The 72089-nt window shown below is 33.1% G+C and overlaps 1 protein-coding gene across 1 annotated transcript; it reads right to left on the bottom strand.

Annotated features, from left to right (window-relative positions):
* Positions 1-52135: 52135 nt before the first annotated feature.
* LOC132720721 (5'-AMP-activated serine/threonine-protein kinase catalytic subunit alpha-like) lies at positions 52136-53222 on the bottom strand. Its single transcript, XM_060704905.1, has 2 exons — positions 53168-53222; positions 52136-52554 (listed from the first exon to the last, which is right to left on the bottom strand). The coding sequence occupies exons 1-2, from the start codon at positions 53220-53222 to the stop codon at positions 52136-52138; spliced, it is 474 nt and encodes a 157-aa protein (XP_060560888.1).
* Between the last annotated feature and the right edge of the window lie 18867 nt (positions 53223-72089).

The following is a 72089-nucleotide window of genomic DNA, read 5'->3' as shown; positions in this document are numbered from 1 at the left end:
TGTCTAGTTATGTTATGAAGCATTTTGAGACTTCTATAGATTTTTACAGGTAAATAGTTTATAATATTTCCAATCTTTATAAACAGGCCAACATTAAATAATTTCAATATCAGTATAATTACTCATTAATTATATGAAGATCTTTTCACTATAAGACATCACACAGAAACATTACTTTGTTAACAAAACTAGAAACCAAATAATCGTTATGCTACTGCAGGGTATCAATAATGTATCAATGCGATATCTATATTGTTAGGTATTTTAAGCACATATAATTACCTCTAGATAAGGTCTTCTAAACTGTACTTATATACTAAATGACAAAATGGGAACCTTTCACAATAATTTTAATAAAAATGATATACATATGTCTTTCTAGTGATAACGTAAAAAACATAAGAGTATCAGCGTTACCAACATAGGTTATATCTTAACTTTGTTCCTAGTATTTGCTTTATTACATGCTGATCTGTGACAATCAACTTATTACGAGGAAAAGCACGTTGGCAGGTCTGTCCATCTATCCATCCTTCCATTCATCCATCCACACATCCAGGGATGTGTTACGATTTCTCTTATTGTTCGCCCGTTTCTTTCTTGAAAGCTTTTTGTAGTGTGTATGTTGTTTCTGCTTGTTTTTTTCCAGATAATATCTAAATGTCATTAAATATGAAAGCCTTTATTTTTCTTTGAGGTTCTAAAATTGTCTCCGTTAATAATATTTACTTTCATCAACTACCTATCTCAAGCAATACGAGTATGATTTTTAATGAGATTCACTGTATAAGGAAAAATAATATCTCCACAGAATAATGTCAATCGTTTCGCTGATATAAATTCTAGATTATTGTTAGTATGTTTTCCTATATCCAAATTAAGGAAAAAAAATATCGTTTTTTTTTCTTCTAAAAAGTTAGATTGTATACGTTATTTACCAAAACATATGAATTATTATATCAGATATTGAATCACCGAAGAGTGAATAGTTCATACGGATACCTTAAGCATTATGATTTTTATGAATATTTATGCATTTAATGGTATTGTTCATATTGAATTTTTCCTGAAAATGAAATTAGCTTGATCTTTTATCCATTCATTTTTGTTTGTTTGTTTCAGAATAGTGCTGCAATATTGCTGACGTAAAATTGCGTTGGTTTTAGACTTCTTATTTCAACAAAAGCATTGCGCAAAATGCTATTTCGTTAACATAAATTAAACACATAGAAGAAATGATTTAATGCTCTTAAAGCATATTTAAAGCATTGGATGTTTTGTTTTTCTAAATCAAAGAAGATATCGATATAAAAACCACACTGTCGTTGAATCTCTTGAAAAAAACTTTAAAACATAAAGAATCTTACATAAGTATTTCAATACAGAACATACCTTAAGATATGGTATTTATTCAAATACCCGATATTCCTCTTGGCGTTACTATCAGATGTCTTAATTACCAAATACGAGCTAAAAACTTGGTAATTTACCAGCAGTGATATTTCCTGTTTCCTCATTTATTTCTGGTCTCATGCTTTGTTATTCATGTAATAAAAATATCCATTTTCTTTTGAGATATAATTATACAGAGCGCATAAACTTTCTGAACATGTTATTTATTGTACCCTTATACTTATTTTCTAGCTGTTTAATAAACTTCATAAGTACTTCTGAGAAAAAGATAAACGAGGGGTCTTGAAATATATATTTGAAACCGGTGAACTACATATGTTTCAATCAACTGTCGTACTGTAAATATAAATGTTAATTGTCAAAGTGAAATAACATTTCACTTAGTTTCGTATAATTTGTTGTTGTTTTTTTGTTCACAGTGACACTGTGCGTTTAGAGGAAGACCTTATGTGCCCTTTGTGCATACTTCATATTTTCATATTTGAAATTCTTAACAAATCCAGATAATGGTTCAAATTGACTTTTTTTGGTTTGGTGTTAATTTCAAATTGATATAATTATGAAAAGGCTGTATGAGCAATGTATCAAGAGCAGATGAAGTAGAAATTGAATGTTTGAAACTTTATAATAACAAATCTACAAATGTTATATATATATATTGTTAAATGAAACAGAGTGAGTACGAAAAACATTCAAGAGATGAACAGACATTGAATAAGAAAAAATAAAAAGTATATATGTATTTTATATGCAAAAACATATCAGATGACCTCTTAAGCTTTTGTATCACGATTGGGATATTTTCAACGTCAATGCAACAATTTGCAGTACGTATTTCAATTACTGAACTTGTTGGTTATTGATGTGCTACTTGAATGTGAAGCATTTCAAGGACTTGCATCAACATCTTAACTGATTGAGATTGATCCAAATGCTGCACTACACACTATCTTTCTGCAATGCAAGTATGCACTTATTCATAAAAGTACCCTTATTATAAAACTGCTAACATCTGCTGACTATCTTGTTATCTCACAATATAGTTATAACAAAAAGGGGTTTAAGTTACACTTCTTTTATAATTCTAATTCCAGTTAATATACAAACTAGAAAATGCGACGTCACATTCTAATTCCAGTTAATATACAAACTAGAAAAATGCGACGTCACATAACTTTTTATACGTAATAAAAGTTATCTTATAGAATGTGTTACCTTATAGAATGACTAGCAATTGAACACCTTTCCGAACATTTCGAAAATAGGCAAACAAAAAAATAATAGTAGAAACAGGAAATAACTTGAATTGTTGTTTTTTTTCGTTATACTCTTTCCCATCAATAATTATTCATGGCATGTGGATAAAAATCATCATTGACCTTTGCATTGTATTTCCATATCTAGCCATTTTCGTTTATCAAAACAAATAGCAGTAAATTTGTAACTATATTATAATTTGTTGTTTTTTTCGTGATGTTTTTGATATTTTGCCTCTCTCTAATTGAACTGACATAATCAATTATATTTTTATATTTCGTCCTTTGTTCTTTTGTACGCTTAAAACATGCCAACATGCCTCTCTGTCTCAACAATGTCGACAATATTTTATATGTATAAGTTAATATTTGATCTTGAAGGGAACAGTGTCCCAGCTGGTAATGTGGTTTCCTCTCAACCGACGGACCAAACTGAGGCCAGTATTATATTTCCTCATTTAATACCTGTACTGTTTGTTCCGGTAATGAGATTAGCTTTCATCACAATCGGACAAAATAAATATGTTAAAAACAAATGCATGTTGAAATACTTTATATTGCCAGCCATATCTGTATATTTAACCAAAAGATTGCTGATAAAATCTGCTTATAGCACGAATAATATTTTTAACAAAATAGAGTGATATAAGAATCCCTAAAGAAAGCCCAACGCGGCAAAATTGAAAATGTTGCAGGCTCGGTTTGATTGAGCCTGTTCATGGACGGTACTGTCAAGTGCAACCTACCGTCCACGCCCTCTAGCACCGGCTTAAGCAGAATTCAACATTTAACATGAACTGGTAAAATTAAGAATTTTGAAACATCCGCAGATGTGTTAATATGGCGGTCATCATGGAACCTTCAATGTGACACGTTAGTGTCTTGTTTTGTTCAAGGAGGAAACACAATCAAAGCGTTTCATACTTTCGTTAAATGTATGTCACTTTGATTTCCTCCCTTGGTTGTCATTTTAACTAAAACATTTATTATATTATGTCTTTTTCCAAGATTTAGATTCTGATATCGAAGCATATGGACATATCTGATATAACAAGATTCTAATGGCATTGTCATTTAATATCCATTAACTTTAAAAAATGACAAAACATGTTTAATTCATATTCCAATGGAGTAGGTTGTAAGAATGGTTCAAAGCCGTGCAATTTCCGTTATGGAAATATTTATTCTAATATGCGATCAATATCGTTGCATGAAATTTAACGAGAAACTTGTTTTAGCGAACACATACAAATAGAGAAAAAATAACGTGTGAAAATGTAAAACAAAACTGGTATATATATTTCAAACTTAAATGATACTGTACATAAAACATAAAAAGTGTAATGCTTGGGAATGCGTTATTGAGTGCCATCCTTGCTTGTTGATTTAAGTTTAATTTCTTATTCTTATAAAAATAACTATTCCATATAGGCATTATTGAAAGTCTATAAATACATAAAACACAATAATGAAGTAAACTGTAGCGTTAGTTTGTACTTTTTAAAACAAGTATAATAACTTTTCTTAAAGGTATACCAAGTCTCAGGGTTTCTTTTACATATATTACCTCATAAGGTCGAATATGTGTTATATCGTAATGTTGAAGATTGCAAAATGTTAAGAAAGTGATGTTTTTTCACACAACAATACTAAATAAAACGTCAAATATTACAAAGACGTAAAGGAAGCGAAACATGACTAATTTCTATGGCCAGGGAAGAAAATTTCGGCGTCGAAAAATTAAATATTTTCAGAAATGAAATTATTGCCATTTTGAGACATAATATGCTTTAAAACAAAGAATGTCGGATGTGTGAAATCATTTTCAACAACGCACTTGCTGTTTTAAAGAATACAAAATAGGGAATTATATCAAATTAAATGTCTCAAAGATTTTCAGTTTAAAGAATATTTAACAAATAATATACTTTAAAAGTCTAAGGATTTTGTCTGAACAAACTCGTTTATGGGTTCAATGTCCTGTTTATATCCACATTCCACAATAACTAGAATGGATATAGCATTAGGTGATTTACCAGCGGAGGTATAATGCTCGTTCTCTGTCCTATCCCCGAATTCATGCTGTCTGTAATATAGTTAAGCACTGTGTTATTACGTATTTAAAGAACGCATAGCCTTATTATTACCCATAATCATTTCGAAACATATTTTATATTGCACATTATCATAGTGATTCAATAATTCTTCACGATAACCTTTAGGCTAAGTGAAAAGTACATGTTCAAATATATATGCACGAGTTCATAACAACCCAACAATTAAAGGTGAAACTTCAATACAAGTTAATGATGGTAAAAAATACTCATGTTAAAATGTGTATACACTTTATCAGTCCGTCTTAAACGTTTCAGTCTTATATTGCAGATATTTTTTCAATTGTAAGTTGTCCACAATTCCTGCACTTCCTGTACTATTATCATATTCATGCGTTACTGGTATGTACGGTGTATATAATGTTATTTAAAAATTACCTTTTAAATGAACACTTAAATTATGACATAAATATAATACTTTACATCAAATTTGAAAGATTACGTTGGATTTTGTCTTCGTATCTGAAATAAAACCTTTTGGTTTCATTGAAACTATTTTCAAACATAAACGTGCGAGTGCTTATGGTTGCTGACATCAAACAACTTGCCCGTCATCGCTGTAAGTTCGAATCCCGACAGATTATCTCACGTGAGGAAGCTATCACTAACAGATGATCAGTGAGTGATTCTACTCATGTGCTCGTTCATGTCTGATATAATGAATGAAGTTTTCTTTCATCGTTTGATATAAAAGCCTGTTTTTGGAAGACTTTTTAACATGTTTCAGATTGATACATTCACAAACCAATGAACGAGCTAATGAATAATGATGTTTGATAAAGTAATGATAAATTAAACATATAAATTAATTTTTTTTTATTTTTAGTATGTTTTGTATAATTACAATATTGCCCCAGCTGATTCCTTCTGCACATTATATTAATACTGATGATTGAAATGGAGAAAAAAAAAAGGTTTACATTTTTCAAAACTTTATTAGTTATTCCTCATTTGTTTTGCATTAAAGACGTTAAACATTTTTAATTTAGAATTATACCATGTCATTTTTGTCTTTTAAAATCACGATTCATTCGTTTTTATTTAACCATCTCGTTCATGTTATATGATCGTTCATTAAATTTTGATAGAACTCTTTTTCTATGAGACCTTGCTACTCTCATAACAGATTTGAATTGTTAAGGAAACAGCTTGTTATGCCTCCATTTATTTTTAGCTTTTTCTAACATTTCCTGAAATGCACGTCTCAATAAATAACGTTACAGTAAAGAACTTAAATAGCTAATATGGCATTAGATCTTTAATGCTTACATAATTGAAATCAATGACTCCGGAATAAACGTGATATACCGTTTTACCGCTTTGAAAGGTCTCTTGAGAGTAATACGCAAAAAGTGAAAATCGCCGAGTTAAGTACATTCTTAGATTTACTTGGATGTTGGCTTGGCGCTCGTGTTTTCGTACACAAATACATTTAAACAATTTTCCCTGAAGCTGATGAAAGAAAGAGTACAACATATATGTGCCATATTTACCGTAAGATAATCATTATCTAGCCACTTACGTCTACAATGTTCCTTTTTTCCTTTCTCAGGTTATATTGTAACAACAAAGTAGTTCTTAAAATATTTGCGTATTATTTCTAGTACTTTAAATAACCCATATAAAACTGATTAATTGTGAGGTTTTCCTTTCAGGCACATTATGTAATTCGCCTTTTCTAAATATGGAAAGTAATTTGCTCACTGGAATTATTCTTACCATAAATAGAATTCAAAAGATAAAATGGTAATTTTTAAAAGATATATTGGCACAGATGTTTACTTTTTCATCCGAACTAAAAGCCAAACTAAGGTTCATATGATGATTTAGCTCATTGCGTACGTTTTCTTTCTATCTTGGTCGTTTAGTGAAGGGTTAAGCAATTCCATACATGGGTATGTCATACAAAACTAGAAATTGTTCAAAAGTCAAAAAGAAATATCCATGCAAGATTGGCGCGTTCTTGTTAGTAAATATTTAATAGTTAAAACAAATCAATGCATGTTAAAATGACTTTCAATGGTACATATGTATGGAGATATATTGTCTAACAGACGTAAGAATTTTATAGTATGTTACACATCGAGCTAGTAGAGTTGCGTGCTTTTATGAATATATTGCGTGCTTAGATTTCGCCATTATGACTGGGATTGACCAACTCGTCTGCCCATCTTATCGTAATTGCTGATCCGGTTTGTTGATCACTTGGCCATGCCCCCTTTTGCAAACATACGTACTATTTAAATTATAGAAAAAAATATTTTCTGAAAGGAATTTCTTCCAAATTTCTTTAAAGGTTTTACCAAACCTGTTACAGTATTATTGTCACCAATCGCAATGTTCTTAATTGTTCACGTTATTTTTAATTAAATTAATTCCTTATTAGTTTTGAAAAACAATATGTTCCTTTTCCCTACATATGTTCTAATATAGGAACTAAATAAAATGCAATATAATATAAAATAAAAACTTTTCCTATAATAACTTATACCATATGTTAATATGATCTATTGGCATTATTTGGATTGTTTAGAGGTATACATATGTAATTAAGAAAGTTATGATCTCGTATATGTTTGAAAATGACTTATTTTCACCATACCGTAAAACAAATTCATTTATTAAAGTCTTAAAGTTACATTAAATAAATATGTAAAAATATTTTGCAGTCGGCCTAAAAACCAAGCATTATACAGTTTCATTAACCTTTTTAACAGTATTGTTGTAAATCTCATCAAATATTGTTCATAAATTAGGATTATAAATGGAAAACCCCACGGTAACACTAAAGTTCGTATACGAATTTTACCATGCACATGAAGACTATAATCAGTTCGTGTATGTGCTACGTCACAGTGTTATAGTTGCTATACAGAACACAGCAAATATGAGATTTTCATGTGCAAACACACTTTAACCGTTTAACGCTTCACGGTGCACTTGCCATGGCGTTCAGAAAAGAGTAATCATTTCATAAAAAACATTAAATTTGTATGAAAACATCCGTTACAATGCGGAAATATACCGTTATATTAGGACTGCTACTTATCGCCATGTTTGTTGAATCAATATTGATGTATGGATAATCCGAAGGCGGAGTTTCTTATGCAAACAGGAATTGTACTTCCGATTTCGCCACAATGAGGTCGCAGATATGTATGCTTATAAAACTCATTTTGGTTGTCTTGACCATAATACGATCTGGAGTCGATATGAGACCAAATTTATTAATGAAATGTCGCTATTTCTGTTTTTAGGAAATTTATTTAATGTAGCTTTAAGAGCCATCCCTACCAACATTTGCTTAATACAATGTTCATTCCTTTTCCGAACTCCTGTTTTGTGTTTCATTTGAGCACTTGTCTCAACGCGTTGATTTTAATTAAGAACTAATAATTCTTTGAATACATGAATCAGAGTTAACAAAAAAAATACATTCCAAATAGAGTCTATGAACTGAGATTGCATGATTCAATTGTTTGTCTTTTGTGAAGCATTTTTACTGTCCTGATATACCTAATGTTATATTACTAATAGGTATATAATGTTTTGTTAACGTAATTTTGTGATTTGAAGATCAATGTGCTTAATCTTCGTTTTACAAGAATTTTTCTATTATAAATGTCAGACAATATTGAACAGTATTTGGAAGACATGTACCATAAATCCGTAACATAGATATTAAACAGTCGTTTTAAATCGACTAATGCATGGCAAAAAACTTGGTTCTTAGATGAACTTCATTTTCTAATAATGTGACACATTCGATTTTGTGTCTTATAGTAAATAGAGTATTTCTGTCTTGGCACACACTTTTAACACTGCATTCCGTTATGTTTATAGGCTTTACATCTGCGAATGTTTCTAAATTCAAAATTTCACCTTTTCATGTTTAAATGTTGAATTTTGCTTAAGCCGGTGCTAGGGGGCGTGGACGGTAACTTGCACTTTCCAGTACCGTCCATGAACAGGCTCAATCAAACCGAGCCTGCAACATTTTCAATTTTGCCGTGTTGGGCTTTCTTTAGAGATTCTGTATTTATCTATTTTATTTCAAATATTTTATTATCTATTTCCTGAATAGCTCAGTAGGTAGAGCGCAGCACTGACAATCCCGATGTCGTTGGTTTAATACCTACTCATGCCATTATCAATTTAAATAATTTTGTTTATTTGATGTTTATGTAATTTTTCATGGTCATTCATCTTCTTTCAAGAAAGTTCTTTTCATGTTCATTCTGGAATATTCTTTCTCGAAGTAGTTTAGAAGTCCAGATTGTTCATTGATAGTATATATGTGATGAATGTTTGTACTTCGAGGTGTAAGTTAATTTGCGATATTGAGTGATGTTGATATACTGATCTAGTGATATTGTACTGCTTACACAGTTATTTACAAGTTTGAATTATGTTATTCTGTGTGGGAAGTGATTTGGACATTTTCTGATATTCTGCTGTGGACATTGATTAAATTTGATTTGTGAACAATTAAATTTCGAACTGTGAGTTAAACTTTAGGACATTTGTAAAATTGAATATTTGATAATTGTGAGTTAAAATTTACTTTTAAGAATAAATTAATATTTTTGTATTATTGTAAATCACTGTTTCTCTTTAATTAAATATTGTAAAATTTGTTTCTGCTTTATCTTCTCTGCTGCTTTTACCTCGTAACAATTCAATTACAAAATTCTGAATTTGGTTATAGCGATTGTTCTTTCTTTACAAAGACATATCTGGTCTACATAAAACTTGTTGGTATAAATAATTAAGGTCCACGTGCTGTCTTAATGTTTTATTGTAAAAGGTAATTATCAGAAAGTTCCAGTTGTTTAGTTTTAATGTATAAAGTTTTAAGCAATATATGTTTACATAAAAATATATAAAAAATCATGCTAAATAAACAAAGGACATTTACCCTTTGGTTAAGGAAAACACTATCTGGTATTTTAAATTTATCTTACATAAATTGAATAGATGTGTAACAAATTAATGGTCAAGTATATTTTCAAAATTACTATCATTTGCATCATATCGTATATATTTTCATTTATTAAAGTCTTGGTCATTCCTACGAAAATTTGCTGTAGTTTCAATACAATGTTCATTCCGACTCCTTACACCTGCTTTGTGTTCTATTGGGGCACTTGTATCAACGTTTTTTAATAAAGAACTAATTCTTTGAAAAACTTGAATCAGATTTTCCTTCCAAAAAGATTACATGAAATGAGATCGTATGATCCAATTATTTATCTTTTGTGAAGCATTTTACTGTCCTGATATATCTAATTTTATTTTACTAATATGTCTTCTTTAATGTGCGTGGGTATATGTTTTGTAAACCTAATTTTGTGAGTTGACGATCAATGTGTTTTATCTCCGTCAAATTAGAATTTTTCTATTATTAATGTCAGACAATATTGAACAACATTTGGAAGACATGCACCATAAATCCGCAACATGGGCATTAAACAGTCGATTTTTATCAGACTTATGCATGGAGAATAAAATTGGTTCTTAGATGAACTTCATTTCTATATTATGTGGTACATTCGATATTGTATCTTAGTGTAAGTATATATATAATTTAAGAATGAGACGCAATGAATAAGCCGTCAATAAAAGCTAAGTTACATAGAAATATTCACATACACCAGCTTTACACTTCATTACCAATAAATGTATGACTTTGATTCACAACATTCTTATTTATTTATTCTTCAAATGGAAATAGAATGTTTTCTTATATCCGTATACCATGTATACAAAACATATACTATGCAACTGTGTGTTGCTTCTTGAGATTTAATATCGTGAAATCGGGCTAAAATTAAATCATGCGTAAACACGTTGTCTCCATCGAAAGGGGAACTGTTACGCATTTAGACAAAACACAACGGTGTACGAGCAGTTGCATTACACTCTCATAAAACATCCGAACTTTTGATATATCAATTTGTTGACTTTAAGATACTAGTCAACAAGTTCGTGTTAAAGAAATTTATCTTTCCGAACTTTGTAAATTTCTTTTGAGATAATTTGAGAGTGCTGTGCGGACATAATTCTGCTTTCAAAAACTTTAGTTACGAGAGGTCACATATGTGTTGTTTTATTTTGGTTAGATTTGGTAACGAGTTATGATAAACCGTTGCGAGCCACGCTGTCTGTATATAAATAAGACGTTTAACGGAAAAAGGGATCGAGTGAGAGTACACTTTGCATATTTAGCCCCGCCTATAAATTAAACACGAATTTCTTATAAAGCGTTATCATCATGATTAAAATAGACAATAAATCTGTGGAAACGATCAGTGGTACTGTATAATAGTGCATATGATTAATCCTCCTAATAAATATACACGAATGTCTTAACAAATGGAAACAGGCTTTAGAGTCTTCAGGACATTAAGTCGTGCAATAATGGGGATTTCATTCATATGCCAAATGATTTAATCATATGAACCTATGTGAGGATATCAAGGATCATCTGAATGTACATACAATGTACACTTATGTTCATATGCAAAATATATTAGAAATCACATTATAAGAGGACCAAGTTTACACTATAGTTTTCATTTCATTGAACAGATACAACGCGATCACGTAAGATGACCAGGGAATAATTTAGATGTACATATACTATACTTTTCATTGAACAGATATCAGCGGATCACGTACTTGATGACCAGGGGATCATCTACTTGTACACATACAATAATTTTCATTGAACTGATATCAGTGGATCGCGTAAGGTGGCCAGGGGATCATCCAGATATACATGTCCTCTTTCTTATTATGGAAGGGATATAAGGGGATAACGTAAGATGACCAGGGGATCATCTAATTTTACATATGCTATAGTTTTTATTGAACAGAAATAAGGGGATCACGTAAGATGACCAGGGGATCGTCTAGATGTGCATATAGTATAAGATTCATTGAACAGATATCAGGGGATCACGAAAGATGACCAGGGGATTATCTACATGTACATATACTCTTTCTAATTATGCTATATTTACATTTACTATAGTATCCATTGAACAGAAATAAAGGGATCACGTAAAATAAGCAGGGGATCATCTACACGTACATGTATTCTTTCTTATTTTGGAACAGATATATGGTTATCATGTAAGCGGACCAGGGGATCATCTAAATGTACATGTACTCTTTCTTATTATGGAAGGGATATAAGGGGATAACGTAAGAAGACTAGGGGATCATCTAATTTCACATATGCTACAGTTTCATTAAATAGAAATAAGGGGATCTCGTAAGATGACAAGGGGATCATCTAGATGTGCATATACTATAAGATTCATTAAACAGATATAAGGGGATCACATAAGATGACCAGGGGATCATCTACATGTACATATACTCTTTCTAATTATGGAACGGATATATGGGGATCACGAAAGATGACAAGGGGTTCAACTATATCAAAATTTACTATAGTATCCATTGAACAAAAATAAAGGGATCACGTAAGATGACCAGGGCGTCATGTAGATGTACTTATATGCTTTCATATTTTGGAGCAGATAAATGGGGATAATGTAAGCTGACCAGGGGATCAGTCAGATTTACATATACTATTGTATTCATTGAACAGATCTAAGGAGATCACGTAAGATGACAAAGGGATCGTCTATATGTACATATACAATAGCATTCATTGAACAGAAATAAAGGAATCACATGAGATGAGCAGGGGATCATCTACATGTACATTTAATCTTTCTTATTATGGAACAGATATATGGGTATCATGTAAGCAGATCAGGGGATCATCTAGATGTGCACATACTATAATATTCATTGAACAGAAATAAAGGGATACCCGATCACGTTAGATGACAAGGTGATCATCTACATTTATTCTTTCTTATTACGGAACAGATATATGTGTATCATGTAAGCTGACCAGGGGATCATATATACATGTCCTCTTTCTTATTATGGAAGGGATATAAGGGGATAACGTAAGATGACCAGGGGATCATCTAACTTTACATATGCTATAGTTTTTATTGAACACATATAAGGGGATCACGTAAGATGACCAGTGGACCATCTAGATGTACATATACTATATTTTGCATTGAACAGATATAAGGGGATCACATAAGATGACCAGGGGGACATTTAGATGTACATATACTCTTTCTTATTATGGAACAGATATGTGGAGATCACGAAAGATGACAAAGGATCAACTATATTTACATGTACTGTATATCCATTGAACAAAATTAAAGGGATCACGTAAGATGACCAGGGCATCATTTAGATGTACATATATTCTTTCATATTATGGAACAAAAATATGGGGATACTGTAAGCTGACCAGTGGATCATCCATATGTACATACACTATAGTATTCATTGAACAGATCCAAGGAGATCACGTAAGATGACAAGAGGATCGTCTATATGTACACATACTATAGTATTCATTGAACAGAAATAAAGGAATCACGTGAGATGACCAGGGGATCATCTACATTATTTATTCTTTCTTAATATGGAACAGATATGTGGGTACCATGGGATCATTTAGATGTACACATTCAATAGTATTCATTGAACAGATAAAAGGAGATCACGTAATATGACAAGTGGGGCATCTAGATGTACACATTCAATAGTATTCATTGAACAGATATAAGGGGATCACGTAAGATGATCAGTGGGCCACCAAGATGTACATATACTATAGTTTTCATTGAACAGATATAAAGGGGTCACATTACATGACCAGGGGGTCATCTAGATGTACATATACTCATTCTAATTATGGAACGGATATATGGAGATCACGAAAGATGACAAGGGGATCAACTATATTTACATGTACTATAGTATCCATTGAATAGAAAAAAAGGGATCACGTAAGATGACAAGGGGATCATTAAGCTGTACATTTATTCTTTCATTTGTTGGAACAAATATATGGGGGTAATGTAAGCTGACCAGAGGATATCACGTTAGATGACAAGGTGATCATCTACTTGTACATTTATTCTTTCTTATTACGGAACAGATACGTGGGTATCATTTAAGCTGACCAGGGGATCATCTAGATGTTCGCATTCTATAGTATTCATTGAACAGATATAAGGAAGGAGATCACGTAAAATGACAAGTGGATCATCTAGATTTACATATACTTTAGTTTTCATTGGACAGATATCAGGTGATCACGTAAGTTGACCAGGGAATTATCTTGATGTATGTATACTATACTTTTCATTGAACATATATAAGGGGATCACGTAAGATGATCAGTGGGTCATCTAGATGTACATATACTATAGTTTTTATTTAACAGATATAAGGGGATCATGTAAGGTGACCAGGGGATCATGTACAAAAGAGAAAAACAGAATCCCTAAAGAAAGCCCAACACGACACAATTGAAAATGTTGCAGGCTTGGTTTGATTGAGCTTGTTCATGGACGGTACTGGAAAGTGCAAGTTACCGTCCACGCCCCCTAGCACCGGCTTAAGCAGAATTCAACATTTAAACACGAAAAATGGTGAAATTTTGAATTTAGAAACATGCGCAGATGTGTACATACGGCGGTTATCATGGAACCTTCAATGTGACACTGTAGTGCCATTCCATGTAAAGCGGCGTATGGTCCCCAATTAAAAAATGTGTGTGCCCTAAACGAGAAAACAATGGGCGGAACTAAATAAAATGGAATTGAGAAAGAGGATCTGATGTTATGAAGCCTGCATATCACAGATAAGACGTCAAAAGACAATTTAAAAAGCAGGCAACACATCCTAAAGGTGATTAGACAGTGTAATTCTAAGAGGTGCGGATGTTGTAACTTTTTTATCGCACAGGTCTACAATAACACCCTCTAATGTAAATGGGAAAACTTTTAATTGATTATTTTAAAAAATACAGATATTGCTGAAAGGCAACTCATTTGTTTATGTTTTAACTTGAAACACCCCTGGTGTGGCATACAGTATGTTGGTCAGACAGGACGTTCTCTTAAAATTCGATTCCGTGAACATTTTTATAAAATGAGAAATCGCAACAAAATTTTTACAACTTTCTATATCAACATTTTCGTAAAGATGGGTCATTCATTTAAAAAATGTTTCAATTCAACCAGTGGAACAAATAATTTAATTGATTCTGATGCTTCCGCTAGTTTTAAAGTTAAATTAGACACTTAGCAGAATTAAAATGGGGATCAAGAACTTACAAACGCCTTTTCCCACTTGGCCTAAATGACAATATTTTCAAAAAGGTAACATCTCTAAGATCCAAACATTGATATATTTTCTATTCTTTGAATATTCGTAAACGTAAATCCCGATCTCACGGAGTACGTAGAAATGGCAACATCAAACGTAAATCTAAAATTACACTGTCTGTCACCGACTTAAATATTATCTTAAAGAACTCTGGTAAACATGCAATGTTTTCACGTCTGACTTCCCTTTCATTATCATCTCTGAAAATCTTAGACGCGGAAGCAGATTTTAATATAGTTATTGAAAAAGCATCCTTTATATACAGCAGCTTTATCTTATTCAAAAGTTATACTCAGACGTCTTAAGAACCTCATATCGACAACACTTCTGACCACAACAGGCATTTCCTAAAAGTAACCTTGAACGCCGCCTTTCCTTGTTGATCTTGTTTTTCATATTTTCTTAATAAAGGTATCGATTTCATCGATTTACCAAGTATTTTTCGTGATAAACGTGTCACTAATTCAGTTCCTTTATACTTCAAAAACACCGAGATACCAATTATTTGCTATAAATATAAGAAACCTGTTAGAAATATCATATTTAATTACAACAAAGTGGTTTCTGACTTAGATATTCAGTCTAATACTCCAACAACTTGAGACTGCAATACTTCTAAATTCTGTAATTCAGATTTTGGCCATATAATCACTGGTAATTTTGTTCATTGAACGCCGCCTTTCCTTGTTGATCTTGTTTTTCATATTTGATATAATTGCAGACAAAAGAATTCGTAACTTATTCTTGAAAGGACCTAAATACAGAATTCCTTCTGAAATTGATTTTAATGCTTGTCGTGGTCAGATTTGCTAGAATCTATAGAGGATTTTTTCGGTCAAATGGTGTCGCCGTGAAAATGCGGATAGTAATGCTCTAGTTACATGGAAACTTAACATCTTTAAAATTATTGATTCACGTATTAATTTATAATCGTGGAAATGAAAACATCCTTATTGCCACCTAAAACAAGACTTACTTTTTTAAGACATCTGAAGAAAGATATTCAGTAAAGCTTTCATTCAAAAATTTATTTTGGTGCCAGCGGACAAGGCGGCCTAAAGTAATAGTTATATATTCGTAATGACGAATGCCACCCAATTACATGTGTACGTTTTTGCATAAGGAACAGTTAATACGGTACTAATGCGTATTCCTAGAAACGCTCTGCCCCGTCCGAACCAACAAGACATTGTAGAAACATATCATATTACTGAATATTTCAAATCTTAAAGTTACAAATTAATGAAAAAGAACTTTAAACTTGGCCTATTATGTAATTGGATTCCTAAATTACATAAAAACCGCTTACAAATGCTAGTATTCTTGGGCTAACTTCCTAGCAGTTGCGGCCTACATTAGTAAAGATTTCTATTTATTGACAGTCTTGAGTTTGACTGCCAATTAAAAACACATGTAACTCTAGATATTTCGTAGATAAAGTCTTATGGAAAACACAAGACAACACATCTCTTTTGGTCTTAAAAATTCTGGTGCAAACTCTCTTGGATAAATTCAAAATTAAGAACTTTCAATTGCTTCCAAACTGTCAGTACATACGATTTTCTACACTTTATACAACTTTTGGCCAACATAAATAAATCCATGGGATAAAACTATAATGGTTCCCTAATTCCAGAAAAACTTTTTGACAAGAGGGAAATAGAGTTACCTTTCTAGGCATGTAATTCCTAACAAAACTTTTTTACTAAACGGTAATTCCGTAAACTTATACTATGTGGACACTTGTGACTGTAAGTTTGGTAGATGTTGAGCTCCTCATTTTCTTTTAGACAACATTTATGTCAGGCTTTGGTAATACCTATTTAAACAGATCATAGGAATTCTATGGGTACTAATTGGGTGCGAGACCCTTTGCGTCGAGCTCGATTTTTGTAATTGAGTACTGAGAGGCTCACTGAAACAGACTCTCATATGGCTTCGAGTCCTCATCTGACAGATAAAACAATATGATGTTATAGGAAGTACGGCAGTGAGAGTAGGAGCGTACTTCCAGATACCTTGAGTTGCTTATCTTTTAATTTAGAATATTCCTTAATGTTTGATCAAATGGTGTTGACAAATTTATCCGCATGTAACTTACACACTTATATAAACGGAACTCTTCTAATTTTAGTAGCACAGTGCCGGCGTGCATTTTTGGATCTTCACATTACTAGTCAAGCAACAATTCTTACCTTCAACGATCCCGGCACGATGGAGACTGAGCGCAGCTGGACCAGTGTTCTGTTGCGACGCGTTGAAAATCTGATGATAAAAGAGATGACTGTTGACTTTTGTATAGTTAATTATCGCACATTTTAGTGGTGAGACGTACCCCATGCAACATCTTTACGGGGGTTTTATGTTTTCCGCAGTTAATTAGAATTCGGCTAGAGCTTGTAGCAACGTAAAGGATTTCAACGGAGCGGAAATATTTTTTATTACCAGCAAGCTTTTCTAAAACAAAGGCTATACCGCTATCATAAATACGGGAAATATTTTACTAAAGATTTTAACAAATCGTAAACTTGATTTAATTTCCAAATTTCAATAGTGCATTTAAAAAACTCTTCTGCGGCCAGGGAATATTAGCCAGCCTGGTTTTTTATGGGCGATTGTGATTTATCAAACTTCGTAAGATTTTGGGTCATGTAAATTTTTCACTGCTGTTTTATTATTAAATATCATTAAACGTTTTTATTTAAAAAGCAAGGGTTATGAACCCTACTATTTTAAGGACATATTGCATGTTTTAAGTGTATCAACAACTTTTACAGTTGGACCACTACGCTTTCTCTTTTGAATTGCATCTGACGGACCAAAGTGGAGACTCTAATGATAGCGATAGTTCGTAAAGCCCTTTGGGGACTGGAATTGTCTTAAATTGTTCGTATCGTCTTGCCATTGTCTGTATTCGTCGGGCCCTTGTAGGTGAGTTCTTCCTGTTTGCTCTTGTCGTTCCTTTAGGGACATTGAGGTACTTTTTTGTTATGGTCATTGGGGGTTTACTTTGGGATAATGTTTGCGTACATGATACCATAATTTTAGTGTTTTACTTATTTAACCTTTTGTAACCATGAGCAACTGGTTAGAATTTCCACTTGGCGGGGAATTCATAATTAATGTTAATAATAAATCTTGTACTCTCGTTTTTATAGAAACATGGTGGGGCTAAGAGCGAGGTTTGGTGCACCATTAAACCGGTTTAACTCCCAGCAGTCATTATTTATGCTGCTTGACCGTTCGCAAGGGCGGCGCTCTCCGAGCTGGTGTTCCTCGATGTATGTCTTTCGATGTTCGCTCTCTCATGACTGGGTTTTTGGGTGACACTCTTGTTTGCTCGTGTCCCGTTTGTTTTTCTCGTCTAGTTGTAAGTATTCTCCCGATTTGCCTCTAGGTTTTTTATTTTTATTTGAATTACTCCCGCCCCCGCGCCCTCCCTTCCGAGTCTCCTGTCCCTTGCCCCTGTTGTGGGCCATATTTTGGAGATTTCTTTGATTCCTAAATCAGATTCAAATTAATTATCCATTTTAATGATATAACCTGGTCCGGTGCTCTGTTCTTTGGCCCTGTCCTGTTTTTGTTTGGGGTCCCTGGGCTTCCTTGCGCATTCTAGGGTTGCTGTTTGCTGGGTAATGTGAGGGTTCGTTTCCATTGAACGCGCCTTGCCTTGTTTGATCTTTGTTTTATCATATTTCAAGTAGGAATAATGGAACAGGCCCAGGGGTTCTTGAAAGGCGCAAATAGAGAGAAACTAAAAGCTACCACATCGTAGAACATGTTAAATCGCAACATACATTATGTGCGTGCTTCCGAACGAGTCTTCATAAAGGATTCGAAAAATGATATGACTTTCGTCGAAAATGTACACTTTTCTTATTTTGGTAAAGAGGATATATGGAGAACAAGAGAAAGAGGTGAGACGGAGTAGATGAACTTAGAGACTATATGGTGTTAAGCTAATCTGTATCTATAGTGTCATACTAGAAAGAAAGGGGTCCACACGTAAGAAGATCATAAGCGGATGCGCAGAGCACTATCATTTTATGGATGTACATTATGCATTCATAGGGTGATATTCATATTATGCCAATTAGAGCTAAACATACAATGTTGAGGAAGACTAGTGATAGCCATGACGTCAGGGGGGATGATCAAAGATATACATATAGCTATACCCCGTATTCGATATGAAGCATATATAAGAGATGACGTAAGATAACAAGGGATCGTCTATATGTACACATACTATAGATAGTTCATTCAACCAGAAATAAAGGGGAGATAACGTAAGATGACAAGAGATCATACTACATGTACACATTTTCATCTTTCTCTTTATTATGGACAGATATATGGGTAATCATGTAAGCTGACCAGGGACATCTAGCATGAAATAGCAAAGTATGGAATAATCCCTAAACGAAAGCCAAAAACGGCGAAAATGTGTGCATTGGCTCGGTTTTGATTGAGCCTGTTATGGGACGGTAATGGTAAGGTGAATAATCTGGAAACAAAGTGGGTCGCCGTCGTGAAGCATTAATCACAACAAGATTAGTAGAAGATTTGCTATATTATTTATCATTTTTGATTAACGCTGTCATTTGGGCCCTCCGTCTTTTTATGTCTTGCGCGTTCGGGTCGGCTTTGGGCTCCTTGCGCCGTTTGGTTCTTAACTAGTTGTCTGGGTTCTAGTTGGTGTTAGATGTTTCTGGGGTTGAGGTTCATCTTATTATCTGCTGTGCTGCATACAAGCCGGGCCCTTTTACAACTCTGTGATCTACCGTTGTTTTTCACATATCTTATTGGCAGACTCGGTTTGATTTGAGTCTGTACATGAGACTAATGAATATGTGCACCATCCCTCACGCCCTCCGACGGTACTCAATTCTCAACACTTAATAGTGCTGGCATTCAAAAATGATTCCCGAGGACCAGGAAAAAATATAAGCAACACTGGGGAAAGTGAAAGTTACGGGGCAACTTTTTAGCAGCTGCCTCACAGCACTTGACACCCTGCAGGGGTGAAGTATAAAATCTGCGAAACAAAGTGGTCCGCTCGAAGGCATTAATCACAACATAGATTAGTAGAGCATTTGCAGACTCGTTTGATTGAGTCTGTACATGAGGGGAAATGAATAATGGTGGCAGGCATAGCCTCACGCCCCACGGGAAGACCGTATTACTTCTCAAATTCTCAACACTTAAATAGTGCTGCAGTGCAATGATCCCGAGGAACCAGAAAAATATAAAACAACACTGGAAGTGAAGTTTACGGGGCAAACTTTTTTACAGCTGCCACACAGCACTTGGACACCTGCTGTTTGTGAAGTAATAAAAAATCAAGTTACCCGTTGCATACTATAGTATTATTGAACAGGTATAGAGGTGATCACGTAAAAAATTCTTGGAAACAAAAGTGATCCCTCGGAGCATTAATCAATTACAAATAATACATAAGATTGCAAGACTCGGTTGATTGAGTCTGTACATGGAGGGATAATGAATAAGTGCAACATCCCTCACGCCCCCTAGCACCGGCTTGAGCGGTACTCAAATTCTCAAAAAATATGAAAATACAAGATCAACAAGGGAATAGGGCGGCGGTTTCAATTGAAACGCAACCCCCCATTGACCCAGGGCAACAAGAACCAAGTGGCAAGGAGGCCCAGGCGGACCCCAAACATTAAAAGGACAGGGCAACGACACGTTAATCATTCAATGATAAATAATTTGTAACTGATTAGGAATTCAAAGAAAATAATAATAGGCCCACAAAGGGGACACTTTATATTCCCCCACAAAGGGGACACTTCAACACTTTATAGTGTTGGCAACAATGACAAGTGGATCATCTAGATTTACATATACTATAGTTTTAATTGGACAGATATCGGGTGATCACGTATGTTGACCAGGGAAACATCTTGATGTACATAAACTATACTATCCATTGAAAAAATATAAGGGGATCACGTAAGATGACCAGTGGGCCATCTAGATGTACATATTCTCCACAAACAGAGTGAATGCACATCTACATGTTCCCCTAGTCGTCTTACGTGATCCTCTCACACACTTTCAATAATTAACAGACTATATATACATCTACATGATTCCCTGGTTATCCGTGAATGACTTACACATGTTCCATAGTGTACAGTATGTGTACATTAAGATTATCCCCTCAGCCTCTTACGTTTATCCACTCAAACATATTCAACAAAGAATAGGATATATATACTGTACATCTAGATGATCCCAATATGGTTTTACGTGAATCTCTCATATATGTAAAATATACCAGGATGATTATATGTAGATATACAAGATCCCCTGGTCATTTCATGATTTCCACACATGTTCTAGAATAAAAAGAAATATAAACATGAAGATGTACACATATTCTGTTTATATTTTCTACAAGATCACCTGTTGTCCTATGTGATCCCCTCATAAAAGTTCCGTAATAAATTGTGTATTGGTACATCTAGATTCAGTGTGTTTTGTGACCTGATCCCCATATATCTTACCCGTAATAAAAAGAGTATGCGTACATTAAAATGATCCCCTGGTCGCCTTTCATAATTCCCTTAAACATGCTCCAAAAAAGAGAGCGTATGTACATCTACATGTTCCCCTGGTCGTCTTACGTGATCCCTTCATACACTTTCATCCTTAATAGTGTATATGTACATGGACATGATCCCCTGGTTATACGTGATCCCCTCGAACATGTTCTTTATTGAATAGGATACATATATTGTATCTGTATGATTCCCAAATGTTTTACGTGATTTCCTCATATCTGTTTTATACCATAATGATTTTATGTACATATATATGATCCCCGTGTAGTTTTATGATCTCCACATACATGTTCTAGTATTAAAGGAATTTATACATGCAGATGTTACGTACATATATTCTGTTTATATCTTCTACATGACCCCCTTGTCATTTCATCTGATCCCCTCGTTCATGTTCTATAAAAAAGAAGAGTATATGTACATGTAAATGGTCCCCTTGTTATCTTATGTGATCCCCTTATATATGTTCAATGAAAACAATAGTCTAAACATCTTGATGACCTTCTTGTCATTTTACCTCCACATACATGTATTACCTGGTCATCCTAGAGGACCCATCATATATATTCCATTATAACTAGTTTAATTACCTGTAATAATCCCATTCTATTCTCATTTCTTCTCATTTGTCCTTTTTGTGTTTGTCAGGTCCAAACACACATGACCTCTCATATGTCCCATGGACAATGAAGGGCATTCCCTCTGGCACTGTCCCAGTGACATCTTTATATCTGATTCTGTAGGGTTTGGCGATGGCGATGAGGGATCACTTTGTTTCCAGAATTTTATAAAAGGAAAACAATTTCATAGTTCTTTGAGTTTGGTTAGTTTTATTTCATATATACAGGTTTAATTTTTCTGCATAAACTTACTATTTCTGCAACCAAAATTGCTGCTTTTCCTTCGAGATACGAACGAGAGGCTTTTAGAGACCTCGAACTCACGCCGAAGTCGTTCAAAATCCTCTAATTTTGTTACATATCCCTTTAGTGGTCCATCTGACCACTGCCAACGATTTTGTCCAGTGTAGTTTGCCGCACTTCGAGCCAGTGGTTATTGGACATCAAGGAACTATAACGGCTTTTTATCGAAATTCTGCTTTATCCTATAGCGCGAGATTAATATGCGAGAAGGTTGTAATTCATCACTCAGTGCAGGCGCTATTTTTCCGGGATACCCAAAATAGACCAATGGTGATACGAATCTGGCGCATTATATCTATTGACTATAAGCGTACCGATAAAAAACTGTAAAATATTATAAAAAAACGAGCCCATCTTAGTACTTGGCCAACGTAAACTGGAATGGCTCGTGTCGTAACGCTCCCCTTTTAATTTCCAGCCACTGCGCTAGATTTAAAAAATTGAATTAAAATACAGGAATCCCTAAAGAAAAGCCCACCACGGAAAATTGAATATGTTGCAGAGGCTTCGGTATATGATTGAGCGCTGTTCATGGACGGTTATTGTGGAAAGTGCATAGTTACCGGTCCAGCGAGCCTAGAGCAACGCGGCTAGCAGAATATCCAAGCAATTGAACATGGAAATAGTAAGATTTATGAATTTAGAAACACATCCGCAGATGTGTTGCATCACGGCGGTTATCATGGAATGCTTTCAATGTGAACACTTGTCCCGATGCCAATTGCCATGAAAAGCGGCGGTATGGTTCCCCCCAGTAATATAAAGCGTGTGCTCTAAATCGAGAAAACAATGGGCGGAACTTAAATAAAATGGAATTTTGAAAGGGGGATCAGAAGGTTTATCGAAGCCTGCGTATCCAAGATAAAGACGTCAAAACAAATTTTAAAAAAGGCAGGCAACATATCCTAAGGGTGATTCAAGCATTATTCAAGGTAGGGAATATTGGTAACCACCCAACATAGAAAATGCCGAAAAGTTGAAACTAAAAATACGCACAAGCACAACGAATAACCTGGGTCGGTGCTGAAACGATCTTCAAAGGATCGAAAATATCAACATCATGATTAAATGTACGGGGAGGACGTTTTAACACGCCGCCACATTCCAGGCAGCAAATTAACACGGTGGTGATCCAAAAATAGATAACTACAGTGATCCCTAAAGAAAGCAGAGCTAAACGGAAAAATTTGAAAAAAATGTTTGCACAGTGCTTCGGTTTGAAGATTGAGCGCTGTCAGACATTCGTCTAGGTAGCACTTTATTCGCTATTCTAAAGGTAAGCGATACACAGCTGACTATTCCTCCGCAGCCATTTTACGCATGCATTAAACCTCGCTTGTACGATTATGCCTGTTAATAACATGATTAACATAGCATTTATTGCCCGGCTATAAATTATATCTAAACGGACAAAAAGCACGAAACAGATCTTTTTTTATATATCTTCGCACACTCTTTCTCAGCAGTGTGACTATGTTTCCAATCGGCAATGCATTCAATTGCAAGATGCTTAATTAAGTTAAAGCGATAAACTACTGGTTTGGCCTAACCAAAACTAATTGGTATAAATAATTAAAATCTACATGCTGTATAAATGTCTTATTGTATAATTTTATTATCAGAAAAGTTTCAAAATTGTTTACATAAGGTTTTAAGCAGTATATGTATACAATAAAGAAAAAAAATCATGCCAAATAATCAGGTGACATTTACCCTTTGATTTATGTACGCATTATATTAGTATGATATTCTACCTTGGACAGGCAATAACGGTTTATTTGTATGTAAGTTCTTATTTGCAGAGTAAGATAAATGTATCGATATTAATACAAAAATGGAAAGAAACGACGAAATCGTCCCACGAAAGGAATCTCAAGTTAAACAATGTATGGATGATGCGAGGTGTTATCCCTCCTCCAAAACATTATAAAAGTTTATAACATACATTCACTTTTTTTCGGTATAATAACAGAAAATGACACACAATCCTTTTCCCAATACAGGGGTACTTTTTTTAAAATGAAAAATAAGAATTTCCCCTAAAAAAAGCCCAACACGACAAAATTGAAAATGTTGCAGGCTCGGTTTGATTGAGCCTGTTCATGGACGGTACTGGAAAGTGCAAGATACCGTCCACGCCCTCTAGCACCGGCTTAAGCAGAATTCAACATTTAAACATGAAATAGTAAAATTTTGAATTTAGAAACATCCGCAGATGTGTTCAAACTATTGAGGTACAAGCCTTCAATGTAAATTTCTTTTGACATATCTAGCAGATGAAACCCATTTTAGACTTTGTATTCAATGTTTTCTATAAACGTAACGTGATGTTATATTTTCGATCCTTGAAGATCGTTCAGCACGACATTATTGTTGTGCTTGTGGTATTTTTAGTTTCAACTTTTCGGCATTTTCTAGTTGGGTGGTTCCAATATTCCTACTTGAATAATGTTGAATCACCCTTAGGATATGTTGCCTGCTTTTTAAATTTGTCTTTTGACGTCTTATCTGTGATACGCAGGCTTCATAACCTCTGATCCCTTTCAAAATTCCATTTTATTTAGTTCCGCCCATTGTTTTCTCGTTTAGGGCATACGCTTTTTATTACTTGGGGACCATACGCCGCTTTTCATGGAATGGCACGGAAGTGTCACATTGAAGGTTCCATGATAACCGCCGTATGAACACATCTGCGGATGTTTCTAAATTCAAAATTTTATATTTCATGTTAAAATGTTGAATTCTGCTTAAGCCGGTGCTAGGGGGCGTGGACGGTAACTTGCACTTTCCAGTACCGTCCATGAACAGGCTCAATCAAACCGAGCCTGCAACATTTTCAATTTTGCCGTGTTGGGCTTTCTTTAGGGATTCTGTATTTTATCTATTTTAAGAGTTTTATTAACAAATCTCATGTTCAACGTGCTATTCATGTAGTTATTTTAGCTCTTCGTGACAAAGGCTAAACACAAAACGTTTAAACAACAACGAGTTAGACATTTCTTTTATCTTTTGAAGAAGATTCACGTTACAATAGCATTCTATTAGAACATTTCAAATTGCGTGTTTGAACCCTGTATGTCTTAATATGTTCCAGTAATTAATTTAAACAAAGGATCAAACGGTATTTGAAAAATGTATAAAAGAAGCTGTGGCGTTATTCTGCTTGTCTTTCATTTGACAGGATTAAAGGCAGATTCTGTTGTGTTGAACATAGCCCCACTTTGATTTAACTTTTTTAACAAATATTTAATTGAATTATGTAAAGGTTTATTTTTAATTCGAGATTTTTTTCGATATCTATTTGTTTCTTCCAATGTTGGACGTGGTAAGCTGAAATGTAATACTGAACATATGTTGCAATATTAAGATGAAATTAAACATCTATCAAGCTAATGTGATTTTGCCTTCTCTTCCAAAACCTAAGTGATGATAACTTGTACAATCGCGTTATATTTTGATATTGAATTAAATGTAGAATTGCAGACAGATACAATTGCATGACACACCCACACTGTGTTCATGAATTATGTAATGCTAAGTATTAAACATATTTATTTACAAACGATGTTCACGCCATGAGACACGTTAAAATGATTGTATTTTGCAATAAATGTTAAATACATATTCAGGTTGTATTTGTTATGTATTTGAGAACGAGAGTGTCTATATAAACTCAAGGCATTTTGAATTGTATCACTTCCCGAAAAATCTAAGAGAAGAACAAAAAAGAAGATGGGTTAAGGATAGAAAATAAAACCCGAAATTGTAAGCTGCATATTGTTTCGTTGTTTATGACCTGTTTACACTAAACTATAATTTTGAAATGGCATAGTTACTATGCTCTCAAAACTATAATTACGTAAATACAAATGCATATTTTACACCATACTATTAGAATGTGTAATTTAGTAAATTGCAGGAGACTTATGAAGCGTTATTATATCATATTTCTCGTTTAAAATGTGGATATAATTGTTCACCTTAGGTTTCTTGTTATGCAATTTTTACACATAATCTTGTTACAGCCATAGTTTGTCAACTCAAATATATTTTTTGTTATGCAAATGAAATAACGCCCATTGTTTAACATTATGGCTTTCTGTTGCTTAAATGAATGAATCATTTTGTTGGTTGTTGTTTCAGTATCTTTATTTGAATATTGTTTATCATTATAAATGCTCTGTTAGCCTTTTTCATGTTATACTCATGACATAAGAATGTATTGGCATCATGTTAAAACTACTGCTGTATGACTATATTATTAATCTACTACTTAGATGGTCGGTAAAAGTGTGTTAACAGAATAAGTAATGATAAATCAATGAGGACATCATTATCTAAGAAACACTGCGGCAGTTTTAATGTGTATTGTTTCTTTGTTTCATATGTTATAGTTAAAGTCAACGTAGAACAGTATTTGTAATTCATTTTGTTTCCACTTCTGAAACAAAATAGACGTCAGTAAAATGCAGAAGGAGTGGGCATGTATTGACAGGGTAACTATTTTCTTCTTGATGTATTAAGGTGTTAAGCAAATATCTTCTTCACCCACCATCGCTTTTGCATCAGAATTTTCAGATATGTAATTATATTCTTTCACAACTCTGAAAGATATAAACATTAATTCTAAACGAGTACATGTCATAGATTGATGCAGTATTTAAATTAGGTTATGCGGCGTAGAAATATATTTGTCATGCTGGTTTATGCACGGCCAGTAATGCGAGTTTTTATGCACTGTTTTTAGCAAAATATCAAAATCTGTTTGAATTATTATAACTTTAGTGTATTGTCTTGTGTTTCCTTTAAATATTATGTTAGAAATGTTCCTCTCAGAGTCTATACATATTGCAAGGTTATTTCAAAAGGTGATATTGTATGTTAACATTTTGATTGAACATATACATTCTAAGAAATAAGATATTAACACAAAAAGACCCTTTTCTAAACTTCAAATGAACCAATTATGTTTTACCTTAGTTTCGTAAAGAGATATTGCTTATTAAGTATATGTTATTGAAGTAGTTTATTTTTATCTTTACATATGTCACTATGGTTTGACTTGACAATAGTGGTGTAAACATATACATTTTACTGTGAAAAAAGTTACATGTAGTGTGGTCAATTCCTATTATTATGTTTATAATTTCTGTAATGAACAGTGACGATTTTAAACTTTCAATACATCAATAGTTCTTGACAATGGTGTGTCTTTTATGATAACATTTACAGGTATGTGTTTTCGTTAAATATGACAAGTATTTCATAAATATACACGTACACAAATATATACTAGGCTTCGTTTTTTTTTCTCTATGTCATAAAAATTAAAAAAATAATAATCATAATTTTATCAAACGTTATACAGAACAGTTTGTAGTAATCATATATTATCCTTGTATATGTGTAAATGTTAAAACGTGAATTTTGACTTTTAAGATGATATATATACCAACTTATAAATTTCTATCACTTTTCCGAGCTGAACTTGTTCTATTAACTACTTGCACCGCCTGTTGTTAAATATAGGGCAACGTGTGTCACCAAGTCAATATTTCTCGCGGATTTATGTAAATGTCAACTGATTACCTAAGGCAAAATAAGAACAGGGCAATGACATAATACAGACATAAAAACATTTTTTCTCATTTTTAATTTCTGCTAAATATGTGATGCCGTCTGACATGTTACGTCTGTGATATTTAAATAGAATTCCGTATATTTTAAGCTGGATAAATGTCTGACTATCGACAATAGTAACAGGTTATATAACTGCTATGTAGGTTCTCAAATTGCGTTTAGTTCAACACATATTACTTGTAAACATCGTACTGAATTATGGTCTAAACGTATAAATATCACTATGTTCTTTCCAGAATAATATTATTCTTACCAAAGATGAAAACCGTTTAAACGCATTTTTACTTAAATCGGATTAGTAATCGCAAATTAAAATATGATCTGCTAATAACTCATTTCTTTTTGATATGTTCACCTGTTTAGTTGATCTGTATAAAGAATCCATTCTTAATGTCTTAAGGCTTAGGACTATGAAGTAGCTCTTTTAAAGTGACATTATGCTCATTTATTCATAGTCAAGTTGAGCTGAATTGACTTTATATTTCAAAAGATTGACTGTTAAAATGGTGTTTGACCAATTGTTGATATTGGAAAACGTTCAGGATAAAATTATAAGTCTGCCTTAAATATAAAAAGACTGTCCAACTCTTTTTATAAACTGAGCGTTAGAGGTAAATTCTAATACATATTTAAAGAATTTTATTTGGATCTGTGCATTATTCATTGTTTATGGGAAGTATATTATTAAATTCAAAGGAATTATGGTAAAATGAAAACTTATTTTGATATTCACCTGTTAACTCACTTTATACCCTTGGATTGGCATAATGCCACTTTAAGAAACAAACTCATGTAAAAAATCAAAATATACTCAATCCAAATAAATGGCTTATGTAAGACTGTACGGTGTACCGACAAATATATTTATTTACCCTATGTAGATGATATGTAGACTGAACATTTAAAATGCACGCCATATCAGTAGTCAAATTCATTATATTTAATATTGCTTTAATGTCTCCCTTTATTGATTCTAATAAAACGACAATGTAGACGGATGATTGATATCTACATTAGAAATTTGGACAGTGTTTTAATTAACTTGCATAACAACCAGTGAGTCATGTGCTTAAAACTTGAAAAAACAAGAACTAACAAAAGCAAGTTTGGACTGGAATTGGATAAGGAAAGAGGTTTGGTGCACCGGTTTAAACTCTTCAACAGTGCTTATGCTGCTTACTGTTCAAAAGCGGCGCCCCTCAGATGTATGTCTTTGTTGCTTCATACTATACTTTTGTGTCCCTTCTTGTTGTTTTCTCGTCTACGGCATGCATCTTCCCTTTGCCACTAGTTGTCTCTATTTTAATTTTGCCCGGCATCCCCCTTACCTAACACTCAAGTCCCCTTCCCCTACACCACTTTACGTTGTATGTCTATTAATTAATCGTTTTTTTTTTTAAATTTTCTTGTCGGTCTCTATTATTATTAAAGTAATCACCTTGTTCGTGCTTTGCCTTGTGTCATGTTCTATTTTGTTTGTGTCCTTATGGCCTCCTTGTCGGTGGCTCCTGTTTATGTGTCCTGTGGGGGTTGCGTTCATTGAATGCCGCCCGTCCTTGATGATTTTGCTTTACCCTTAACATAAAAACTTTCAAACTTCCTAATAAAAACACTTTTTAAGCAGTTTGACATTATTTTGTCATACGGTGTCCAATGAGTGAAACACTTACTTTTATTATGAATGTAAACTCAAAGTGGAATAAGCATTAATATTGCAGAAAACAATGAAGATCCCCTTGGTTGTTTGTCAAATAAGAATAAACAAATGATCAAGTACATTTCAGTGTCCGAATTAAGAATGAACACCAAGTCGTAATCGCTCTTGTCTGTGTTTATAAAGGACTTATAATATCTCAACACTATTTGGCATGAATATCTGTATCTAAAAGAAATAATAGGCGTTGTTATGACAACAAAGGCGGAAAAGAAGATAACTGATAATTCGAAACACTTGTCACATGTTTTAACACAATAGAGACATTACAGAAAGAAGCAAGCGTATCAAGGTATATATGTTGTTTCTTGTTGAGTAGGCTAAACTTAACAATTTGTCTATTTAAAAGGAAAAATGAATCTGAAATAAATGGCGCATTAAAAGCTAGGAGCAGATAATCCCTGACCTTATATTGATATCCTGAAAGTGATTCTTCAGTGCTTGTTACATGATTGTGCTCCATGCAAATGTTTCAGGGATAAACAAACTTGCCATTCCGGTCATGCTTCATGTTTCTTAAATTTTACTTTGCTTTTTTTCTCTCCTGCATTATGATGTCATGTAACATTTCGTTTAAGGAGATACATGCTCCACTATATATTTTGTAAATTTGTAATGTATATTCTGCATATAAATGATGTGACATTATCACGCTCTATGCCTGTGAAATGCGCTGTTTGTAATAAATTTGTTTGTTCTTACTTGCTGAGACCTTGGTCTATAAAAACTCATTTCACTTTCATTATTTATATGTGGATATCAATGGTCGCGTGTTTGCATAATTTCCATATTTTTGAATAGGATAAATGCGTCTGGTGTATTGTCTATGGTATTTCATTTCTGACATATCACTTTACGTATTTTACGGTTATAGCCAAACAATGTATGGAAAGTTATTTAAAGCTGATGAGTCTGAAGCGTCAAAAGAAAAATCGTTTTATATGATAATATTCAAAAGTACATATCTTTACCATGATAGTTTTAAGGAAGCTTGTTTCGTATAATTTATTGTCACTTTATAATAACATAATAGTCTAGAGTTATTGTTGTTAATTAATTTCGGCTCCTACTGGCTAGTAGACTGGGTGTGTACTGGACACGATATTATTATTGTCAATAAATATAAAGTATCAATTAACTGCCAACATCCTGCTAATGAAATACAAAGGCAAAGCTACCTTAGGCTTAATTTATGAAACTTACCTCTTATTAAGTCCTTTTCCAGTTGTTATTTTTTATAATTTGTTTTTTATAAGAATGTGCTAACACAAAAATTTTGTCATTAGGACTAATTCGGTAAAATATACACGTAAATATAAAAGTTCCAGTTTATTCGATGTTTCTTTTCCAAAATGAAAATAGTAGATTTCACTTTTAATTAGTTAAACATATGAACATATGAATACGGTCTTATTATGTTAAATATTTTCTTACGAGATAAATCTGCGGAGGTCACAATAACTATATCTGTAAATTATTTCATGTATTTTGAATATCACTATTTTCTCTATAAATCTCAGAACATTTTTAATGTTGCTTTCCTTGATATATTTTGCTCATCTGGATACACGCAGCTTTAAGTAATGTTCTCGAATGGCATGAACTAATCGATTTTATATTTAGGAAACACAACATCTTATCAATATATACTGCGAAGTGAGGCTAGAATGTATGATAATGTTATGTGCTACTTTTATAAACTATTGATTAACAAATGATATTCAGAACATTCTCTATCCATCATGTTGTCACTTTGCTCTTAGATATCATAGTATAATAGACTTTGAGTGCCCTACTTGTGTGACTGAGTTGTGTCGGGTACTGCGTTCTGTGAACGTCGCTCTGCTTTGTTGATGTCTATTCTCATTTTCATGAATAAAAAAATGTATATATTTTTTTAAGATATATCATTTTAGTAGATTGTTTATTAACTTTCTAAAGGAATTGAAACGCAATCATTTATTTTGATATTTACAATATCAAGACAAGTGTTGTCTGTCAGTGTTTATAATTGATACAAAAACACGCTCCTTCCGTTTTTGTTTGTCTTACTGACTTATTCAATTGTCAATGAAAACCCCTTTTGCTTTGATTTATTATATTAAGATATCAATGTCCCGTGTTTGAATGATTTTCAAGTTTTGTGTTAGGTTTCATGCGTCTGGCGTTTTTGTTTATAACACTTCATAACAAGGCTATTGTATTACAAACTCAAAATATATAATCTGACATTATGGCCAAAATAGCTAGGATAAGGCCATCTACCTCAAAAAAGACTAATTTAAAAGCAACATTGTATACTTTGTTTCATTATGATAACAGTATCACATTTTGTAAAATAAATTTGTACTTTTTCGAAAACATTATCAACAAAACTAAAACAAAAACATTCAGGAAATGTTAGCATTTTAAGACAAGATAGACCTTAACTCAAGTAAAGTTTAATAATCGTGATGAGAAATCAAAGTGTAGAAAGTATTTTGACAATTATTGAATTATCTATTACGGAACATGACCACGTTGACCCGATCAAATTATTGTATTCACTTTAAATTAACCCAGCTGTAATTAATATCATCAGTCAGAGTTAGTTTACACTTGTTTTACAACATAATCGTTACTTAATAAACTGTAACCTTTTTATGATTTCATGATAAACTCATGATCAAACTGTTTTACTTTAAACCGTCTCTTTTGTGAAATATGAATGTTCATTACAATTTGATAAAACTTTTTTATATGAGACCCTGTTACTCTAATAACAGTTTTGAATTATTAAGAAAAAACTTCTAATGTTTTCTCTTCTAACATAAAAATATTTTCGTGCAATGCAAGAATCTTTTTATTTATGACATTACATTTGAGAATTTTAATAGTCAAAGTGGTAATAAATCTTTAGTGCGTACATTATTGAAATAAATTACCTTATGATAAAAATGATATACCGTAAAAACGCCCTGAGGGACGCTTGAGATTAATTAGAAATTACAAATGAAAAAGTGAAAATCACAGGCTTATTATAACAATTAAATTAGTCGGTTAACTTTGACCTTGGTTTGGCTCTATAGACAGTGCTTTCGCACATAAATAAATTTTAACAATTTTCACAGAAGAAGAACACCAACAACAATGTGCCAAATTTACTTTAAGATAATCATTATCTAACCCTATACGTCTATATGATGCTTAATTCTAATTTTGTATTATAACTACATGATTGTAGTTCTAAATAAATTTGCGTATTTTAAATAAACCATATACATACTGAACAGTCCTGAAATTTTCCTTTAGGCACAATTTCTAATTTGCTTTTCTAAATATGGAAAGTAATTTGCTAACTGAAATTATTCTTACCATAAATAGAATTCAAAACATATAATGATAATTTTTAACAGATCTATCGCCGCAGATGATGACCTTTTCATCCGAATTAAAGCTAGGCTAATGTTCAGATTAGGATTGATCTCATTTAACACAGAGGTTGTCTTTCTTTTTTGTTCATTTTGTAAAGGGTTAAGCTAAAAGATCCAGGCATATGTCATATGAAATATTTGTAATTGTGTAAAGGTAAAAAAATATTCATGCAAGAATGGCTTTTTATTGTTAGCTCATACCTCATAATTCAAATAGAACAACGCATACTACATTATAAAATGTACGTTAAATGGCACAAATGTATATACAAATGTATATTGGCTATCAAAGTTATGGTTTTATTATCACTTACAAATCGCGTTAGACATGCATCATGTTTTTAATTGACGTCTTCTATGAATTTGCATGCATGGTTGACATGATTTCGCCATTATGACGGTGATTGAACAAACACGTCTGTAAATCTTATCATCTTTGATCACTTGGCCATGCCGCCCTTTGTATATTGTGTATTAAACATAGACATATTTCCTGTGAGGAATTCCTTCAAAAATTATCTAATGATGTTAACAAATTTGTTAAAAAAATGCCATGTCCTTAATTCTTAACGTTAGGATAATAATAAATCATTATTATTTTTGTTAACATTATTGTCCTTTTCCCTACATATGTTCTAACATAGAAAATAAATAAGATTCAATGTAATATTAAATAATAACAACTATTACCAAAATAACGTATATCAATGTTTGAACTATAAGCATTATTTTGACTGTTTAGAGGTAAATGTGTAATTAACAAGGTTATGGCAAAGTACAATCTAATTAAAATTACCTCCTAAATTATGCTACGCATTAGGATCTACATAGGCAGTCGCCTCTTGTGTTTTTAGCTCACCTGTCACAAAGTGACAGGGTGAGCTTTTGTGATCGCTTTTCGTCCGGCGTCCGTCCGTCGTCCGTCCGTAAACTTTTGCTTTAAATGACATCTCCTCATAAACCACTGAGCCAATTTCATGCAAACTTCACAGGAATGTTCCTTTGGTGGTCACCTTTAAAAATTGTTCAAAGAATTTAATTCCATGCAGAACTCTGGTTGCCATGGCAACCGAAAGAAAAATCTTTAAATATCTTCTTTTAAACAACCCTAAGAGCTAGAGCTTAGATATTTGGCATGAAACATCTTCTAATGCAGTGTCTACCAAGTTTGTTCAAATTAAAAGCCCTGGGGTCAAAATTGGCCCCGCCCCGGGGGGTCATTGATTTTCCCTATATGCATATAGTAAAAACTTAAAAAATCTTCTTTTAAAGAACCCAAAGAGCTAGAGCTTAGATATTTGGCATGAAACATCTTCTAATGAGTGTCTACCAAGTTTGTTCAAATAAAAGCCCTGGGGTCAAAATTGGCCCTGCCCAGGGGGTCATAGGTTTTCCCTATATGCATATAGTAAAAAACTTAAAAAATCTTCTTTTAAAGAACCAAAGAGCTAGAGCTAAGATATTTGGCATGAAACATCTTCTAGTGAGTGTCTACCAAGTTTGTTCAAATAAAAGCCCTGGCGTCAAAATTGGCCCTGCCCCAGGGGGTCATTGATTTTCCCTATATGCATATAGTAAAACTTAAAAATCTCTTTTAAAGAACGCGTAAGAGCTAGAGCTTAGATATTTGGCATGAAACATCTTCTAGTGAATGTCTACCAAGTTTGTTCAAATAAAAGCCCTGGGGTCAAAATTGGCCCCCCCCAGGGGGTCATTGATTTTCCCTATTATGCATATAGTAAAAACTTAAAAAATCTTCTTTTAAAGAACCCAAAGAGCTAGAGCTAAAGATATTTAGCATGAAAGACATGTTCTAACATGGGTGTCTAACAAGTATGTTCAAATAAAAGCCCTGGGGTCAAAACTGGCCCCGCCCGGGGGGTCATTGATTTTTCTTATATGTGTATAGCAAAAAACTTAAAAATCTTCTTTGAAAAAAACCCAAATAGCTAGAGTTTAGATATTAAGCATGAAACATCTTTAAGTAAATATCTACAAAGTTTGTTCAAATAAAAGCCCAGGGTCAAAACTGGCCCTGCCCCAGGGTGTCATTGTTTTTTACTATATGTGTATAGTAAAAACTTAAAAAATCTTCTTTTAAAAAAAACCCAATGAGCTAGAACTTAGATGTTTAGCATGAAACATCTTCTTATGGGTGTCTACCAAGTCTGTTCAAATAAAACAAATAAAAGCCCTTGGGTAAAAATTGGCCCGGGGGGGGGCGGGGGGGAGAACTATATACAGGTGAGCGACCTCAGGGCCATCATGGCCCTCTTGTTTCAAACAACCAATCATTGGCAAGCTTTCATTATCTTGAAAGCGATGCGGATTCTTATTTTAACCCTTACAAAACCAATAATGAGAAGGTAATATTCACGATATATAGAACAAACATGGCGTTGCCCATATAGCCGACAGATTAACTGGCACAACAATTACGCCAATTAGAAATTAACTCTATTATTAGAAATCCGAAATATAAAGAAGGCGAAATATAAACCGTCATCAGTTCCACATAAAAGAAATAAGTAGATCTGAACTTCAGTCAGATTGGGCAAATTATATTTTCAAAATGACTATTACTTGCACCATATCGTGTATCAATTAATTTATCAAAATCTTTGGAGCCATTCTTACTAGTGTCAATACAATGTTCATTACGTTTCCTTACACCTGTTTTGTGTTCCATTGGAAAACTTGTCTCAACGCGTTGATTTAATTTAGGAACTACTTTTTTTAATCACTTGAATCAGAGTTAACACAAAAAAATATCTCCCAAAAAGTTTACATGAACTGAGATCGTATGATCCAATTATTTGTCTTTTGTGACGCATTTTACTGTCCTGATATATCTGATTTTATTTTACTAAAATGTCTTATTTTATGTGCGTAGGTATATAATGTTTTTAATCCTAATTTTGTGATTTGACGATCAATGTGTTTTATCTCCGTTATATCAGATTTTTTATATTATTAATGCCAGACAATATTGAACAATATTTGGAAGACATGCACCATAAATCCGTAACATAGATACTAAACAGACGTTTTATATCCGACTAATTCATGGTGAATAAAATTGGTTTCCTTAGATGAACCTAATTTCCTAGTAGTGTGACACATTCGATATTGTGTCTTATAGTAAGGAATCTATAAATAAAGAATGGGACAGTCATTTTGAATATTCCACATCACTAGGATAAAGAAATTACTTTCGATACAACATTCATAAAACTTCATCAAAATTTGCCCAGCTTATATATTTGAACAGAATTAACATAGCATTTCAAGGTCTTAAATTATTTTATAACGAACAATTAGCAGAACATAGTATTTCTGCCTCGGCACACAATTTTGAATGTTCCTTTAAATAACATTTGGTTTCCAATCGACAATGCATTCAATTACAAAATGCTCAATTTGGTTAAAGCGATTTTTTGTTCTTTATAACGACATATTTGGTCTACATAAAACTATTTGGTATAAATAATTTAGTTCCACGTGCTGTCTAAATGTTTTATTGTAAAACGTTAATATAAGAAAGTTCCAGTTGTTCAGCTTGAATGTATAAAGTTTTAAGCAATATATGTATACAAAAATGAGTAAATAATCAGAGGAAATTTACCCTTTGGTTAAGGGAAAAACTATATGTTATTTTAAGTGAGCTTACATAAATTGAATGTAAAGGCAATAACGGTTTGTTTGTATTCAATGTATCCTTATTAATAAAAATGAAAAATGGTCATAAAAGTTATCTCACTATAAACAGAAAGAAAACAATACGATAGATTTATCTTTTTAATCATTCAACAAAGCATTATAAAGGTTTAAAACATACTTTATTTTTACGGTATAACATAAACTTTTAATCAAGGCCATACTTAACACGTACTAATTAAAAATTTGGGTCTTCAAAAGTAATATTCCCTTGACATATCTATCATATGAAACCCGTAATAAACTATATATTCATTGATTTAATTAATGTTTATTCCAGAACAAACTTTAAATGTGACTAGTTTACGTTTTGCGAGTTTAAATAACAAATCTAATGTTCAACGTGCTATATTTAGGTAGTTATTTTAGCTCTAAATGACAAAGGCTTAACATAAAACGTTTGAACAACAACGAGTTAGACATTTCTTTTATCTTTTAAGAATATTTACGTTACAATTTCATTCTATTAGAATATTTCAAATTGCGTGTTGAACACTATGTCTTGACTATTTCATTTGACAGAATCAAAGGCGGTTTCTGTTATGTTGAACTAGTTTTGATTTAAGTTATTTAACAAATATTTAATTGACAATTGTATCATAGTTTGGGGACCTTTCTGTTGAAAAAGTGTCCGAGTTAAATCGTATACATATACATGCACAGTGCGGTAACTGGAGTGCAGGTATCAGTTACCCGCACTCCAGATCATGCCCGTTGATTGGCTCATTTTTCCTGGGGTTTACATATTGTGACGACAGAGAAAGGGAAAGCGGCAGAAATATCATATTCAGATGCTCGTTCATTGGTAACTTTTTCCCAGGGTTTAAAATTGTGACAACAGGGAACGTGTTTTTATGTTTGACTATGATACAAAAGAGAAAGAACACCAAAACACTCTGCAATCTGATTTATACTCGGGGGCTACGCCCCCTCGTACAAATCAGATAGCCTCGTGTTTCGGTGCTCTTTCTATTACTTGTAAAGGTTTATTTAAAATTCGAGAATTGTCTTACGATATCTATTTGTTTCTTCCAATGGTTGACGTGGTTACCTGCCATGCAATTACAATATTAACACAAAATTATAAATCTATCAATCTGATATGATTTTGCTTTCTGTTCCAAAACCTAAGTGATGATAACCCCTACATTCGCGTTATAATTTGTTAGTGAATTAAATGTAGAATTGCATACAAATGAAATGCACTTGCATGACACACCCAAACTGTGTTCACAAACTATGTGATGCTAAGTACAACACATATTTTGTTTCAAACTATGTTCACGAAATTTTTAAAAAAGGAAAGAGATACGTTAAATGATTGTATTTTGCAATAAATATTCAAAACATATTTCAAGATGTATCTGTTATGTATTTGATAAGGTCTTGTCTAGGTGTGTTGAGGATAGAAAATAAAACCCGAAATGGTGAGCTGCATATTATTTTGTTTTTTATGACCCGTCTGCACTTAACTTTTATTTTGAATTTGCATACTTACTATGCTATAAAAACTATAATTAACTAAAGTGATGATAACCCCTACATTCGCGTTATAATTTGTTAGTGAATTAAATGTAGAATTGCATACAAATGCACTTGCATGACACACCCAAACTGTGTTCACAAACTATGTGATGCTAAGTACAACACATATTTTGTTTCAAACTATGTTCACGAAATTTTTAAAAAAGGAAAGAGATACGTTAAATGATTGTATTTTGCAATAAATATTCAAAACATATTTCAAGTTGTATCTGTTATGTATTTGATAAGGTCTTGTCTAGGTGTGTTGAGGATAGAAAATAAAACCCGAAATGGTGAGCTGCATATTGTTTTGTTTTTTATGACCCGTCTGCACTTAACTTTTATTTTGAATTTGCATACTTACTATGCTATAAAAACTATAATTAACTAAATACAAAGTTTATGCATATTTTACACCATACTTTGAGAACGTGTAATTAATTAAATTGCAGGAGACTTAAACATATTGCCAAAGACAATGGATGATGAACGGTATGCAGTCTAGTTATTTTAGGAGTCTTATGCATTAGCATGTCAACTAATCGTTTCTAATTATCTCATTCTCACATCATACGAGTCAGGAGCGTGCCATATTACTGTTTGGTAAATATTAGTAGTATAAAACGTGCCCAGGAGAAAATAATATATTAGTTTGAGCATGATCGCATTATTATATATTCATATTTCTTGTTTAAAAATGTTGATATAAATGTTCACCTTATGTTTTTGATTATGATATTTTAACAAATATTCTTGTTATATCCATAGTTTGTCAGCAACAAATATGTTGTTTTGTTATGCAAATGAAATAACACACATTTTAAATAATAATCAAACTTTAAATGAACCCTTGGAGATGTTAAATACCAAACAGTGTTCTTTCAGCAATACAGTTTTGGTTGGTACATTGGCAAGTGAATCATTTTGTTGGTTGTTGTTTCTAGTATTTGTATTTGAATATTGTTTATCACCCTTAGGTAATATTGGCTGTTGCGTATTATACTTATAATATAGGAATGTATTGACAGCATGTTACAACAGGTACCGTATGACTATATATCAAATAGAGAGAAATAAAAAATCCCTAAAGAAAGCCCAACAAGACAAAATTGAAATAGTGCAGGCTCGTTTTGATTGAGCCTGTTCAAGCTACAACTCTGATGGTGGTTGTGTTGAAAGAATAAGTAATGATACATTAATAAGGACATCAGTATCTTAGAAAATATGTGACAATTTCAATGTTTATTGTTCCTTTGTTTCAAACGGCATAATTAAAGTCAACGCAGAATACTATTTGTAATTCACTTTGTTACAACTTCTAGAATAAAAGATACGTCAGACAAATGCAATGGACGTGTATTGACAGTCTAGCAATTTTCTATTTGATGTATTAAGCTGCTAAGCAAGTTAATTCTTCCCACCACCATATTTTTTTATAACAAAAGTGTCAGCTATTTATTTCCATACTTTTACAATACTGAATGATATATACATTTAATTCTTAATTAGTTTTGACTTTGATTGAGTAGTTTGGATAAAAGGATATGCGGTGTAGAAATATATTTTCCATACTGGTTTATATCATTTTAACTTTAATGTATTTGTGCTGTGTTTCCTTTAAATACTTACTTTGATATATTTTATTTACCTAAATAATTTTTATGCAAGTTTTTTGTGTGTGAAAAATGAGATGTGACTCGTAACAAATAAAGACAATATAACAAATATAAACTCAAAAAGACACTGTACTAAATTTTAATCGAACCAATTACGCTTTTCCTGTACTATGCAGTTAATAGTTTCGAAAATAAGAAATCCTTATTTTGTACAAGCTATTACGTGGTTAATTTTCATTTTAAAATTTGTATAATTTTTTTATGATTCGATTTAACAAAAGTGATCTAAACATATACATTACTAGGCTTAGTAAGGAAATTAGTTACATGCAGTGTGGTCATTTCCTATTCATGTTTAAAATGCCTATAATGGACAGTGAACATTTAAAAACTTTCTATACACCAATAGTTCTTGACAACGGTGTTTCTTTTATGACAACATGATTTTGACATCAAGAATTGATGACATTATGAATTAGAGAACAACTTTAAAAAAAACTATTTCAGTAGTCATATGATATCATTGTATATGTGTAAATGTTAAATCGTGAATTATGACATGATATTGTTACTTATACAAACTTATAAATTTCTATCACTATTCCGAGATGCACTTCTTCTACGCCTGTCGTTTAATGTAAGTTAGTGTGTGTCACCAGTTCAATGTTTCATGCGGATTTGTGTAATGTCAACTTGGAAAAATATTACAGGGCAATGACATTATGACAGATATATCAGACTTCTTTTTCATTTTTAATTTCCGCTGGATTATGTGATACCGATACCGTCTGGATATCTTACGTCTTTAATTGATTAAACTATGATGCAGTAAATTTTTAAGCAGGTTAAGTGTCTCACTATCGGCAATGGTAACAGGTTATATAATTTTATTGTGGTTTTCAAATTCAGTTGAGTTTAACAAATATAACTTGTATTACGTTCTTAACGATTAAATATCTGTTCTTTCCAGAATAATATTATTCTGGTAGTGTGAACTTACAGAAGATTAAAATCAGTTTAAACTCATCTTTTACTCATTTGAAAAATCAATTTAGTAATCGCACATAAAAATACGATTTTTCTAATAAATCCCATTGTTTTTTTTCCATATTTTTCAATATAATTGCATCTGTTTAGTTGATCTATGTAAACAATCCATTCTTAATATTTTTAGCCTTTAGACTATAGTTGACATCCTTTCAAGAAAGAAATCAACATATACCCAAGTGTATCAAACAAAATGGCTTATTATGTAATACTTAACCGACAATATTATTGAATTCAACACCCTGTTACCCTATGTAGATGATAAGCTAAAGACACAAAACCTAGTATAAAGACAGTAAAATGTCTCGCGCCAAAGACACCGTAAAATATCAATCGGTCTTACGTTATATAAAACTTACAAAAACGAGTTTTACACTTTTTATGTCTCTTTCAAATATCATTTCTTTATTCATTTTGACGGTTTATCTCGTCCATTCAACTGGGATGCAAAATTAAAAACTATTACATGCTTGTAGCTGAAACCGGTATAAATAATACAAATTATTTGTTTCTTTCAAAACATTTTATAATTGAAACAATAACTATCGGGAAATGGCTGAGAATATCTAAATGAAGGCCCAAGATTCACGGTCGTTTCCTGTTCTCACTAAACAGGTGTGATTTTTAATCTCGAAATGTTCTTAAATGACATTTTGACAGGTCTTACTAAACATATAAATTGCAGTCCAAATGAGTAATTTATAGGAATTTATAGGAAATATCTATGACATTTGCCAAACTCATTACAAAATTTAATGTCCCCTTTTATTGGTTCTAATAGACACATGATTGATATCTGCATTAGTAATTTTGACAATTTATGATAAAATGATTATATCAAATATGTTTTCAAACTTTCAGCTCTTTTCTCGTTAAGAGCTAAAGCCATTATTTTGTGCTTATAATTACACGTATTCCTTTTATTTTTTTCTACACATTCAGATAAGTCTCATATTGTTATATTTATCTATTTATTTAAATAGTTATTTTGCGTAATTATTTCTTATATTCATTTTGTTGACAATAGTTTTAATTAACTAACTAGTGGACATGGCACTGTTTTGACAAGAAGATATGACAGACAAATAAATAGCAAGCCGATAGTCTTGTAGGATGTCTGAATTGATTTGCAGTATACGTTTAATATTTTGTCTATGATTATGAAATACATGGAGCGTTTAAAATCGAGTGCAATAAGCAGAATATCCCTGAGATTATACTTATAGCCTGAAAGTGACACGTACAGTACTTGTTACACCATGCACATCTTTCAGGGATTAATACACCTGTTGGAATGACATTCCAGTCATTTTTCATGTTTTTAATAAATATTTATTTGCTTTTTTTTCTCAAAACACTATTCGATTATGATGTCATATAATTATTTAAAAACAAAACATATAGCTATATGTTCCAATATGTTTGGTTTTTTTTGTGTGTAAAAAACAACTAGTCTAGAACATTTAGAAATCTATGTAATAACGTCCTTCAACAAACATATATCTCATAATTTATTTGGATATTTACAATATCAAGCTAGCTTATTGTCTCTCAGTATCACGCTCTATGCCTGTGCAATTTACTGTTTATGATCAGTTTGTTTGTCTTACTTGCTGAGACAATGATACATGAAAACCCATTTCACTTTGATTATGTATATGTGAATATCAATGTTCGCGTGTTTGCATAATGTCCATATTTTTAATAGGATTAATGCGTCTGGTATCTTGTCTAAAAAATTGCTTTATATGATAATATTCAAAAGTACATATTTTAACTATAATACTAGCTTGAAACTAATCTCGTATTTTTTTTTTATAATTTATTAACACTTTATAATAACATAATAGTCTTCTGTTAATTGATTCCGGCTCCTACCAGCTGTGAGACTGGGTGTGTACTCGACACTATGTTATTATTGTCAATAAAATTTATTTAGTATAAAGTATCAATTAACTACCTGACAAAACCACGAACATCCTGCCAATAAAATACAAAGGCAATGATTTATTACATTTACTTCTTATAAAGTCCTTTTCCAGTTGTTGTTTTTAATCATTTGATTTTTTATAAGAATGTGCTAAGTTAAACACAAAAACCTTGTCATTTAGACTCATTCGGTAAAATATACACGTAAATATAAAAGTTTCAGTTTATTCGATGTTTCCATTCCAAAACGAAAACAGTAGATTTCACTTACCTATGAACAAATGAATAGGTCTTATTTTGTTAAATATCTACATAAGGAAACCACAATAACTATAACTCTTTCAAAAATATTGTATGAGTTTGATAGGAAAGGCGCCATATTTCACCATAAGATTTAAAGTATTAAGTGAAAATGTACCGAGATGAAATTTCATAAAACTCAACATGGTTGTCCTACAAATCTAAAATCAACGCAGATCAGTTAGTATTCTTAATAGACGCATTTCGTCATGTCTGCAGCAATTTATTCTCAACATAGTGTTCAAATTCTGACGTACATCACCTCGGTACATATAAAATATATATCACTCTAAATATTTGCTAGTTATCTTTGATATAAAAATTAAATGTTCTGATACTAGCGCAGGATCATGTGAATTTGCTGATTATTAAGATTTAGTCATATTGTGAAAATTGGAATCTCAAACAACGCCCAAAACGGCAATATTGAAAAGGTATGATTGTTCATAGACATAATTATATTGTAAATCCTGTCCACGTTCCTAGTAAAGAATTCAACAGAAAGTATCATTTAAATATGAACGCAGTGAAAGTTTGAATTTAGAAAAATCCCCGAATGCGTCCATACGACAGTAAGGTTTTGTCATTTGAGTCAATTTAGACCCAAACTAGGCGATGCTTAACAATTCAATATACTTTGATCGATACTTAAATGTCAGTTTGATGGCTAAATAGATGAACATTATAAAACAAAACGATAATTAATACTAACATATGGAGAAGTATTAATTTTATAAAAGTTACAGTAACACACTTATTGCTAGCATCATCTGAATATAAGATACATTTTTTTTATATAATTATAATACAAGTTGTTATAGTTATGAAAGACACTGTATATCTATCAATATTAGCGACTTAAGACTTTTTTTATTCTTAAGATATGTTTGTGTTATAGTTTATAAACATTGTTTTCATAGGCTTATGTAATGCACTTATAAATGTAAAAATGAGTGTTATGCATACTTAATACGTAATACTATATGCATTTCGCAACACAACTTATTAAAATGCATATCTTCAACGTAACTTAATTAGAACATTTTACACTGAATGAATAGAAATGTGTTTCGAACCTACTCTAATACAAATAGATAGTCTATATGTAAATGACTTTATCACAAAATACCCATTATTTTCTCTTTCAAATAAATAACATTTATAAGCTATTGGAATTTATAAAAACAATAGAAGTTATTTCCTGTTTATTGAATAACGTTAATGCCGATAGAGGCATTTACACAAAGAAAAGATGAAAAGCCCGTTATATAGCATCCGTTCTTGTCATTATAATTTTGTGAGATTTAAAAAATAAAGTTGAATTATTTTCGAAAGCTTTAGAAAACAAGAGCCGGTTGAACCGGGTGATGCTCCCCGAATAGGTTTTGGACACAAGAAGGTATACCTCTTGTAGTGTCAGAGTTATGTCACAGACAAAGTTCAAATTGTAAAAACAACTAAAATGTTAGGCGCGACACATTGTCTCAATATGGTGATCATTTCTGTGAAAGAGATTTCACATCCGACTTCAAATAACGAAGTTATGGGCTGGATACGATTTTGCTGCAAGGTCATGCTGTGACATTGACCTTCAAGGTAGGGACCCAAATGTTGCGCACGACATATCGTCTCAATAAGGTGATTATTTCTGTGAAAGGGTTTTAAAATCCGACTTCAAATAACGAAATTATGGGCCGGACACGATTTTGCTGCAAGGTCATGCTGTGACCTTGACCTTCAAGGTAGCGACCCAAATGTTGCGCACGACACGTCGTCTCAATATGGTGATCATTTCTGTGAAATAGTTGTAAAATCCGACTTCAAATAACGAAGTTATGGGCCGGACACGATTTTGCTGCAAGGTCATGCTGTGACCTTGACCTTCAAGGTAGCGACCCAAATGTTGCGCACGACACATCGTCTCAATATGGTGATCATTTCTGTGAAATAGTTGTAAAATCCGACTTCAAATAACGAAGTTATGGGCCGGACACGATTTTGCTGCAAGGTCATGCTGTGACCTTGACCTTCAAGGTAGCGACCCAAATGTTGTGCGAGTCACGTCATCTTAATATGGTGATCATTTCTGTGAAAGAAATTTCACATCCGACTTCAAATAACGAAGTTATGGGCCGGACACGATTTTGCTTGAAGATCATGCTGTGACATTGACCTCCAAGGTAGCGACCCTAATGTTGCGTGCGACATGTTATCTAAATATGGTGATCATTTCTGTGAAATAGTTTTAAAATCCGACTGCAAATAACAAAGTTATAGGCCGGACACGATTTTGCTGCAAGGTCATGCTGTGACCTTGACCTTCAAGATAGCGACCCAAATTTGCACGCGACACGTCGTCTCAATATGGTGATCATTTCTGTGTAATAGTTTTAAAATCCAATTTCAAATAATGAAGTTATGGGCCGGACACGAATTCGGGACGTACGTACGGACGGACTGACAGACGGACTGACCCTTTGATACTAATAGCTCACCCTGAGCCTTCGGCTCTAATGAGCTAAAAATATGCACATATTATGAGTGAATGAATATTCATTCTTATTCAGTAGTATTAAGCAAGGCTTGCACATGATTTCGGTAAATTCACAAGTTAACAGGAGAAAATGGTGAGGTACAGGATGAGGCCAAAACAGAGATTCCTGAGGACCAGGCTGGCTGTACGAGTGTTGAACTAGAAATCCCTGTTCCGGAAGGTAATTGGTTTTTTAAAAGAGAAATACTGTTTTGGCATATACCCTATACATGCTAGTAAATGACATGGATAAAATTTGCAATATAATTATAAACTGAACATGAATCAGACATACTTTACATATTTCTTTGTATTGGATATATCTGAATCAAATAACATTAAAGCCACTGGCCTCCAGAAGATAACAGAAAAACTACCGTCTTACTAATATTTCAAAATCCCTCTACAAAAACATTATATAGTTGAAAGAAATCGAAATAAAACTTGGCTTTCCCACTATCGGGAAATACCTTCCTTTATTAAACTACAGAATTCTTTCATCCTGGTTTTTTTCTAGTACCACGTTATTGTACAGGACAATATCGCCAACCCGTTATCCGGAACGCACAGTATCCGGGATCGTATCAAACATAGAGGGAAACGAGTAACTGCTTTAGTTTTGATATTTGTAGTAATTGGTGGCACTAGAAATAATAATTGATTATTTATTTCATATAAATGATGACCAATACATCGATTTAAACTTTAGCTTGAACTATTATTAAGGCCATGTCATTGACGAAAATTGATATACAACCTCACGCATAATGGATTCCGGGATTTTTCCGAACCACTGTTGTGACACGTGACCAAGTTGAATGAATTATCTTCTTCTATTTATATTGGCTACTGCTTTAGTAACGTTGTAGATTTTGCAAAGGAGAAACACGATATATTGACGATTTTGTTAACATTCTTCTTAAAATAAGATGTCAGTAAAAATGGATTTACACATTAAACCTAACTAGATCAGTATTTACCGTTTACTTGAAATTTTATTTATTTTTTTTAATTTTACTATCTGGAGGCTATTCGCTTTAAAAGTACCCAACATAGTTTTTCCAACAAAAAAAATCAACTCACTTTGTCCAACAAAAATACCCAACCACACTTTGTCCAACAAAAATACCCGACATCCCTTTTCCGTCTAAACTGACTATACTAACACTAAACTCAAAAATGACCAATATTTGACTGTGATACGTTCATTTTAGAGAGACCAGATACAGTTGAGGGAGAGCAAGAATGTCAGGAGTTAACAAGTTGTGAGGTGCAGATCCAGGGAACTGCTCCTGATCCAGGAGAAAATGGTGAGGTACAGGATGAGGCCAAAACAGAGATTCCGGAGGACCAGGCTGGTTGTACGAGTGTTGAACCCAAAATCCCTGTTCCGGAAGGTAATTGCTTTTAAGTTTGGCATATACCCTGTACGTGATAGTAGATGATTTGGATAAAATTTGTCATTCTCTGCGGCCGGTTTTAATTCTACACACGCTGACGTTATGATCAAATACCCAACACACATTTTTCAACAAAAAAACCCAACACAATTGGTCTAAAAATTCTCTCAATATATATCTAGCAAATTACCCAACATGCTTTGTCCAACACATTACCAAAGACATTGTCTGACAAATAACCAAGCTCACTGTTCAACAAATACGCCAGCACACTTTGTCCAACAAAATACCCGTGGCACAGTGGTTTGACTCGCTGACTTCAAGTCACTTGTCCCTCAGATAGCGTGAATGGGATGTAAAATTCTATATGTGTGTAAGCTATCCAGCTAGCTCACGGAAGGTCGGTGGATCTACCCAGGTGCTAGCTCATGATAAAATATGCCCAAAGGGGCACCAGAGTCTTCCTTCACTAGTTGCCATATAACTTAATATGTGTTGGTGTGTCTTAAAACCCAACAAAACAAACAACAAAATATCCAACACAATTTATCTAAAACAATTCTCTCAATAAAAAGGCACATGGTCTGCATAGAATAAAAACAGTGTAACTATGCTCATTAGGTATATGAAGATACTTGAACTTTGCAAATAATCTGTGCTGAAGATGTTATACACATATTTTGCCATACTGAAACTTCGCCTTTCATCTACAACAATAGTCAAGCGGGAAATTACCAATCATTGGAAATCATCCAGAATCGGAAACTTCTGGCTTATCGATCATTGCAGAATGAATTTGCGATGAACGGTGAAGTTATTGGATCTAATTTTTAACAATATTTCTATCAGTATGAGTATCCGCTCGCAAAACAAAATTCTGTGTCGTCAAATATTTTGTCTTTACATGCCTTTTTTCAGGTCTGTGTGAACTGGATTATGTCTCAGATTCAGATGAACTGTCATCAGAGATCAGTTTCAAATGACAATATCCAATTTACAGAAGTCTCAGTCAAATATGGACACTGAAACATGATAAGTGACACAGATGTGAGTGATCCCGAAGATCGTGACTATATGCAAAGCAGTAATACAGATAGCTTCAGTAGCAGTGATAGCAGTGAGCCTGAGGCTAGAAACATTAAAGGAAAAAGAACAAGCAATTATCATAGTATTGCAAGCAATCCATAAGTCCCCTACCGGTAAGAGCCCAAGCAACATTCTGAAGGGCCATTGGCCATTCACTTAGGTTCCTATTTTAAGTAAATTTGTTGAAAAAGTTCTTTAAAAATGATCACAGGAAACAGTTTTTATGTACAGACAGACGGACTGCAGGACACTCTAAAGTTATTTTTTAAACATCCCTGTTATCAAAATATAACATTTTTAAAATCCTTTCATGATTGAAGAAGTTGGAGTAAAAATTACCAATTTCTCAAAAAAAAGTCTAAGTTAAAAAGGGGCATAATTCTGGAAATAGTCTTGCTAGAGTATTGAACACTCACAAATGTTGAGTGACAATAAGAAACATTTATATGAAGTTTGAAGTAGATACATTCAGAAAAAGAAGTTATTAAAAAAAACAATGTTTTTTTCATGAAAATTTTAAGTTCAAGGGAGGTAATTCTGATAAATTTTGTGCTAGAGTTGTAAACCTTGTCACATATGATGTGGTTGATGACAAGCAACTTATACTTAAAGTTTGAAGAAAATACCTTAAAAAATAAAGAACTTATAGTGAAAAAACTTAAAAACTAGAATAAGAAACCTTGAAATTCAGTCTATTTGTTGCCATAGCAACCAGAATTTTCAACATAGGAAGATAAAAAAGAATGTGCATAATTTCCATACTGCCATCTACCCATACGTCAAGTTTCATAAACATATTTTTAGTACTTTTTGTGTTATCACTGGATCCAGGTTATGTGTAAAATTTGCCATATTTTCAGTCTATTTGTTGCCATAGCAACCAGAATTTTCAACATAGGAAGAAAAGAAAACAAGAGCTGTCCGTAAGACAGCGTGCTCGACTTTTTTATTGCTTGCCAATAAAAAAAGTTTTTGCAGTAAAAGGCAATACAAGTTGGGAATCATGATTGTAAACAAGTATTCCAACTTTCAAATTAATATCTCAAACAGTTCAGTCAAAAAGTGGACTGGTACTAAAAACTTAACCAAGATTCTAAGTCGATAAAAGGCCTTAATTTTTAAAACAAATCCTTGACAGAGTTACCTTCTCTTGCGTACAGATGGGGGTAATGATGTGAAATAGCATTAAAAGTTTCAAAGCAATATCTCAAAGGGTTAAGGCAATAAGTGGATTTTACCCATATTCAATGTATTTTCTAAGTCAAAAAGGGGCATAATTCTGTCAAAAACCTTGACAGAGTTATGTCCTCTTGTCTGTTGATGAAGGTCGTGATGGTAAACAAGTATGGTCAGTTTCAAAGCAATACCTCCAATGGTTTTGAAATAAAGTGAGGTGGTACAAAAAACTTAACCAAGCTCAATACACTTTCTAAGTCAAAAAAGGGCCATAATTCTGTCAAAAACCTTGACAGAGTTATGTACTCTTGTCTGTAGATGGAGGTTATGATGGTGAACAAGTATGGTAAGTTTCAAAGCCATACTTGTAATACTTCTGAAATAAAGTGGGGTGGTACGAAAAACTTAACCAAGGTGTGACGCCAACGCCGACGCCGACGCCGGGGCGAGTAGGATAGCTCCCCTTTTCATAGAAAAGTCGAGCTAAAAACGTGCATAATCTCCATACTGCCATCTATCCATATATCAAGTTTCATAAAAATATTTTCAGTACTTTTTGCGTTATCGCGGGATCCAGGTTATGTGTAAAATTTGCCATATTTTCAGTCTATTTGTTGCCATAGCAACCAGAATTTTCAACATAGGAAGAAAAGAAAAAGACGTGCATAATCTCCATACTGCCATCTATCCATATATCAAGTTTCATTAAAATATCTTCAGTACTTTTTGCGTTATTGCGGGATCCAGTTTTGTGGACGGACGGACTGACGGACGGACAGACGGACGGACGGACGGACGGACGGACAGACAGACGGACGGAGGGTAAACCTAAAGTCCCCTCCGGTAAACCGGTAGGGGACTAATAAACAAGAGGACAAAGAAAAAAAACTTGTAGGCATCCCAAAAAGGAGAAAATTAGAAGTTCTAAAATCATCACACACCAGTGACCAATATCAGTACATAGCTTATAAGATGGCTCAACCAAATATGGACACTGAAAACATAATAAGTGACACAGATATGAGTGATCCCAAAGATCGTGACTATATGCCAAGCAGTAATGAAGAGAAAGACAGTGATAGCTTCAGTAGCAGTGATGGCAGTAAGCATGAGGCTGGAAACATCAAAGGAAAATGACTAAACAAGACGATGAAGAAAAAAGAACTCACAGGCATCTAAAAAAAAGGAGAAAATTAGAAACATTTTCTACAACATCAATGTCGTGATTATCCTTTTTATCCATTTTAGTTTAATTATTCAGACAATGAACAAACACACTTTTTTGATATTAATTTGCTTATTTTATTTTACTTCCAATTTTAACTTATTTCAAACAAATAATAGATTTTATTTTACTCATAAGATATATCCAACACAAACTTACATATTGCGTAGGCCTATACAATTCACTTTTTATCCAATCTTTCTCCAAAGTTTTGTTTATTTATATAGCACAAATAGAACAATAGTATAATACAAAATTACGTGGAAATGCGTCGCCGTCGGGGAGGCAGAACAATAGGGATTAAAATATTTGAGTGAGGCTCTAGAAAATATCGTGAACAGTGGCACCGTCGGGAAACTTTAACAATAGAACTTTTGTTTACGTGAATACAATTTCAGTAGAAGCAAAGAATAACTCATGCAATGCACGATATATGAAGCCGACGGTGAAACTATACAACTGAACTAAATTATAAGCACAAAAATAAATAGAAATGTAAAAAATATCGCTAAATTCGCGACACTCCCCACGGAGAAAATATTAATCAGAATCTTAAACAACCAAAAAGTATACAACATTTTAAATTCAAATCATAATGATATAAGCATTTCCTTAACACAATTAATCAATATACGAATAAGCTTTAATTACGTTGACTGTTAATATATACAAGTATCTACATAAGTTCAAAATTCAAAGTCATGAATTAAATAATTCCCTCACTATATACACATGATTTATCTAAATCAAACAGGCACACTTTCAACTATATTATTTACAGTCAACACAGTTTCTCTTCACTATGCATATCTAAATCATATATTCCCATGTCTTTTAAACCCAGTTCAATATCTCTAATTTGAATACAGTGTTTGTGAATAGCACTAATGCAAAAATTTCAAAGTTCACATGACCGTCTGTAGAACAAACCACAAGATTTCCTCATGTATCACTTCGTCATTTCTATAAGTTTATACTGTCTCTCGAGTTAAGCTTTCTCGGACCACTACTCTACGTATATTATCTGTTGTATCCGGGGTCTCCTATGTTTCATTAGTGATAACGTTGTCTGGACATCCTCGGGGATCCGAGGTGCTGTCGTCCTTGGCGTCTTCTCAATCATCGCTGGTCGTAATGTTGATCACTTCGACGTCATCCGTGTCCGAGTAATTTCCATCAAAATGATCGTATATGGCATCATCATTGCATTGGTCATTTTCAACGTAATCCAGCTAACTATCGTTTGCGCTATCATTGACATCATTTTTTACGTTAACGTTATCAGTAACACTAGAGTCATCACTTTCATTGACGTCATCTTCAGCGTCATTATCATAATGATTTTCACTATTGCCGCCATCTTGGTTGGCGTCATACTCATTTTCACTCTCTGTATTGACGCCATTCACGTTGGCGTCATCATCCCTATGATTATTAACAACAACGTCCTCAACGTCACTAATGACCTCGACGCCATCTGTATTGGCGTTTTTAACTCCATTCACGTCATTATTGTTTTGATCCACCTCAGACGTCTGACCACTAAAACTGACATCCGGTTCATCGCCAAAATCAAGGTTGTCATTTTGTGGCAGCTCATCAGATGATATATCACTATATTGAACGTTACTGTTCACAGGTGACTTGAGCACTTATATGTTGAAATTATCAATCGTGTCCATGTAGGAGTTCACTTGTCCTCTTTCACTAAACAACACAAACTTTTTTGCTTCACCCAAAGAGAAAGGTGTACATTCATTAAGTGGTTTTTCAAATATCCCTTTCTCATGAACGTGCTTTGGCATTGTTTAATTCCACATGAGTAGCGTTTTATATTTGTATGTACCTGCGTGAAATGTCGTCTTAGGCTTTTATACTGTTTGTAACTTCTAGAACACTGCGTGCAGTAATGCCTTCTGTCATATTTTTTGTAATTATTCATTGTTAACTTTTAGAGGTCCAATGTTTAAACTTTTCAAATATTGTCCCGTTGTATTATGTTTCACATTAATTAGCACTTATATAAACTAATTTGGGTTTACATGTACATTTAGTTCACAATTCCACGTGCTTTTTCAGTATAGCGTGTTTTACCACCGTACAATAGAGATTATACTCCGCCGGTGCATTATTTTACCAATCTACTTGAAATAAACGAAAAGCAAGATTTTTTTCATGAGAAGTTTATTTTAAAATATAGACTACTTTCATTGCAGCATTTCTTTCTGAATTACGAATACCAATATTTTCTAAACTGGACTTACCACAATTGTTTCTCTTATTTGATGTTGAGGTATCTGGTATAGCTTGCCTATTCATTGTTTCTGGGGGAAACAGTAAGTTTAAGGGTCTACCTATAATTCGACCAGACGGGAGTTGTACTATAGCAGATCTTATTTCACCATCGAAACTTTACGGCAATTTTACTATTTTTCCACATTTCCAACATCCTCGAGGTCAATCATCCTTTATTTGTACTACATCACCAACACATGGTGTTATTGACGATTGTAGTTTGCCTGCTTTTAACATAGATTGCGTTCTTTCTCTTAGGCTCAAAAGATAGTCATTACGCCAAATTCGCCAAAATGAGTTCAGAAGCTTTTGTCCTTTTTTCCATAATTTCAAAATCTCAGTCTCAGAGTTTTCAAATGGCACGTAATCATCATCATTGTTGTCACAGGTCTGGACTTCCGGAAGACTTAGATTCCGGTTAAATGACAAGAAATGATTTGGCGTGATAGTTATATTTGAGTTTATATCACCCTCCAAGTATACGAGAGGTCTAGAATTAAGAACCGCTTCAGATTCTTTCAATAGGGTTTGAAGCTGCATTCTTGTTAACAAGTTCCTTCCGACATATTTCGGAGTGTTCTTTTTACTTACAGAAGATGAAAATCGTTTAAACTCATCTTTAACTCATTTTTGTTATGTAGTAATCGCACATAAAAATACGATTTTTCTAATAAATCCCATTGTTTATTATTTTTTCATATTTTTCAATATAATTGCATCTGTTTAGTTGATCTATGTAAAAAATCCATACTTAATATTTTAAGCCTTTGGACTATAGTTGACATAAGAAAGAAATCAATATATACTCAAGTGTATCAAACAAAGTGGCTTATTATGTAATACTTAACCGACAATATTATTGAATTCAACACCCGTTACCCTTTGTAGATGATAAGCTAAAGACAAAAAACCTAGTATAAAGACAGTTAAATGTCTCGCGTCAAAGACACCTTAAAATATCAATCGGTCTTACGTTATATAATACTTTAAAAAACGAGTTTTACGCTTTTTATGTCTCTTTCAAATATCATTTCTTTATTCATTTTGACGGCTTATCTCGTCCATTCCACTGGGATGCAAAATTAAAAACTATAACATGCTTGTAGCTGAAACCGGTATAAATAATACAAATGCTTTGTTTCTTTCAAAATATTTTATTATTTAAACAATAACTATCGGGAAATGGCTGAGAATATCTAAATGAAGGCCCAAGATTCTCGGTCGTTCCTGTTCTCACTAAACAGGTGTGATTTTCAATCTTAAAATGTTCTTAAATGACATTTTGACAGTTCTATTTGAACATATAAATTGCAGTCCAAATTAGTAATTTTTAGGAATTTATAGGAAATATCTATGACATTTGCCAAACTCATTACAAAATATAAGACATTGTTTTAATGCCCCCTTTTATTGGTTCTAATAGACACATGATTGATATCTGCATTAGTAATTTTGACAGTTTATGATAAAATGATTATATCAAATATGTTTTCAAACTTTCAGCTCTTTTCTCGTTAAGAACCAAAGCCATTTTTGCGCTTATAATTACACGTATTCCTTTTATTTTTTCTACACATTCAGATAAGTGTCATATTGTTATATTTATCTATTTATTTAAATAGTTATTTTGCGTAATTTTTTCCTAAATTCATTTTGTTGACAATAGTTTAAATAACTAGTAGACATTGCACTATTTTGACAAGAAGAAGATATGACAGGCAAAACGAAAAGCAAGCCGATAGATTTGTAGGATGTTTGAATTGATTTGCAGAATACGTTCAATATTTTGTCTATGATTCTGAAATAAATGGAGAATTTAAAATCGAGTGCAATAAGCAGATTATACTTGTAGCCTGAAAGTGACACTTACAGTACTTGTTACACCATGCAAATCTTTCAGGGATTAATATACACATGTACAGTCATGTTTTAAATAAATATTAATTTGCTTTTACCTCAAAACACTATTCGATTATGATGTCATAAAATCATTATTTGAAAACAAAACATATACATGTGTAGCTATATGCTCAAATATGTCTTTTTTTTGGTGAAAAACAACTAGTCTTTCAATAACATATATCTCATAATTTATTTGAATATTTACAATATCTAGCTTATTGTTTCTCAGTGCTTATAAATGATATAACATTTTATCACGCTGTATGCCAGTGCAATTCACTGTTTACATGGTTTATGATAAGTGTTTTTGTCTTACTTGCTGAGACAATGGTCCATGAAAACCCATTTCACTTTGATTATTTATATGTGAATATCAATGTTCGCGTGTTTGCATAATGTCCATTTTTTAATAGGATTAATGCGTCTGGTATTTTGTCTATAGTATTTCATTTCTGACATAACGCTTTACGTATTTTACAGTTTTAGCCAAACAATTTATTGGAAGGTATTTAAGCTGATGAGCCTGATATGATAATATTCAAAAGTACATATCTTAACGATACTAGCTTGAAACTAATTTCATTTTTTATAATTTATTGACACTTTATAATAACATAATAGTCTTCTGTTAATTGATTTTGGCTCCTACCAGCTGTGAGACTGGGTTTGTACTGGACACACTATTATTATTGTCAATAAATATAAAGTATCAATTAACTACCTGACAAAACCATGAACATTCTGCCAATGAAATACAAAGGCAATGTTACCGTAGGCTTGATTTATGAAATTTACCTCTTATAAAGTCCTTTTCCGGTTGTTGTTTTTATTATTTGATTTTTATAAGAATGTGCAAACACAAAAACCTTGTCATTTGGACTCATTCGGCTAAACATACACGTAAATATAAAAGTTTCCGTTTATTCGATGTTTCCATTCCAAAACGAAAACAGTAGATTTCACTTTTAATTAGTTAAACCTATGAACATATGAAAACGGTATTATTTTGTTAAATATCTACATAAGGAACCACAATAACTATAACTCTTTCAAAGTTATTGTTATTGTATGAGTTTGATACGAAAGTCGCCATTTTTCACCATAAGATTTAAAGTATTAAGTGAAAAAATACCGAGATGAAAGTTCATAAAACTCAAAATGGTTTACCTACAAATCTAAAATCAACGCAGATCAGTTAGTATTAATAGACGGATTTCGTAATGTCTACAGCAATTTATTCTTAACATAATGTTCAAATTCTGACGTACATCACCTCGGTACATATTAAATATATATCACTTTAGCATTTTTGCTAGTTATCTTTGATATGAAAATTAAATGTTCTGATAATAACGCAGGATCATGTGAATTTGCTGATTATTAAGACTTAGTCATATTGTGAAAATTGGAATCTCAAACAACGCCCAAAACGGCAATATTGAAAAGGTATGATTGTTCATACATGTAGACATAAATATATTGTAAATCCCGTCCACGCCCCTAGTATAGAATTTAACAGAAAGTATCATTTAAATATGAACGCGGTGAAAGTTTGAATTTAGAAAAATCCCCGGATGTGTCCATACGACAGCTAGGTTTTGTCCTTTTAATCACTTTAGACCCTAACCAGGGCGATGCTTAACTATTCAATATACTTTGATCCATACTTTAATGTCAATTTGATGACTAAATAGATGAACATTATAAAACAAAACGATCATTAATACTAACATATGGAGAAGTATTAATTATAAAGTTACAGTAACACACTTATTGCTAGCATCATCTGAATATTAGATGCATTTTATCTTATATAATTATAATATTAGTTGTTATAGTTATGAAAGACACTGTATATCTATCAATATTAGCGAATTAAGACTTTTTTTATCTTAAGATATGTTTGTGTTATAGTTTATAAACATTGTTTTCTTAGGCTTATGTAATGCACATATTATGTAAAAAAGAGTGTGATGCATACTTACAATGTAATACGTAATACTATATGTATGTGATAAACAATGTTTCGCAACACATCTTATTTAAATGCATATCTTCATCGCAACTTTATTAGAACATTTTACACTTAATAAATAGAAATATGTTCCGAACCTACTCTAATTCAAATAGATAGTCTATATGTAAATGACTTTATCACAAAACACCCATTATTTTCTCCTTCAAATAAATAAAATTTATAAGCTATTGGAGTTTATAAAAACACTAAAAGTTATTTCCTGTTTATTAGATAACGTTGATGCCGATAGAGGCATTTACACAAAGAAAAGATGAAAAGCCAGTTATATAGCATCCGTTCTTGTCCCTATAATTTTGTTAGATTAAAAAATAAAGTTTAATTATTTTCGAAAGCTTGAGAAAGTAATCGTTGTAGTTATACAAGTTTGATAAAAGTGATCTTCCACACAATCATATTATACACCAAATTGAATGTGTTTAAACATATTTTTTTAAACACAATTCTTTCATTTACACCTGCTTGCCCTTTTTGAGAGTATGTTGAAGACATAATGATTTAATTAACCGTGTTAAACAATATTGCGCCTAACAAGAGACCATTATAAGGCAAATACGGTTTCATGTCATGATATAAGCCTCAACACCTACTCTGTTTTCTATTTGAAGTGCTACACCCTTATTGAGTTGAACGATTTACGGCGTTTATACTACTGGGACACATAATTTGTCGTATGGATGATAAAAGAGTTGGATAAAAGTACGATTGTGTATATTATATTCTAAAAATAAAGCAAAGTTTTATTTGTCATTATTAAAGCAGCATACTACCAGTTAAATATTAATGCTCGTATGTTCCTTATTATGCTTATAATACATATTACATTTAAACTATTGTCAAGTGAACACATGTACCACAATTGGGTCCGAATATGCACAGATAGTCCTTGTGCTTTAGTAACACAATAGAAATATGGTGTAAAATACTGCAAATTTAGTCATTAATTGCATATTACATGTAAATGATTTCTTGAATTGTGAATATCGATACTTTTCATACACTCCTACTACATTTTTCTGTGACTGATTTCACTCAAATAGTTTGGCTCATCTGGACGCATGCAGGTTTAGGATGTCGAAAGGCATACATTAATATGTATATTTATTAAACACATAATCTAAACAATATTTAAGAGAAGATGAGGCTAAAATGTATCATAATACCACGTGTTACTTTAATAAAGATTGATTAAAAGATCAAACATTATTTATCCAACATTTCGTCCGATATCTCTCTGAAAAAGTGTACTATGCCTTTAGTAATCTGCTAGTTCGACTGAGTTCTGCCGGGTGCTGCGTTCGGTTAACGTCGCTTTGCCTTGCTCATCTTTCTTCTCATGGTTTTTCTTTAATAAACCATGCTTGTTCTCGTTTAAGACATATCATTGTTGTAGATTGTTTATTCATGTTCTAAAACAATTGAAACGCAATCATTTATTTTGACATTTACCATATGAAGAAAAGTGTCTCTCGGTGTTTATAAATGACACATAAGCACGCTCCTTTCACCGTCTAAAATAATTTTTTGTTTGTTTTACTGACTTATTCAATTGTCCATGAAAACCCATTTCACTTTGATGTATTATATTAAGATATCAATGTTCCGTGTTTGAATGATTTTCAAGTTTTGTGTTAGGTCTAATGTGTCTGGCGTATTTGTTTATAGCACCTCATAACAGGGCTATTGTATTACAAACTCAAAATATATAATCTAACATTATAGCCAAAATGGCTGTCTTGTTGATCTTGTTTATCATATTGTATAACGGCATCTACTTCAAAAAGGACTAATTTAAAAGCAACATTGTATAATTTGTTTCATTTTGATATCACTTTCACATTGTGTTAAATAAATTTTTACTTTTTCGAAAACATTAACAACATAAATAAAAATTAAATGAAAAAAAAGGAAATGAGAACATCGTATTTACGAAACATAACAATATTGACCCGACCAAATTATTGTATTCACTTTAAATTAACTCAGCTGTAAGTAATATAATCCGTCAGTGTTAGTTAAAATAGATAAATACAGAATCCCTAAAGAAAGCCCAACACGACAAAATTGAAAATGTTGCAGGCTCGGTTTGATTGAGCCTGTTCATGGACGGTACTGGAAAGTGCAAGTTACCGTCCACGCCCCCTAGCACCGGCTTAAGCAGAATTCAACATTTAACACGAAAATGGTGAAATTTTGAATTTCGAAACATCCGCAGATGTGTTCATACAACGGTTATCATCGAACCTTCAATGTGACACAGTAGTGCCATTCCATGAAAAGCGGCGTATGGTCCCCAAGTAAAAGAATGCTTTTGCCCTAAACGAGAAAACAATGGGCGGAACTAAATAAAATGGAATTTTGAAAGGGGATCTGAGGTTATGAAGCCTGCATATCACAGATAAGACGTCAAAAGACAAATTTAAAAAGCAGGCAACATATCCTAAGGGTGATTCAACATTATTGGAACCACCCAACTAGAAAATGCCGAAAAGTTGAAACTAAAAATACCACAAGCACAACAATAATGTCGTGCTGAACGATCTTCAAGGATCGAAAATATAACATCATTGATTAAATGTACGGGGAGACTTTTTACAGCCGCCACACGGCACAAATAACACGGATGTGATCATAAAATAAATAAATACAGAATCCCTAAAGAAAGCCCAACACGACAAAATTGAAAATGTTGCAGGCTCGGTTTGATTGAGCCTGTTCATGGACGGTACTGGAAAGTGCAAGTTACCGTCCACGCCCCCTAGCACCGGCTTAAGCAGAATTCAACATTTAACACGAAAATGGTGAAATTTTGAATTTAGAAACATCCGCAGATGTGTTCATACGACGGTTATCATGGAACCTTCAATGTGACACAGTAGTGCCATTCCATGAAAAGCGGCGTATACACTTATTTTGCAGCAAAATCGTTACTCAATAAACTATAGGTGTTTTATAATTGTCGGTATTCTACCAAGTTTATTTGATTGTGTATTTCGACTCGTTACGAAATGAAGTTTCTTCAAAGAAACCAATTTTATGCACAATTATTCAACAAAAATGACAGATAAAAATGTTACAGAAACACATGTCTTCTGTGAATTACCTAATTAAAAAGTAGGAAAGTGATTTTTGGCATAAATTTGTCTACACAAAAATCTTAATTTTGTCTTTTATATATTTCTTTATTCACCAGTGTTTACAGTTATTACGAACAAATGTAGCAATACATTGTGTTTATATTTCTTTTTATCTCAAACTTACAAAATTATTGTGATTAATTGTTATAGAAAATATTTAGGCTTTATTGTCCGCCGTATGAACACATCTGCGGACGTTTCTAAATTCAAAATTTTACTACTTCATGTTTAAATGTTGAATTCTGCTTAAGCCGGTGCTAGGGGGCGTGGACGGTAACTTGCACTTTCCAGTACCGTCCATGAACAGGCTCAATCAAACCGAGCCTGCAACATTTTCAATTTTGCCGTGTTGGGCTTTCTTTAGGGATTCTGCATTTATCTATTTTATATTGTGATTAGCAATAACCGACAACAAAGAAAAGGAATGGGCATTGATATAATAATGAAACATTAATTGTGTAGATAATGTGATTTCATAACATTTTACCGTACCATCTGTCGTATCAGATAATATATGGACATTACAACGGATGGACCAACAAAACGGTGAACCAGTGGCTATAAGCTACGTGCCTACAAACAGATCTGAATTGTACGAGTGGTCACATTTTGAATGTGTCAAGTGTGCTATAAAGTGTGTGGCTACAAGTCCAAAGTTTTGAGTAATTGAGTGGTTACATTTTTAATGTAGCTATTGTACTATAAAGTGTGTGGCTTAATGTCAAAAATTTTGAGTGGTTACATTTTTAATGTGTCAACTGTGCAATAAAGTGTGTGGGGCTTAATCGTCCCCAAGTTTCAAAGGTTACAATTATAGCGTGTCTACTGTACTATATAGTGTGGCTACATCCTTAGTTTGCCCTGTGTTCTGTATTTCTGGTTACATGTAAAGCAGGCTTAGTAACCTCTGATCCCCTTTCAAAATTCCATTTTATTTAGTTCCGCCCATTGTTCTCTCGTCTAGGGCACACGCTTTCTATTACTTGGGGACCGTACGCCGCTTTTCATGGAATGGCACGGAAGTGTCACGTTGAAGGTTCCATGATAACCGTCGTATGAACACATCTGTGGATGTTTCTAAATTAAAAAAATTACTATTTCATGTTCAAATGTTGAGTTCTGCTTAAGCCGGTGCTAGGGGGCGTTGACGGTAACTTGCACTATCCAGTACCGTCCATTAACAGATTTAATCAAACCGAGTCTGCAACATTTTAAATTTTGTCGTTTCGGGCTTTCTTTAGGGATTCTTATTTTCTCTATTTCATCGCAACATCAGCGTTGTTTGTGCCGTGTGGAGGCTGTAAAAAGTCGCCACGTTGTTTGTGCCGTGTGGTGGCTTAAAAAAGTCGCCACGTACATTCAGAGATGTTATATTTCCGATCCTTAAAGATCGTTCAGCACGACATTATTGCCGTTACGACATTATTGCCGTACTTGTGATATTTTAAGTTTTCACTTTTCGGCATTTTCTAGTTGGGTGGTGGTTTCAATATTCCTACTTGAATAATGTTGAATCACCCGTAGGATATGTTGCCTGCGTTTTAACTTTGTCTTTTGACGTCTACTCTGCCTTATGCCCTTCCCTGTTTTTGTTTGGGGTCCCAGCTCCTTGCCACTGGCTCTTGTTGGGCTTTCTTTAAGGATTCTGTATTTATCTATTTCATAACATCTGATCTCCTTTCAAAATTCCATTTTATTTAGTTCAGCCCATTGTTTTTTTTGTTTAGCCACACTTTCTATTACTTGGGGACCATACGCCGCTTTTCATGGAATGGCACGGACATGTCACATTGAAGGTTCCATGATAACCGTCGTATGAACACATCTGCGGATGTTTCAAAATTCTAAATTGTACCAGTTCATTTCTGCTTAAGCCGGTGCTAGGGGCGTGGGGGTAGTTTGCACTTGACAGTACCGTCCATGAACAGGCTCAATCAAACCAAGCCTGCAACATTTTCAATTTTGCCGTGTTGAGCTTTCTTTAGGTATTCTTATTTTTTCTATTTCATCGCAACATCAGCGTTGTTTGTGCCGTGTGGAGGCTGTAAAAGGTCGCCCCGTACATTCAATCAGAGATGTTATATTTCCGATCATTTAATGATCGTTCAGCACGACATTATTGCTGTACTTGTGGTATTTTAAGTTTTAACTTTTCGGCATTTTCTAGTTGGGTGGTGGTTCCAATATTCCTACTTAAATAATGTTGAAACACCCATAGGATATGTTGCCTGCTTTTTAACTTTGTCTTTTCACGTTTTATTTGTAATATGCAGGCTTCATAACCTCTGATAAGCCGGTGCTATGGGGCGTGGACGGTAACTTGTACTATCCAGTACCGTCCATGAACAGGCTCAATCAAACCAAGCCTGTAACATTTTCATTTTGTCGTTTTGGGCTTTCTTAAGGGATTCTTATTTTCTCTATTTCATCGCAACATCAGCGTTGTTTATGCCGTGTGGAGGCTGTTAAGAGTCGCCGTACTTTCAATCAGAGATGTTATATTTCCGATCCTTAAAGATCGTTCAGCACGACATTATTGATGTGCTTGTGGTATTTTAAGTTTTAACTTTTCGGCATTTTGCGTTCATTGAACGCCGCCTTTCCTTCTTGATCTTGTTTTTCATATTTTCTAGTTGGGTGGTTCCAATATTCCTACTTGAATAAATTTGAATCACCCTTAGGATATGTTGCCTGCTTTTTAACTTTTGATGTCTTATCTGTGATATGCAGGCTTTTTATAACCTCTGATCTCCTTTCAAAATTCCATTTTATTTAGTTCCGCACATTGTTTTCTCGTTTAGGGCACACGCTTTCTATTACTTTGGGACCGTATGAACACATCACTGGATGTTTCTAAATTCAAAAATGTACCATTTTATGTTTAAATGTTAAATTCTGCTTAATCCAGTGCCGTCCATGAAAAGGCTCAATTTAACCGAGCCTGCAAAATTTTCAATTTTGTCGTTTTGGGCTTTCTTAAGGGATACTTACTTTCTCTATTTTAGTGGCATTTGTGATGACAATAGACCCCAAACGAGAAAACAATGGGGGAAACTAAATAAAATGGAAGCCTCGTCTGTGCAATATAATTACCTGGAAGAGGATGTATGGACTTCATTGAACGCCGCCTTTCCTTGTTGATCTTGTTTTTCATATTTCAGTTTATCGTCAACTATGTAACATCTTCTAGTTTGACAATTCATTCTTTAAAGTAAAGCTCCTTCTAATCAACACTTTTCTTGTAACCATAAGAACTGTTAGAAATCACTTGACGGGGATTCATTTTATTTACACTGTCTCGTTTATAGGAATATGATTAACAAGATCAACAAGGAAAGGCGGCGGCGTTCAATGAACGCAACCCCCATATGACCCAGCAACAAGAACCAATGGCAAGGAGCCCAGGCGGACCCCAAACAAAAACAGGACAGGGCAAAGACAGAGCACGGACAGGTTAATCATTAAATAATAAATATTTTGTAACTGATTAGGAATTCAAAGAAAATAATAATAGGCCCACAAAGGGGAATGGGACAGGGGAAGGGGGGGTTAATCAAAGATATAAAAACTAGAGGCAATGGGGAAGATACTTACCGTAGACGAGAAAACAACAAGGGACACAAGCAAAAGTGTCACCAAAACAGTATGAAACAACATAAACATACATCTGAGGAACACAGTGGGGCGCCGCCTTGGAACGGTCAGCAGCATAATAATTGTTTGTTTGTTTGTTTCATTTTACGCCTTTTCCAACAGTATTTCAGTCATCCTAATCATCGTTCCTGGAGAGTTACACCAGTACTACACTACCTTCCTCCGCGCTAAACTACCAAAGCATCTCCCGGGGATCGAACCCACGCCAGAGAGGTAACTGGATTAGAATATGAAAAACAAGATCAACAAGGAAAGGCGGCGCTCAATGAACGCAACCCCCATATGACCCAGCAACAAGAACCAATGGCAAGGAGCCCAGGCGGACCCCAAACATAAAAAGGACAGGGCAACGACACGTTAATCATTAAATGATAAATAATTTGTAACTGATTAGGAATTCAAAGAAAATAATAATAGGCCCACAAAGGGGAAAGGGACAGGACACCGGGGGAAAGGGGGGGGGGGGGTAATCAAAGAAATAAAAACTAGAGGCAATGGGGAAGATACTTACCGTAGACGAGAAAACAACAAGGGACACAAAAAAATGTCACCAAAACAGTATGAAACAACATAGACATACATCTGAGGAACACAGTGGGGCGCCGCCTTGGAACGGTCAGCAGCATAATAATGACTGCTGGGGAGTTTAAACCGGTTAATGGTGCACCAAACCTCGCTCTTAGCCCCACCATGTTCCTATAAACGAGACAGTGTAAATAAAATGAATCCCCGCCAAGTGAAATTCTAACAGTTGTCATGGTTACAAAAGGTTAAATAAGTAAAACACTAAAATGATCATGTAGAAACATATAAAAGTAAACCCAATGACCATAACAAAAGTACTCAATGTCCTAAAGGAAGACAGAGCAACAAGAAAATCACCTACAAGGGCCCGACGAAGCAAGGCAGAAGACGAACATTAAGACAATTCAGTCCCAAAGGGCTTTACGAACTATCCATTAGAAGTCATCGACTCTAACCCCTCGGCCACGGAGGCGGTAGCATAATAATGACTGCTGGGGAATTTAAACCGGTTAATGGTGCACCAAACCTCGCTCTGGGCTAAAAGGGAGGTTTGGTGCACCATTAACAGGTTTAAACTCCCCAGCAGTACTTGTGCTGCTGACCGTTCCAAGGCGGCACCCCTCTGTGTTCCCCAGATGTATGTCTATGTTGTTTCAATATTGGTGACACTTGGTTGTGTCCCTTGTTTTCTCGTTTACGGTAAGTATCTTCCCCTTTGCCCCTAGTTTTTTTTCTTTAATTTACCCCATCCCCCCTCCCCGGGTCTCCTTCCCCTGTGCCCTTTGACTTGGTGGACCCATTATTCAATCATTTACTAGTATTTGTTTTCTTTGAATTCCTAATCAGTTACAAATTATTAATTATTTTGGCGATTGGCCTGTCCGTGCTCTGCCTTGTGCCCTGTCCTGTTTATGTTTGGGGTCCGCATGAGCTCCTCGCTACTGGTTTTGTTGTTGGGTCGTGTGGGGTTGCGTTCGTTGAACGTCGCCTTTGCTGTTGATCTTGTTTATCATAATCAATTGTTACCCTTGTTTTTGATTTAGAAAATTACTTCACAACAGCAGGTGTCAAGTGCTGTGTGGCAGCTGTAAAAAGTTGCCCCGTACTTCACTTCAGTGTTGTTATATTTTTCTGGTCCTTCGGGATCATTGATGCCAGCACTATTAAGTGTTGAGAATTGAGTACTGCTCAAGCCGGTGCTAGGGGGCGTGAGGGATGTTGCACATACTCATTATCCCTCATGTACAGACTCAATCAAACCGAGTCTGAATTTCTCTTGTAATTTTTTTGTGATTAATGCTTTCGAGGGATCACTTTGTTTCCAGATGTTGAAAGGAATTTTGAGATTTTTCAATTATATCCACTCCTTGCATTCTGTACACGGTCCAAACTTTCTTATATCTGGGAAACTTGGTCTTCTTCACATAATATTTTTTCCATGTCCTTCGTGATGATCATGGCGTTATGTTTATGATCTTCCTGATTCTTGTCAACTCTGTGTGGCCTTCTTGAAGAATTATTTTCTTTTTCTTCTGGGAATTTCTTTTTTGTGGGTCTTTAAACGACTTTAACTATACTGTATCAGCAATCTGCAGTAAAGACAAGAATGGAAATTGTTATATATTCTTGTGTTAGCGTCCTTTTGCGATTTGCATGAGCTTTTAGAAGATTTACGACTTTATGTTTCCTTAAATTTGGGGTATGTTTAAATCACGTTCTTTCAATCTCTCTTCCAAAACTTTACATCAACTCACATCAGTATCAGAACAATCAATATAAACCGAATCCTCTTCACAGGAAGAACAAACAAACTGGCCAACTGTCTTATCTGTCTTGATCATTCTGAATTACAGTGGCATCCTATTTTTTGGAAGCAAAAGCATCATGGTTGTCTGTGATCTCTTTAAACGAAAACAAAATATCTTTGTTTTCTGTGATTTTCTTACGGTAAAAGTAATCACACAATTATAAAAATATACATTTATTCCCACATAATCACCTTCTCGCAAACACATCCATACATCATTTTAGATTTTCTCATCACTACATACAGTTCGTAAATAGTTTTATATTTTGCATAGGTTTATGACCATGCAATTTATCTGTGATATAAGCTTGATCCATTTCTTTATTAACATAGTCACGCTATGGTAACGTGTGTTCTGGCGTAAATGTGCCGTTCATTAGAAAATGGTGATGAAACAGAGCAAACTCACCTCTCCCAATAAACTCACCTCTCCCAATAAAAGTTATATGACAAGACTTACTTAATATCTTTAGCTAGTACTAATTTAATACCATCAAAAATCAGCCAATGCTATGGAAAGCCTTGACTGTCTTATGATTATAAAATGAACGTTGTTGTGATACACTTTCTTTATACAATGTGCACTCATGAATATATTATGTGGATGCATCCTTATATGAAGTCAACTGAACAATATATGATGTCAATGTGTCTTTATATGATGTCGACCAATCATTATACGATGTGCATAATTATATACAGTCAACTTATCAATATATTATGTCAATCGTTCATTATACGATATGCATCTATTATTATACGATGTGCATTTATGAATATATTATGTGGTTGCATCATTATATACAGTCAACTTATCAATACATTATGTCAATCTTTCATTATACGATGTGCATCTATTGTTATACGACCGCTGCTTTATATGAAGTGCAAACATCATTATATCGTGTGCTTCTGTCATTATACAGATGAGGTTAAATTTACCGGGTTTTATCTCACTATGCACCATTCCTGGCGACAGCGGGAAAACTCAAAGTAAATTTTATCATATATTGTTAAGCTGACACTATATAAAGACAATTCTACATAATATATTGTTGTTTTGACTCTATATAAGAATGGTTCCACATAATATATTCGTAATTGCACATCATATAATGAAAGATTGACATCATATAAGGACACATTCACATCATATAATGTTTAAAGATTGTTCCACATAATATATATTCATTAATCGTATAATGAAAGATTGACATCATATAAGGACGTTTTAATCATATAATGTTAAGTTGACTGTATATAAAGGTGAGTACACATAGTATATTCATTAATGCACATCGTATAATGAAAGATTGACATCATATAAGGACACTTACATCATATAATGTTAAGTTGACTCTATATAAAGATGGTTCCACATAATATATTCGAAATTGCACATCATAATTATAATGAAAGACTGACATCATATAAGGACACATACACATCATATAATGTTAAGTTGACTCTATATAAAGATGGTTCCACATAATATATTCGTAATTGCACATAATATAATGTTAAGTTGACTCTATATAAAGATGGTTTCACATAATATATTCATTAATGTACATCGTATAATGTTGTAGGGTTATTGGTATAAAACAGATATAAAAATATATTAATAACACTGTTATGAGGACGATTCTATCGTCTAAAATATGCAGTATACCAGTCACTTTATATTCAGAATCCTAAAACTACACTTTTTTATTTTATGTCACGAATCATAGTTATTTCTTATGTAAAACGTTAAACATGCCATAGTTTGGTGAAAGCCAGACGTTGTTTAAACTACTTTATGGGCAAAGGGTATATCAAAATAATCAACCACAAATGAATCTGCATATTTGCTGGCCATGTATAAAACTATCGACATAAAGGTCAAAACCTCGTTTGTTGGTTTCTCTTTGTTTCTTTTATATTATATTGAAACTGACATAATAATGATCTTAAGCCTATTAAGACAGTAAACCGGTTTCCAAAAGCCAATTTACAGGACCATATGACCTCATTTTATGACCCTTTGTATTACTTTTAGCCTTAAGAGTTACCACGGACACTTTTCTCTGTTTAAAGTATTATGCGTTTATTGAACTTGACCGAGTTCATATCATTGGAAACAAAAATATGTCACCCGATTTGATTACGGATAAAAAAATTGAATGGGTAATTTATAATAGTTATTATAGTGTTCAACTAAAATGGTTAATTTCAAATGAAAGGCGGAAAAACAGCATACTGTACTGAAATAAGGAGCAGTTGCGTATTTCAATAATTATACTTCACTAGATAATATCGAAAATCAAAGTATCGAAATGAAAATAAATGGTTATTAAAGTTATACTTTCTTATTAAGGCTTTCGGTCGATTTAAACTCGGATGTCGATTTCCTCAAATTGTACACAAAAAAAACGATTTAAACTCGAACGTCGATCTCAAATTGTACAAAAATACATTGTATTAACAATGATTAGTTTTACATAATGATAAGATATATTGCATTATAATATACTTAATTTAGAAAAGCTGAAATGTGAATCGCTTTTAGAAGAAACATAAGATATTCTAAACACGATACTAGTGTTTTGTTTCGTTCAACTCATCAAATCATTACTGTCAAATGGCATCGAACTACACGTCGAAAGTATGACGAAATGATGTCTTAAAAAAGAGATAATGGATCACGGTATTACGGAATGAAACGTACATTTATTTCGTGCATCAACAACTGAAAAAGTTCTGAAACTTATTAAATCCCTCGGACTTCAGTATGTTCTCGTGCTTCTCCAGAAGTTCATGTACAAATATTGGGGCATTTACCCTGTCTCTCAGCGGCAGTAATGATATAAAAAGCTTACGCAATTCTACCTTTAGGATTCTAACTTTAGTTGCAAATTTAGCCATACAGTTCATTGTTTGTTTTTAAGAATATTAAGAATTTAAAATCATAAGAAATTATTAATATTAAAATTGTTTCTTTACGTGAGCATAATGTTGAAATAAGTAAGTAAAGGTACTTAGCTCGTTAAACCATTTTATCATATCTCAAAAATCGACACAACATCGGACACGAGTTCTTAAATCCTTTCCATTATCTTTACTTATCAAACTGTTTACATACATTAAAAAATGAATGATAAACCATTCGGACAATTTAAGCTAAAACAGCATTAAATTCAATATTTTAAAATGTGGACTTGACTAATGTCTGTAAAATATTTCTCGATCTGAATGGTTATGAGGGGTTCGTGATCGTGGTCAATTATATTGCTACGTTCAAATAATATTACAAGACATCGTTTTTGTAATTACAAACCTTCATATTTGAGCAACATGTGCTTTTTTTCCAAATGCATAAGCATTTACAATATAGAGAGAACCACAGTGCAAAACATTTCCATCTTACGGCAAGAAAAGTTATGTATTTAACAATAAGCAATTTTCTAAATTGTTCTATATTTAATTAAACAGCACCCGTAACCCACATATCTGCTCCACATTTTCGTACATAAATATGCTCGTATTGAGGAAGTAACCTTGTAATTATTTCTAATTTAGCACCAAGTAGTGTTATGTATGCAATTTGCAGCGCACGTAAAGGCGAAAATGATCAGTTCACATTACTTATTTATGCAAGATGGATAAACAATTGAATTATATACAACAAAGCACCTTCCTTAAAGAAACAAACTTAATACTTCAATTAATGCAGACTTGTTCACAATTTAAGCAGTGAATCCATTATCAAAATGTTAGTGCTTCCCAAGGGCGTTATGTAAAAGCACTGAAAGTATCGGAATGACACATACAGCTTAATATACCGAACCTCATTCAAATTAAGGCAAAATAGTATTGTCCTTATTGAAAAGTTCTTTATCTCAGTAAGTGTGTTTTGATTTGGATCATATTATCAAATAAGAAGTAAATGTTCACTCTTCTTTTACTTCATCTGAACAGAAAACAAGCATTGTCTGTCTGAGGATATAAGATCAGTTTTTGCTCGTGAATAATATGCTGTAAAAGATAAAATAAACACGATCATGATAGTATTTTTTTAAAGAGCACATTTATGCTTCGTAACGATATAAACGCTCTAAAAAATACACAGACATTGTTCGACCGTTCTACTTTTATAATTTATGGCCGCCCAGTCATATTTTTTTTTTATTTTCTCTCTCTGTTTGCCTCTTTTCTGTAACAATTTTAACTTAACGATGAAATATGGGCAGTCATCTGGGCAAGTTAAATTTTGTATTACCTGTTATTAAACAATCCTTAACAATCGTGATGTACTTTAAATTTACAAAAAAAGAAGAAGAAAAAAACATAATTAGAAGCATCTGTTTTAAAGTACTCTATCTCCATAGAAGTCAGTTTTTCGTCTTGCCAAGCTTTACATTATCATGTCTTTCTAAAAAAAATACATATAATGTTCTATTAAAAAAACTAGAAAAAAAACATTTAATTGAAAATATAAATGAGGATAGCTATAATAATTATATTAAGTGTACCAATAGTGTTACTTTTTACATTAATGGCAATTTGTCAATCCTTTTTCTCATACTGGCTTCTTTACATAGTATTGGACACAATAAAAATTCTAAAAACATAAGAAATATTAGTTAAATGACAATGGACACCCGCCGAAAATCGATTGCCATGGACATTCAAAATGATTGTAACCTATATTATAAAATTATACACGCCTACTAAACGGTGGCTCTTTCACATTTTGGTGATCTGTTTAAATGAGAGTCATCGACACTTCCGTTGCAGAGCCCTCGATGAAAAACAAGCCTGAAAAAGGAAATAAATTTTAGTAAAAAGATCATGCTTGTTTTTCAAAAATCCAAGAATGTCATGCCACGTAGAACATTTTACTCATCATGTTGGGTGAAGTTTCGATAAGAAATACCCTGAAATGACGTTGCTAGAACTTTTACCAAATATAACCTTGAGGGTTTTCTTTTACGAGGAGACACATTTTGAGTGATTTCCCTCCCGTAAAGTAGATGATGGCCCACTAAATCGTGTATATAGCATTGTCCCGCTCTGCAACGGAAGTGTCGATGGCTCTCATTTAAACAGATCACCAAAATGTGAAAGAGCCACCGTTTAGTAGGCGTGTTATAAGGATATTAATTATTCAAGATTTTTTTCTTTATTTGTCGGGTGCAACCCATTATGACTGTTCTGGAACTCTTTTGAAAAATAGACATGTTTAATAGAAGTTTGCAGTTGATCATTTTCCTATATAGAAGAATAGTCCTAATTTTCTTCTTTATAATATTTGAAGACAGTTATACACCATACGCAGGCAGAAACAGACACTTTCATTCTGTTGTTTTAAATATTATCTAATTAGACTACAAAAACAGCATCAACAACTAAAATTCTTTGATATCTTTTTTATCAAATTAACCATAAGGCACCACATTTTCTCTTTAAATGCAGATTGACTGTAAATTGTCTGCATATTTTTATATTTAATATCTATAGTTTCAGTAGCACTCTAAAATCAATGAAAATTAATTCATTTTATGGAATAATCCTGTCTTATTAAACCAATCTGTTAACACTTGCGTTTAAATTGATGCATACAGTAGCTAGATAAAGTTATTCATTATGTAAAATGCTAGACTTGGAACAAGATTTTTTTCTATTTCTCCAATATCTTTAATACGCCTCAATTCTTCCGGAGAAACAAGATTTCAAAATGATTGTAATATTTTGAAACAAATTGCCATTTTCATAACTTATGATACATTTTACTCTTTTGTAAACATGAAATTAAAAAAAAAATCAAATTAGATTGATCGTTTTACATG

This window comes from Ruditapes philippinarum, unplaced genomic scaffold (assembly GCF_026571515.1).
Source record: "Ruditapes philippinarum isolate M1 unplaced genomic scaffold, ASM2657151v2 ctg6903_1_1_1_1, whole genome shotgun sequence".
In the NCBI taxonomy this organism is placed as follows: domain Eukaryota; kingdom Metazoa; phylum Mollusca; class Bivalvia; order Venerida; family Veneridae; genus Ruditapes; species Ruditapes philippinarum.
This window is presented reverse-complemented; position numbering and strand designations above follow the sequence as displayed.

Excerpts from the sequence above, each read along its gene's own strand:
- LOC132720721 (XM_060704905.1), bottom strand. The coding sequence starts at position 53,222 with ATGAATAGGCAAGCTATACCAGATACCTCAACATCAAATAAGAGAAAC. Across the intron at positions 52,555-53,167 it reads AAATAAGAGAAACAATTGTG|TGCTCAAGTCACCTGTGAAC; the intron begins GTAAGTCCAGTT and ends TCAACATATAAG.